The 52122-nt window shown below is 43.4% G+C and overlaps 1 protein-coding gene and 1 pseudogene across 1 annotated transcript; both read left to right on the top strand.

Annotated features, from left to right (window-relative positions):
* The first annotated feature begins 5464 nt into the window (after positions 1 to 5464).
* On the top strand, positions 5465 to 28928 carry LOC130195512 (splicing factor 3B subunit 3-like; annotated as a pseudogene).
* Positions 28929 to 47389: 18461 nt separating this feature from the next.
* Positions 47390 to 51650, top strand: LOC130195515 (serine/arginine repetitive matrix protein 1-like). The gene is made up of 4 exons (XM_056417097.1): positions 47390 to 47407; positions 47864 to 47971; positions 49872 to 49973; positions 50086 to 51650. Exons 3-4 carry the CDS (start codon positions 49906 to 49908, stop codon positions 50570 to 50572), a joined length of 555 nt encoding a protein of 184 aa, XP_056273072.1. The 5' UTR covers positions 47390 to 47407; positions 47864 to 47971; positions 49872 to 49905; the 3' UTR covers positions 50573 to 51650.
* The last annotated feature ends 472 nt before the right edge of the window (positions 51651 to 52122 follow it).

Below are 52122 nucleotides of genomic sequence, written 5' to 3'. Positions count from 1 at the left end.
AAAACGGAAAAACGGAATACCACCTCCATATTTCGTTTCTGCTGTCTGAAACCAAAAACGACAGAACGGAAGTGCTTAAAATGAAAGTCAAAATAAAAGCCAGTGATACATATTCGTATTAACCTTAGAAGAATATTAATTAATCAATATAAAGAATAAAGAATTAAACCGGGATATTTTAACGATGCAAACACATAGCAGGGTAACGTTAGAAGAATATAATTTAGTCAATATAAAGAATAAATAATTAAACCTGGATATGTTAGCAACAGTGGTGACGACGGGAAGTTTAATATTCAAGTACACAGCAAGAATCCCCTTCTCACTTGTTGCATTGTTTGATGCAACATAGTTCCTAATATAGATTAATCAAAGTAATGTTTCTGTGCAGAGTTGTTGCTGTTATTATATTTATATTTCCACCGCAGAGTAAACGGTTCACCTTTATACCACTAGATGGCAGTATACCTGTTATTGATACATATGTATTTAATGCCGTTTATTTCCTCTGATATTTAATGTTCATGGTTAATTTCCAGCATAGTTGTATAAATCATGTATTTACTTCTTTTATTTGGGTCATTTTGGAACTAAACATTCCTACATGGAAGAGTGAGGATATGATGACCACGAGGCAATACATATTGACAATTGAAAAATAAAGAGACAGTAGTTGATTTTTTCTTATTAAGCAGCCTTCAGTTAGCACCCAGTCACAGCACCACCTGTGCTTCACCTGTAACCTTCATTACTACGTCATCATTATATATATATTATATATATATATATATATATATATATATATATATATATATGATTCTTTGAAATAAGTTTTTTCGAGAAATCATAGGTTAGGGCACTTATAAGCTCGTTAGCTTCAGCCTCGACCCTTTTGGTCAGCCACTTTCTTCATTTGTTGAATTATGATTGTTGTATATTTTGCTGATTGAAATAAACTAAATCATCATCAACATGTAACCTGTTCTGTTGTGACTCTGCTGTCTTACTCCTCTGACTACATCACATCATCATCATGTAGTACTTTGGTCTCCAGAAGGATGGAGCTCTGTGTTGTGTGTGAACATGTTCTGAGGAGTTGACTCCATGAGTTATTGTATCAGACTGAAACATGGAGAGCACAGCTCCTCTCACATCTCTAAGATGTCTCACATAGTTTATAGTCGTGATTGTTAGGAGTTGTTGTCTGTGTTTAGCCGTATGGCTATATCTCTGCATGTACATTTAGATAAGCCATATTCAGCTCAGAGCCTTCTTTAGCTCAGAGCAACAGGTCGTGGCCTTCTTTAGCTCGGAGCAACAAGTCATGACCTTCTTTAGTTTAGAGCAGCAAGTCATGGCCTTCTTTAGCTAATAGCAACAGGTTTAGCTCAGAGTAGGCCTAACAGGCCATGGCCTTTAGTTTAGAGCAGCAGCTCACATGTAGCCTACTTATATCTGATCCAATGACATCTGCACACTTCTAGATTAGTAAAGAAAGACAATCTTTGGTATTTTCTAATTCTTTATGTCAAGCACAAGTTAACTACTCCCCTAAAAGAGGAAGCCTTCAGAATTAGTGGTAGCATTGCATTAGGATTACATTCCTGTATTTGAATTGTATTGCTGGATCTCAATTCCTCTGATTCTTACATCTGCAGTTATTCTGCTCGCATGATTTACATCATCAAAGTGTTGCCTTCCAAGAGCTGTTCCAAATGAAAAGTGAATGTCAGATGTATGAACCGTCCTGACTGAGCTTCCACTGAAGCTTTATACCTGCTACAAGCTCAGGTCAAAATGGTATTTAGTATTATGTGATTTATAGGTTGGCTCAGATTGTTTATCATTGATGTTTGTTCCTGCTGTTTGATTGTCGTGCTCAGACATCAGCTGTGTTCTTAGTGAAGCAATAGGTGTCAGATTGGCATCCAAACTGAGGGTGTCAGGGTCCTTAAGCTGCCCTTCATAAACAAGCGAGGTTCCCAACCACAAACATCACAAGTAAACGGTTTCTCTCCTGTGTGGACAAGCATGTGTCTCTTCAGATTATTGTGTTTTTTACATTTTTTCCCACAAACATCACAACTGAATGGTTCTTCTCCTGTGTGGCCTCTCATGTGTGTCGTCAGACTTCCATGTAGTGTAAATCTTTTCCCACAAGCATCCTCCAGTGGGAAATCTTCACACTGGGTCCAAATCTGTGATACCCGGCTGTCGGGGAGACCGATTTATTAGCCTGAAACAAGTGATACAATGGTGGCTAATGTATGAAGTTATCATGGCTTCACCGCCCTAAACCGGCTGCAACCGTCTTGTGTGTGTATATTTTGGGGTGTACGTTTGTTACCTAGGTCAGAGGTCACTGAACAAGCCATCTTCCAGTGCCTTACTCACACTGGCAGGGGGTCAACACACCGTGTCACTATCAATAGTTGGTGTTTCAGGTCCAGCCTTTCCCATTACAGATTAAAAATGAAATTCGTGCCAGACTTTGAAGACATAAGTGTTTATTCAATAAGAACATATTTCTCCCTTTAAACCCCCAACATTTGAAGAAAAGAAAAAAACATCCCGTCAGTTAAGTAAGTAAGTAAGTAGCTTTTATTGTCAATTTCTTCACATGTTAGACATACAAAGGAATCGATAGGACGTTTCCCACTCTCCCACGGTGACACATATAAAAGTGCACAGGCACAACAGACAAGACATTTCCTAATACTAAGTAAACATGAAGATAAATATTCACGTACACTTGTTATAAATACTATATATATATAAATACTATAAATACTATATATATATAAATACTATAAATACGTAATATAATTTTAGACAAGTGAATACAAGTGATTAAAGTGCAGAGTCTTGACTGATTTTTTAGGGGGGCGGGGGGATTTGCAGCTTCCTGTCAGACTGGAGGATTTGGCTGGGGGGAGTGAGGGGAGAAAATTTAGCTTCCTGACAGCTCGGTGTATGAAGCCATTCCTGAGTCTGGTGGTGCGGCAACGGAGGCTCCTATACCTTCTTCCAGAGGGTAGGAGGCTGAACAGACTGTGTGCAGGGTGGCTGGTGTCATTCACAATCGAGGTAGCTCTCCGGGTGAGGCGGGTGGTGTAAATGTCTTGCAAGGAAGGGAGTGGGGCACCAATGATCTTACCAGCTGTGTTCACTATGCGTTGCAGTGCTTTCTTGCTGTGTTCAGTGCAGCTACTGGCCCACACAGTGATGCAGCTGGACAGGATGCTTTCAATGGTGCCCCGGTAGAATGTGTTCAGGATGGGTATGGGAGCTTTCGCTCTCTTGAGCTTGCGGAGGAAGTAGAGGTGCTGCTGGGCTTTCTTCGTCAGTGATGCAGAGTTGGTTGCCCAGGAGAGGTCCTCACTGATGTGCACCCCCAGGAATTTGGTGCTGCTCACTCGCTCCACAGCAGCACCATCGATGGTCAGTGGTGGGTGTACAGTGTGGCTTTTCCTGAAGTCAACCACAATCTCCTTTGTTTTGATGACATTCAGCAAGAGGTTGTTGTCTCTGCACCACGTGGTCAAAAGGTTGACCTCCTTCGTTGACCTCCTTCGTTGAACCAATTAATTAAAAAGCACAGACAATAACAACTTAGACACAAAAAAAAACATCAGCGTTGACAACTTCTCCTTGAGATGTCGATGAGGCCTTTGAGTCCATCTTTGAACGGTTGTGGCAGATTATTCACTGCATTGTCCAGCAGGACACTTGTATCAGGGCACTGCAGAGCAAATTCCCTCACTGCAGCTTCCTGGTCCTGTAAACTTGGAAATGGGTTGGTGCCAAAGTCTGACACTCGTGTCAGTGAGCCCACTTCCTGGTCGTACCAGTCTGCAGCCACAGATGCATTTGGCAAAAGGTCTGTCGACAGCTTATTTGGGCATCCATCTCTGGCCAAGTAATTTGGTATCCCCCTCCCTGTAATAATAATTCAATGTGGCTGTCACAACCATGCCATGTATTGCAACATGCTCCTTCTAGTATTTGATTAAACATGTTTAAGAAACATTCAATCGTAAAACATTTTGAAAATAATTATTCACATTAAAAAAGGCTTGAAAGACCAACCCGAAGACATACCAGGAATCCTGTGTGCATTCCATGCTTGCACAGTTCGGTTAACACCGATCTGGGCCAACTCACACCTTGATAAACAAATATTTCCCCGCCCCCCCAGACTAACTTACTTTCACACATTTCAATATCTTCAGTTAACCATTCTGAATAATTAATGAAAGTGTGAAATAGTTATTTAATTACATGTTGATTAACTGTGTTGCATCAAACAATGCAACGATTAAGTTCCAAAATGACCCAAATAAAAGAAGTAAATACATGATTTATACAACTATGCTGGAAATTAACCATGAACATTAAATATCAGAGGAAATAAACGGCATTAAATACATATGTATCAATAACAGGTATACTGCCATCTAGTGGTATAAAGGTGAACCGTTTACTCTGCGGTGGAAATATAAATATAATAACAGCAACAACTCTGCACAGAAACATTACTTTGATTAATCTATATTAGGAACTGTGTTGCATCAAACGAAAAAACCACGCGCCACCTACTGGCAGATTTAGCTGGCGGATGTTAATCGCGCGCTCGCGGACAAGACATTCTCCGTGACGTCACTGAGTCACCATGGAAACAGTCTGCGCTCTGCGCTTTGAAGTCGTGACGTCACGGAGCAGCGAAACAGAGTTTGTATATAGCAGTGATTTCCAGCAGAGCAGTAAGAAGAGAAGAGAAGAGAAGAGAAGAGAAGAGAGAGAGAGAGAGAGAGAGAGAAGAGAAGAGAGAGAAAAGAGAGAGAGAAGAGAAGAGAGAGAGAGAAGAGAGAGAGGAGAGAGAGAGAAGAGAAGAGAGAGAGAAGAGAAGAGAGAGAGAAGAGAGAGAGAGAGAGAGAGAGAAGAGAAGAGAAGAGAGAGAGAAGAGAAGAGAGAGAGAAGAGAAGAGAAGAGAAGAGAGAAGAGAGAGAGAGAGAGAGAGAGAAGAGAGAGAAGAGAGAGAGAGAGAGAGAAGAAGAAGAGAGAGAGAGGAGAGGGAGAAGAGAAGAGAAGAGAAGAGAAGAGAAGAGAAGAGAAGAGAAGAGAAGAGAAGAGAAGAGAAGAGAAGAGAAGAGAAGAGAAGAGAAGAGAAGAGACGAGGCTGCCCGGGAACGCGTGATGTCCGATGGGAGAAGAGGACCGGGCTCTGCTCTCCGGCCCTCGGTGACGAGGCGGGAGGAGCGGGAAGCGGCGTCGGTCCTCGTAAACCCCGGTGGTCACCGCTGTCATGCCATCACACACACATCTACAACTTCCTGTTATATCTTTTCACAATAGGTGAACATTTTAATAACATTAATGTTCATTAATTCATGTGACTAGACAATGTGACAATATGTCAAGATAGATAGATACCCGATACGTTTGTGTGTGCACTACCTGCATATACGGTATGGCTGAACTCATGCATACAAAGAGATTTAGTGGTTGAAAAGTGAAAGTAAATAGTGGATTAAAAACTCTTACGGTCTGTAATGAAGAAGAAAAAAGGCCCGTTCTCTGACTTTAGATCCGTTATTGAGATCTTTATCGACATCAGCTGGAGATTTGGCGGTACTACAGCAAGTCTCACATTTCCGTCAGGCGCCGTGTTGGTCACCTTGCATGACGGAGTTTTGGTTGACGAAGGACCCCAAAACGGCGGCTCATCGTTGGCTTTTATAGTTTCATGGAGATTGTTTGTGTAAATGAAACCGAATCCATCTGAAATCAGGAGCATTTGATCTAACACGCCGGTAAATATTATATTGGGCACCTATGCAGCTTGTTAGCGTTCAGATGGACGTTGTATGTCTGTAAATGTGGACGAACTCGAGTGTTAACGCACGGAGCAAAAGTGGCGCTTTTCTATGAATGGGCTCTTAGTCCGTTGAGCACAAGTGAATTGTGTCGGCTTAACTGCGTGTGACTTATCGAGGCTAAACACAGGTACTGCCTCGGCTTTGCAACAAAGAAGCGATGTTCACAAACAAAGTTGGTTTCCAGACTCACTGAGCGTGAAGTTCGTCTTTTTGTAATGCTAAGCTAACATTAGCATTGCTCTTCCGTCATTTGCATGTAAACTAACGGCCACAAAGTTCAGTTGGTGCATCCAGGCTGCTGACCCTCTTCTAACTCACACGGGCTGTTTTTTTCCAGGAGATAATTCGTTGTAAGGTCACATTTACTAATCCGACCACATTGCTAATCGTTACTTCCTCTACAGTGCAGCGTTGTTCAGTTTGAATTATCCCTCGAGAGAGGGCGAGTGCAATCACTGGCACCGACAACTCAGTGGCACCTCAGTGGCCACAGACTTGCATAGATAATGTATTTTTTTAGACTTACTTACAATATGCAATACGATATTGCTGTACAATACTGCTGTACTATATTGAATATTGTTTTGCTACTACTACGTTTCACTTCGTAATATATAACACTTATATACCATGATATGTATAATGTACCCGCCTTTCTTTAATAAAAAAAAATATATAATTAATTTGTTTACCATGTCATACTGTTATACCGCCATGAAATTCTCCTTTGAGGAGATGCCACTGTTAGTCTAAAGTGTAAGCACTGGCACTCAGTGACACTTGCCGGCACTTGCCAGCAGTTGCCAGCAGATGCCACTACTAGTCAAAAAGTGCCACTACTAGTTAAAAAGTGCCAGCAGACGGAGGGTCGGCCGCAGTGACGAGTCTGCGACGATTTAGTGACAAGCTTCACTGAAGTGCCCGGACAGCGGAAGAAATCACTTTCATGATCACAGAATGGAGGAGCTGCGGTTTAGCTAGATAGATAGATAGCTAAAATAGCTAGATACACAGATGGATATATATATATATATATTAGTGTCTTTTTGTAGACACTTACTTACAATATGCGATAGTGCTGTACATTACTGCTGTACTATATTTAATATTGTTTTGCTTCTACTACGTTTCACTTCGTAAAATATTGTAGCGACCCTGTGAAGTGGCTGTCAATCAAAGTGTGGCACCGTGCGTGCTGGTCGAGGGGGCGTGCCTGTGATTGGCGGAGTAGAGGGGAGGCGGGGTTAACCTGTCGGAAAACGGGAGTTAAGGGTGGTTGACGGGAACCGTTGTTGTTGACTTTCGACCTGCTAAGCTGAGAGGAACACGCTGTATGTGTTGGTGGATGCCCAATAAAGGGAGGATTAATAACGTCGTCCCGTCTCCGTGTCATCAGTGCCATAACGTCCGAGATGTTACAATATCATGGTTTATAGATTACGAAGTGAAACGTAGTAGTAGCAAAACAATATTAAATATAGTACAGCAGTAATGTACAGCACTATCTTATTGCATATTGTCAGTAAGTGTCTACAAAACGACACTAATTAATATATATATATATATTAATTAGTGTCTTTTTATATATATATATACACACACATCCATCTGTGTATCTAGCTATTTTAGCTATCTATCTATCTCGCTAAACCGCAGCTCCTCCATTTTGTGATCATGAAAGTGATTTCTTCCGCTGTCCGGGCACTTCAGTGAAGCTTGTCACTAAATCGTCGCAGACTCGTCACTGCGGCCGACCCTCCGTCTGCTGGCACTTTTTGACTAGTAGTGGCACTTTTTAACTAGTAGTGGCACTTTTTAACTAGTAGTGGCATCTGCTGGCAACTGCTGGCAAGTGCCGGCAAGTGCCACTGAGTAGCTGTGGCAACTACTGGCAAGTGCCACTGAGTGCCAGCGTCGCTAGCGGGATCTCGCCCCTACTGCCTCCTTAACCCTCCTGTTATGTTGCGGGTCAAATTGACCCGTTTCAAAGTTTGAAAATCTAGGAAAAATACTTCTAAGTACTTTTTCTGTATAAAACTTCTTCTGCTTACCTTATTTAGTGTAATCAACGTAAAAAAAAAATACCAAAAAAAATCATGTATTTGCAACCCCCCCCCTGCAGGTTTATATAACAGAGATGATGTTCCCGGGTCAATTTGACCCGGCTGTGAAAGTGAAGGCTAAAAGTCACCAAAAGAGTCACGTTTAGACTATTTCTTTCTTTGTAAATGTAGGGCAGTCTTTCTTACTCCCTCCCACCAAGTTTCAACACACACACTCACACCAACACACACACTAACACACACACACACTTTACAGACCATGTTTATCATCTCCTAACTTTCCCCCTAAATACACCTTTATTGGACATGGGACACTAATGTGAGGGTTTCTTTCATGTCTCAACAAATAAATATGTAGTATAGTACTTCTAATATACTGTCTGTCTGACTGGGAGAGACACACACCCTGTCTCATCCCAATCTCAGACCCACACACATTCTCTTTCTAACGACCGCACCTGTGCGAGAAATACAGAAACTATTTTGACGGGAACCTTTATTTTTCCCTGCGTGAAAACTCCACCCACACGTATCAGGGGAGGGCCAAACATACAAAATGGTTGCTGAGAAGTCCTACAACATTACACTCTGCAGATACATACGACTGCACCAAGAGGATGACTGTGTGCTGGCCTTTGGTCATCTTTTATCATATAATTTATGCATCTTAACACTAAAAATAAACATAACTAACGTTTACTTTCAATACAAATCCTTTATGACTCATTTGGCTTGATTTTTAGTGGGCGGGTCATTATGACCCTGAACAGCACAGGTGTCTCATCTCTATTTATCTACATCACCCCATGAAAAAAAAACGTACAAAATGCAAATAAAATTTAGGAGAAAATACATGTTATGGTAGACTAATGCAATTTAGATTTAGATTTTTTCAATGTACCTAAAAAATAGTTTGAACGTGTATTTTTCATTAAAAACGAGTGAGTGCTCCTGATTGAACTCTGATCTATGGAGGGGCAAATAACTCAATTCCACTAAAAACTGATTTAATTGTTAGTAATGTTGTTGGTGATGAGGTACAAACTATAGTTTTTAGAATGTTTTGGTTTCTGATCACTTTTGGATGATTTAACATTAACCGGGTCAAATTGACCCGGGAACATCACGGCTGTATGTAAGAAACGAACATAACAGGAGGGTTAAACACCCGTTCAGCACGGGGACATTTACAAGACTGGGCAATAACTGCTCAAAGAATGAGACGCAACTGTTCAAACACAGTACAACCCTCCTTATCCTCTGTTTGTTTCCCCACAGTCTTGAGCTCGGTGCTCTGTCTGCAGCCCCTGAAGACCGTTGTGGGGAAGCCGCAGAAAGGGAGCCATGTTTCTGTACAACATCACCCTCCAGCGTGCCACGGGCATCACTCATGCCATCCATGGAAACTTCTCAGGTAAGAGCCCTGCCTTTCTTCCTGCTTCGTTGGGTTAGCTTCAATCTTTCTTGCCATTGTCCACCTTTGTTTAAATAACTCGAGTAGGGCTTTAGAAGACGTTATACTCTTGTGGAAATGACACACACGTTGTGACATGTAGCGCCCTGGTGTCTGGGTTCATAACGTCACCCGTTGGCGCACTTAGCTCCGTGAATGTCTCCGACTACGTGAATGACTTCCGCATCCAGCGCCACGTGAGCAGCAGCAGCCAATTAGATTCATCAACAGAGGAGCAGCTCAGCGCTGATTCGCTCTCACAACGCAGCGTTCCGTCTCTCCCTCCGCTACGCTCTTGTTTCTGCGCGGCTCTTTGCTCAAATCAACTTTGTTTATACTCCGTGACTTATTGAGCGCCGTAATAATCGCGCGACACAACGAATCGATAATGAAATTCGTTGCCAACTATTTTAATAATCGATTTTTATCGATTTTATCGATTCGTTGTTGCAGCCCTAGTTTGGATTATGTTAAATGTATACGTGTGTATGGTTCAGTTGCTTAAGTTGAGGTGATTGCTAGCTTTGTTCTGGTTTGTGATTTAACTCTGGCCATGAGCAATGTTTTCAAATGTATGCTGAGCATTGTTGAGGGAGTTGTATGATAATGAATAAGAAGTCGGGGTCCAAACGATGAGAACCCTAAATGCCCAACAGTACTTATTTGACTCTTGCAACACAATGCTGCATTGTGAAGATAAAATGAACCATGACATGTTTAACTTTTTATAGGAGTAACATTGGCTCACAGTGGGTGTGATTAACCTCTTTAAAGACTCTATATTTGTGGCAGCAATGGTTTATATAGTTATTGTACAAATATATGCTATATATGAGTGTGTGTGTGTGTGTGTATATATATATATATATATATATATGCACATACATTTCTGTCTGTCCTACCAGCTAGATTGTCACTTAGAATGTCCTTGATAATTCCTAGAAAATGACCTCTAAAAAAAAGAGTGAGAACTGACTGCATTACACTCATTTTGAAAACCTCCAATCCTGTATGTTGATATTCGCTCTTTCCAGGAAGCTGACAATGACCCGACAGGAGAAGCGGCCGCCAACACTCAACAGACACTCACCTTTTACGAGCTGGACCTGGGCTTAAATCACGTTGTCCGCAAGTACAGCGAGGCTCTGGAAGAGCATGGGAATTTCCTCATCACTGGTAAGCACCTGGGCACAAGGATGACATCGTAGTTGCATCAGTTATCGGTCGCACGTAGCCGTCACTCAAGGTAGGAGACTGTCAAAAGCATATCCTGGTTTACAGGCATGGCTTTAAGGTCTCACACATATACAGGATTCTTGGATTACAAATAGTTATTACCCATAACAAAGCGGCATTGATATGATGAGTTTGTCATGTCTCTTCTCTGATTAACTATGGAGAAAGATTGATCACCTCTGATCTTCGACACCAGTTAACACACTTTGAAGAGCAAGTTCTAAGTAGGAAACTTGTATTGGAAATTACAGCCCATACTTCTATTGCATGAATTTTGATGACGAAGAAACGCATCCCACTCACCACTCTTCTCCGTCTAGTTCCTGGCGGTTCCGATGGGCCCAGTGGCGTTCTGATCTGCTCCGAAAACTACATCACTTACAAGAATTTTGGAGACCAGCCGGACATTCGCTGTCCCATCCCGCGACGCAGGGTGAGTCCTAAATACAGAAACACATCATACTTGTTACACTCGGCCAACATTAACACACTCCTGAGATTTAAGCTGTAATTTAATGAGTAGTCATGTTGTATTCCAGTACAATTTTTTTCAATGATAGACTTTCTTTCTGTTTATTGGAAAGCTGTTTATCTGTTTTAAATGCATAAAAAAGGCATCCGTACAGTTCCACTTTTTTTATGTGGTGACTTTTTGTTTCTTATTTTTTTTAAATTCCTTTCTCTCTTCCTCGATTCACTGCAGAATGACCTGGATGACCCGGAGCGTGGGATGATATTTGTCTGCTCAGCCACCCACAAGACCAAGTCCATGTTCTTCTTCCTGGCCCAAACTGAGCAGGGAGACATCTTTAAGGTTACCCTGGAGACGGATGAAGAAATGGTGAGTGGCGATGAGGGGTTGATGGAGGGTCCTGCTTGTAGTTTTTATTTTTATTTTGTTGATCTCCTTATTTTCCATGTGTTTATTTAAAAAGGTTTTGTGTTCTTTCTCAGGTCACAGAAATCAGGCTGAAATACTTTGACACGATCCCTGTAGCAACAGCCATGTGTGTCCTGAAGACTGGCTTCTTGTTTGTGTGTTCAGAATTTGGAAACCAGGAAGTGTTTTGTCAGCATTAATTCTTCTTTGTTCTTGATAATTAGTATTCATTTTGACAGAATACAACTTTCGACCATTTTGTTCTTATATTACGAGTCTTGAAAACATTCAGATTAGTGTAAAAATGACTTCATAATTCATGTGCCTTTTTTTTTTTTGCTGCTTCTTTTCTCTCATCTTCTCTCCTTTTGGTTTTCTTAAGTTACCTTTACCAGATCGCTCACTTGGGTGACGATGACGAGGAGCCAGAGTTCTCCTCTGCAATGCCGTTGGAAGAGGGAGACACATTTTTCTTCCAGCCCCGCCCCCTCAAGAACCTTGTGCTGGTGGACGAGCAGGAGAACCTCTCGCCCATCATGTCCTGTCAGGTCCGTGTGGTGCCGGTGCAGCCTGGCCTCCCCGTTACCTGGGGGCAGTATTGCAGTGCCTTCCTTTGTCGGCTCATTGTGTATTTTCTCCCTGTTTTGAACAGATTGCAGATTTAGCCAATGAAGATACACCACAGTTGTACGTTGCCTGTGGTCGAGGACCCCGGTCTACTCTGAGGGTCCTGAGACATGGACTGGAGGTATGCACGCAGGCTTATCGACACAATATGTAACATGCATGCAGGCCGGGACACCTATACATACACACACACATACACACTTTCTGTTGGCTGAAAAGTGATGAGTTTGTTCATGTCTCTTCTCTGAATAAAAGCTGAAGATTCTCTCAATTGCACTGATTTCAGCAAAAACAGAATGTGGTGTTTTTATGTCGCACACCGTCACCTCCGTGTACTTTCATTACTCGCTGCCTTTAAACTTAGCTGGTTGGTTTTTGATTTGTTATCATGTTCAGTGCAGATCCCACCTGTGAGTAAACACACGAAGCAGGTGTGTTTCTCCAGGTAAAGTGTTCCATGCTCAATGCATGCGCACACAAACGCACAATGAATGTTGCGAGCCTATTGCAGCCCCACTGTCGCTATCACAGCCACCATGTTACCCACACTGTCATGGGCTGCTCTCCCTGGATACAAATATCGCTGCCATTCTTTTGTCTTCCGTCTCTATCAGGTATCAGAGATGGCCGTGTCTGAGCTGCCCGGTAACCCCAACGCTGTGTGGACAGTACGCAAACATGTGGAAGGTAAGAAGCTTCGATGAAATGACACTACTGTCTAAAAATCTTCATGTATGGTGTCTGCCAGTAGTTTACGCTTTAGCTGGCTTTGCTCAGTTTTATCAAGATTATAATTGTAAGGAAACCGCCGCATCAAAACCACATGGATGCCATTTTTTTATGTTTTTTGTCGCATTTTGTTCTTTGTCATTAGTATTATTGAAGATGTGTTTTGCAGAATAGCATTTAGTGGCACAGTAAATGTTTGTTTACTGTGATAAAACCCGCTCCGGACCCCAAAGTTTGTAACAAAGTGAATTCACTCAGTTTCTGAGTAACAGTGAATTCAGCCAGTGCAGTGGATGACAGCCTGTATGCAGGCAGCAAGACAGGACGGGCAGCTGCAGAGCAGCACGAGAGCTCAGTCAGCTCAGTGGTGCTCCCTCAGCTGCTCACCTTACTAAGTTGACTTACTATGACTGACTACTAACTCTGGCACTGCTTCTCAATTCTCTACTGCTATGATTTAGATTATTCCATTATATTTTATTTTTTAGTATTCTCCTTTTTCCTTTCTCTTTGTTTTTTTTTCATTCTTTCCCTTTTTTTTTTTTTCAGGTGATCTTGATGCCTACATCTGTCTTCCTTAGGTCTTTCTCTCTTCTTCTCCGGTCGGAGAGATGAGGCTGTGTTCGGAATTCTTTTTTTCTCGGGAACCCTGCTCTCGCCTTCTATGCTTTCGTAGAGAAGGCCGCGATGTGTGTCTGCTTAAGACGTGTTCCATGGGATTATTCAAACCTACTGATATTATGACATGTGGCACAGTTTCTCGACAAATTATGATATCCATAAATGTTGTGCATTTTATTACAGCAGCCTGTCATTTGGCATTAATCTTTGCCGATGTATTTAATTTGTTTATGTAATATCTATGGATTATTTCTGCCGTCGCGTTATTCGCTTAATTTACGGCATTAATTTGACTTGATTAATAATTAACGCAAATTAATGCAACTTTGTTTTTACTGCGGTGTTGTTGAAGCAACAAATGTTGTTGTGCTACTTGTCGCACTCTTCCTCGTCATCCGCCTCCTTCCTCTTCCTGCCCTCCGTATTCACAGAGACAGAGGGCGAGAAACAGACGGTACGTGACAGGGGGCGTGACTTTCTTTTTTTTTTTTTTTTTTTTTTTTTCACATGGTGACGCTGGGCGGGCCGACGGGCGAGCCGAGAAATGCGAAAAGAGAGAAACGACAGGAGAAACGTCGTACAACAGGCGGATGGACAGGACGACCAACAGCAGACGCTAGTTTAAAAAGAAAGGGGCGTTAAAGAACGAAAAGCTGCGTTACGAGAATCACCATGTGTTCTGCTTTATAGGTACAATGGTGATCGAACGAATGGTGGGGGAGACACTGGAAACACAGGAATGGTGGAAACACTGGGATGTTTCATTATTTTGTTTGTAGAATCAAATCGACGAGAAATGTGTAACAGAAAAATGTTTTAAGACTATTTTGGTTAACGTTGAGGCCACTGGACCTGTGTGTGTTACTGTGTTCTGTTGATCAGTGTTATTCCTTATGAGTGAAATCAATTAATACACCCCGTCAATGTTTACATTAATTTTTTTTCAATTCAATTGTTTCATCAGTTTGTTCTTTCGGTGTTCAAACAAAAACAACAAAACAAAACACTTTCAAATGTTAAACAATATAAATAATATTAATTCTAATAATTTCTGGGGGTTTTAAAAATTAAAGGAAAATTGAAAATAAAGGTAAAAAGGGTTATAAAATATAAAGGTAACAGGAGGTGAATGATTGAATCGGTCAAAATGGATAAGGATGGAGAGGGGTATATTGATTAAGCCACAATGACAAAGATGACACAACCAGTTAAGGATAAAGGACCAAATTTTCTCTAAAAACTAAAATATTTCATTTCTTCAAAAAATTCATCACGATATTAAATGCCTCGTTGGCATTTTAATTTTGATACCTGAGACTTTTTTTGAAAAAGCAGCCGTTTTAACTTTTTGTCTTTTAAGTCAATTAACAATTAAAAAACAACAAATCAAAAATATTTGATGTCTGATTCATTTTGATTTTAGTGTTTTTAGAATTTAAAATTTTTTAATTGTGATTAATGATTAATGTATGTAAAATTAATTAAATAATTTTTTTAATGATTGACAGCCCTAATAAATAGTTTATGATGTATATTAATATGTATCCTAATACTGGGTCTTTACATGATAAAACATACATGATCCTGATCCCCTGATCCTCTGCTTCTTAACAGTGCTAGCATAAAAGAGGATTTCTCTTATTTTTAGAATATTAAAATAGAAAATGGTAAATAACACTGTACAGTCTCTCTCTCTCCCGATTCTCTCTCGGATTGGATTCATCTCTCGGGGATAAGCCCGCGGTAAGCGGGAAGACTCTGGCAAAGAAAACCATTGTCCGGCTCGCAGTGAACCAGCGACAGGTTATCACAGCCCTCACGGAGCCTCTGATCCCTTTGAGATGGGACCCGGTAAGAGGACTTTGTTTTCATGTTTTTTCATTTCATATCATTCTTTTTTTCCAATTTATTTCTTTTTCTTCAGATTTTTTTTTTTTTTTTTTTTTTTTTTTTGTTTGACTTTTTTTTATTGAAAAAATATTGATTGACATTGGACAATGTTACATTTAAAAACAAAAACATAATCCTGTTTTCATTTTTGTACTAATAAAATAAAATACCTAAGTTAGTTTTTCATTAGACAAGTATAACACACACAGGGCTGCAAGGCTACAACGAAAAAAAAAAAATCGCAATTAAAATAGTTGGCAACATATTTATCGATTCGTCAGTGTGCCGCGCGATTTACGCGCAATAAATAAGTCTGGTATAGCTGAATGGCGCGGAAGTCATTCACATCGGAGGGACACATTCGGGAGTTGTGTGCGCCACGGGTGATGTCATCAGGGCTCTCAGTGTCACGCATTTGATTGACTGTCACTCATCCATTCTTAAAGTCACACTCACGTTCACACATCGTATTTCTCACGCTGAAAAACAACTCTCGGCTATTTAATGTTTTAATGTGCCGCAGCGCGCAAACATGAGCTGGCCGCGCTGCCCTCACCATGGAGAAATCAAGCGCTCCCCTGGAGTTCTGCTGTGAGGTGCCACTTATCAGCCAATCAAAAAAAAGAAATGGGCAACACAATAGTCAATCAGAAAAGAACGTATTGTATCTGGGTAAGATTTAATCCAGCAACCAATGAAAATAAAGCATCCTGGAATTGCGCGCGACTGATATAACAAATTTGCATTACCTTTCCAAACATTTTGGGATTTTATTTTTTTCAATTACTTTTCTAGGCCTGGAAATAGCCATTTAAAAATTCCATGACTTTCCCAGGTTTTCCATGACCGTAAGAACCCTGTTTTGAATTAAAGCACATGTGTCAAAGTCAAGGCCCGCGGGCCAGATCCGGCCCGTGAATTAGTTCTCTCTGGCCCGCGGGATGATATCTAATTACTATTAAAACCGGCCCGCAGTATTATGTGTCCGCAGCACCATAATACTACAAGTCCCAAGATGCACTGCGAGTGCATTGGCTGCATCGAGTGCCCGCGAGCGAGCGCGATCACGCGTCTTCTCTTCACTTCATGAGCAGCAGCAGCAGAGTCACAGTGGAGGCCTGAACATCGCCTTCAATTGTCATCTCCCTCTCCCCCAAAATGGCAAAAAGAAAGGTAGACGCTGAAAACAGGGGGTTTCAAGACAGGTGGGAGGCAGAATACATGTTCACTGAAGTAAAAGGAAAGCCTGTGTGTCTTGTGTGTGGAGACAGCATGTCTGTTATGAAAGAATATAACTTAAGAAGGCACCATGAAACATCAACGAAACACACAGACGCACAGAAAGACAAATACAAGAATATGAACACAGAACAAAGGCTACAGAAGGTAGCAGAGTTAAAAAGAAATCTTAAGTCCCAGCAGGCTATGTTCACAAAAGCCAAATCACAAAGCGAGGCTGCAGTCAAGGCCAGTTTTATTGTGGCTGAAGAGGTCGCAAAATCAGTCCGCCATTTACCGAGGAGACTTTGTAAAGAACTGTATGCTCAAAGTTTGTGACGTTGTGTGCCCAGAACAAAGGCAGCTATTTTCAAATGTGAGTCTGAGCAGAAACACAGTTGCTGACCGTGTAAACCAGCTTTCCACTAATCTTAAACAACAGCTTGTGGGAAAAGGAAAAGATTTCATCGCATACTCCCTTGCTGTGGATGAGAGCACCGACATATCGGACATTGCTCAGCTGTCAATTTTCATCCGTGGAGTGGACTCAAGCCTGTGCGTGACAGAAGAGTTTTAGGGATTATGTCCGATGCATGGCACAACTACAGGAAAGGATCTGTATGAACAGGTATCCGGGTGTGTAAATGACATGGAGCTGCCTTGGGACAAACTTGTGGCACTAACAACAGACGGAGCGCCCGCAATGTGCGGTCATAAAAGTGGCTTGGTGGCAAGGATTCGGGAGAGAAAAAAGGAGAAAGACGGCACGGGTGAGCTGATATCTTATCACTGCATCATACACCAGGAGTCGTTGTGTGGCAAAGCTTTGAAAATGGAACATGTTATGAGCACCATAACACGAGCAGTTAACTTCATTAGAGCAAAAGGTTTAAATCACCGCCAGTTCAAGACGTTTCTGGAGGAGTTAGATTCAGACTATGGTGACCTGCCCTATCACACAGAGGTGGCTAAGCAAGGGAAAGGTGTTGAAAAGGTGCTTCGAGCTGCGTGAGGATATCTGTCTGTTCATGGAAAGCAAAGGGAAAGACACTTCAGAGCTCCGTGATAAAAAGTTCCTGTGTGAAGTCGCATTTCTGTGTGACATCGCTGGCCATCTGAATGAACTGAACCTGCTGCTGCAGGGGCGGGGCCATGTCATCTCTGACATGTATTCTACTGTGAGGGCGTTTAAAACCAAGCTGAGCCTGTGGGAAACGCAGATGCGAGAAAATAACTTTGACCATTTTTCGTGTTGCAAGACCATGCACGAGCTGGTCTCTAAACAGCCTACTGAGCCCAGTGAGCCTACTGTCGTGTTCCCGAGTACAGAGTTTGCTGACAAACTCGGCATACTTGCTGCCGACTTCAGGCGGAGATTTTCCGACTTTGAAGCCCAAAAAAGCAGGTTTCAACTACTCAGCAATCCATTTGCAGTTGACGTGGAAAGTGCACCAGCAAATCTCCAAATGGAGCTGATTGAGCTCCAGTGTAATGACACACTGAAGGCAAAATATGAGTCTGTGGGCGCTGCTGAGTTTGCCCGTTTCATCCCCGACACAATGCCTGAGCTGCGCACCCAAGTTGCTCGCATGCTGTCTATGTTTGGCAGCACATACCTGTGTGAACAACTGTTTTCGTTGATGAAACTAAACAAAACATCACATAGGAGTCGTCTTACTGATGAACACCTGAAGTCAATCCTGAGGATTTCCTCAGCTCAGAGCCTGACCCCAAACATTAATGAACTTGTACTCAAGATGAGACACCAAGTATCGGGCTCAGCCTCAGACAAGTGAGCAGAAAGGACTTGGACTTGATATTTCTTTGAAGGGAATTATTATTATTTTTCTCCAGTTGAATGGACCCAGGGAAATGTTGCCTAAGAAATTAATGCAACTGTTTTGCACTTTTGCAAGTTTGCACTAACTTTTCTAATTTTATTATAAAAGACAGTCATTGGTGAGGATCAATTCAATTCAATTCAGTTTATTTGTATAGCCCAATTTCACAAATTACAAATTTGTCTCGGAGTGCTTTACAATCTGTACACATAGACATCCCTGCCCCAAAACCTCACATCGGACCAGGAAAAACTCCCAAATAACCCTTCAGGGGGGAAAAAAAGGGAAGAAACCTGCAGGAGAGCAACAGAGGAGGATCCCTCTCCTAGGATGGACAGATGCAATAGATGTAATGTGTACAGAAGGACAGATTTAGAGTTAAAATACATTCAAAGGGTAAAATATGTTAGTAAATATAAAGGTAACAGGAGGGTGAAACATTGAATCGGGTCAAAATGACCCATAGGCGGGGGGAGGGTGTAATATTGATTCGGGTCAAAATGACCCGAAGGCAACACAAGGGTTAAAGACAAACTCAATTGTTCTCTGCTACCATAATAAACACAGGAAAGCGCTGACTCTGCATCTCAATCAGGGTTTTTCCTGGGTCAAAATGAGTCTTCAGTGCTCCCAAATTTTTTTTTATGCACACGGTCTGTGTCGCTCTGTCCATTCACCTCACAGTTGCATATTGATTAGACAAGAAGACACGCTTATCAACTCAATTACTATTGATCAAAACAGAACGAGGGTTCGGCTGTAGCCTACTTGAAACATACTATTGAGAACATGCTGGAGTTATTCTACCAGTCGGTTGTGGCCAGTGTGCTGCACTTTGCCATTGTCTGCTGGGGGAGCAGCATCGGAGCCGGTGACACCAGCCGTCTTAACAAACTGGTTAGGAAGGCTGGCTCCATCATCGGCTGCCAGCTGGAGCACCTGGAACAGGTGGTGGAGAGGAGGACGTTGAAGAAACTGGTGTCCATATTGGACCCCGGACCACCCTCTCCACCACCTCCTACAGGGACAGAGGAGTACTTTCTCCAGACGTCTCCTCACGCTCCGCTGCCACAAGGAGAGATACAGGAGAACATTCCTGCCGTCGGCTATGAGGCTCTACAACAGTTCACCTCTTGCCAGATCACCCTAACCCTTCTTATATTTTGTGTTTTTTTTATTTATTCTTGTGTGTTGCTGCTACTGACTCGACAAATTTCCCCTTGGGGATTAATAAAGTATATATCTATCTATCTATCTATCATATTCGCTGACATGCACGTGATGAACAGTTTTTTGTTTTTTTCCATCGCAGACTTTTTTTTGCCTTAAGGCACAATCACACCAGACGCGACTATAAAAAACGCAGCCGCACCAAAAACGCCTTGGCAAAAATGTGCCGGGCAAAACAGCGCTGTGCGCCTGTGGAGCGGACCTGCGTACGCAACCAACCATTGATTTTTGGTTTAATATTTTTTTTTTTTAAAGAAAGGAAAGAGTACGGCGAACACCACCATCTATTCCATGAGTTGTGTCGATGGCGAGGCTTTCAGTTGCACTTCCGACCGAGCAGGAGTCAGTTTGAGTCGTGTTTAGATTCAGAATTATAAAGATCTGCGTAATTAAATACCGCTAATATAATATATAATATGAGGTTCTCCTCGGGAAAACAGGAAGGAAAGCCTCCTGCTTGATTCGATTGGCTGCATTGGCCGAGTGTGACGTTGATGAGCTGTGCGCCTCGCGCTTAAAGTTGAGGATATTTCAACTTTTAACCGCGCCTGAAAAACGCAAGAAACCCGCGCCGCGTGGCATTTAAAAGGCACGTCTGAAAGTCGCGCCGTACCAGAGGGAATCAATGGTTTTGCGGGCGATGCGTTTTTGAGAGGCGCGTCTGGTGTGATCTTTTTTATTTTATTTTATTTTTTATTTTTTTTAAATGGTTTATTTAATAAGGGACAGTGCACATTGATAAAAACATTGCAGTAAATGTGCCAGAGTTAGCCAAGAGGCTATTTTTCATCTGTAGTCCCAATGTTGCTGATGTTAAGAACAAACCTAAAAACATAAGATTGCAAAATCCCGGGATTTGTCATAGGCGTTCGGGAAAACGGCTGAGGCACGCGCCCACATTTTCTCTATGCAGGAAAAACCCTGTGCATATAATCAATGGGAGAGAAGTCCAAACAGTCTTCCAAGACGACTCAAACCATTTTCATGGACCACACGCGACTCGAAACTTAACTACAGACCGGAAGAATGTCTTCTTCACAGTTTAATCTGCGTTCACGCGAGCAGCCCATAACGCCTCGCAACCGGTCAGCTTCACCGTCACTGAGATGAAGTCTCATCCTTTTCAGACGTACCATCTGTTCCGGCCTGAAGTTGAATGTAAGGGCATGTTTCATTGGGGAAATTAACCTTCTAGACACGCATCAAAGTACTGCGCCACAGGGCAAGACTTCAATGTGCTCTCCGCTCACTTAGACCACATCCTTTATTCCTCATTGGAAACTTTGAGCAAACCACTCCAGGCGATTTTCCAGATAAATTCAAAATTGTGCGGTTTACAGAAATGCAGTAATTCTGTTTGGCGGTCAGAAGCCTGCACTGAGTAAAGCAGTGCACTGCTGTGGACGGGGGCAGCTGCAAAACATATTTTAAATGCTGCCGTTTGCCTGTTATTCACACATCTACATCCTAATGTTTCCTCTCACGACCACCGTGGCCACTCTTCACACCTTCTTGTATCGCAGTGACCAAAGGAGGATTTCTCTCCTAGTGTTTAGTGAGACATTGTTCCCTTCTTCAAAAAGATGTCCTTCTACTCCATAAGAATTGTGTTTCTCTTCAAACAAACTAGATGCATCTCAAACTAAATGCCTTAAATAATCTTCTTGGCCTTGTGTTTTGGTTGGCAGACCCCGGTAGAGGACGTTCCATTGGCCATTGCGCCATTCCAGGGAAGAGTCCTGGTTGGAGTTGGGAAACTGTTGAGAATCTACGACCTGGGCAAGAAGAAGCTGCTCCGCAAGTGAGAAAACAAGGTAAGACAAGGAAGCGTGTTTATCTACGTGCCTAAAGCATCTCTTCACGGTCTGCTGGCGGTTAATGTGACTATTTTAGACCCTCACATTGGGCCTCGTGCATATCGATGCAAGAATGTCTAATAATTGATTTATATGTTTTAAAGTATAGTGATTGGAGAAAGGAACTGCTCCAATTAGCTTTATAAAATAAAGAAATTCACTGATCCCAATTCAGTAGATACAAGCTGTGTATGATATTGTGTTATCGTCTTCTCGGGCATCAAATCAAAATATTCCTTTACACTGTGAATACGTCACAGTGCAGAAGCCGAAGAGGCTCCGACTTCCTTTTCACTGCCCTTGATGGCTTAATTTGATAAATGAAACGTACATCAAATTAAAACTATTATTTTGACCGTCTCTTAGAAACTAAATTCACCATTGATTCATAGTCTGTTGATGATTTTCAATTAAGATGAACGCTGGTTTTTTCCCTCCTTCAAGGAAAACATTTGTGAGTGTCCGCTGATTTTAAATAAGTTTAATTGTTTAATGAAATATGCCATCTCCTCTTATCTGTATTAGATATAATTCAAAATAATTTCTATTTTAAATCAATCGCACTAAAGTTTTACAAGAGCAGAAATGATAAGATTATAGACTTTTTAAAAATCTTTTCTACAAATAGATATTAACCTTTAGTCCACTGAATTCTTCTTTAATATGTGCGTGACTAGTTTTAATGGAGGACAATGACACGTCCTATATAAATGTTGCTAATAAAATGTGTAATTATCCATGTATGAACAGCACATGCGTGTCTTTTGAGTGTGCGTCATTGTGCTTGATTGCTCTCCCGTTTAGCACGTTCCCAACCTCGTGACGAGCATCCACACCATCGGCCAGCGGGTCATCGTGACCGACGTTCAGGAGAGCCTGTTCTGGGTTCGTTACAGGCGCCACGAGAACCAGCTCATCATCTTCGCCGACGACACGTATCCCCGCTGGGTGACCACGGCCTGTCTGCTCGACTACGACACCATGGCCTGTGCTGACAAGTTTGGGAACATCAGCATTGTAAGTTTGTGGATGGGGGGTGTTGTACCAGGGTTTGTCCAATCGTGTAAATAGCAATCAAACAATTTTAATGTATCAATTAGGACATTTTTCAAAGTAAAAGTCCTAAATGTTTAAAGAAATCTGTAATTTCTTTAATGTTTGAGTTACAGGGCTCCAGACTAACTTTTTTAACTAGGAGCACAGTCGCTCCTAACTTAAAATGTTAGGGGCGCAAGCAGAAAATTTAGGGGCGCACTTTTTCCTGGGTCAAAATGGGTCTTGGGTGGTCCCAAAAAAAAATGTTGCGCGCTATGCGCGCACCTTCTATTCATGCAGTCGAGCTATTGAGTGCGTGATCAGCAGCTGGCCGCTCTGCCGTGATACGCGCACACAGGTGAGCACACCTCCTTGAAACATACTATTGAGAACATATTCGCTGACATGAACCTGATGAACACAGTTATTTTTTGTTTTTTCAACGCAGACTTTTTTTGCCTTAGGCGCCGGGATTTGTCATAGGCGCTCGAAAACGACTTAGGCGCTACCAAATTTTCTCTGCAGGAAAACCCTGACACACTATAAATCGACTTGCAAAGTTTCCCATCATTTTACTGTATTACTGATAAATAATTTGACAATATACAATCTTATGCCTGTTTGCCTTCATGAACTGCAAAACATTCACAACAGAGAACTCTTCAGAAGTTACTGTATTGAGTTTAAACATATTTGAAGAAAACATACCTTGAGCATGTGCATGTTGCACTTGATGTGCCAATCAAAACATTTGTTGGTTTCTAGAGATGCACCGATCAGGTTTTGGTGCCGATCACGATCACTGAAATCAGTATCTGCCGATCCGATAATACCAATCACCGATCACGGTGTTGATTGAAGCATTCTATTTATTGTGTAGCATTATTGCCTAGGACTATGAGGAAATACATATATAAAGCAACTCAAACATTAAAGAAATTACCGATTTCTTTAAACATTTAGAACTTTTACTTTGAAAAATTTCCTAATTGATACATTAAAATTGTTTGATTGCTATTGTAGGGGATTTCAGATATGTATGGAACACATCTGCATCATTCATTTCCTGGAACTCTTGGGGAAATCTATATACAGGACTTTTCTTAACATACAAAAGACTGACTAATTTTTATAAACTCTTCCTTGGTACAGTAAACATTTTTAATGTTAGCATAATTTAAGCTAAATCTCAGAAACTATCTATAAAGATACAACATCAGTTCATTGTTTACTTTTATATGTTAGTGTATGATTTGTCGACATCTTATTTTGATAAACGGATGTTGTTTCACGTGGTTCTTTCCGCTAACTTTGCAAAACCGGATGTTGTCACTTAAATCCTTCCGCTAACGTTATCAAAACCCTCGCGCGCTCCAGATCGAATGCGTTTACCGTGAACATCAGTCTATAAGGGCTCAGACATGTGAGAGTCGGCTGAGTCGACCCAGAGATTCAACTCGGGGGACGGGGACGCCGCTCGGTGGTGAGGATCCCCTCGTGGACCTCTCACTCTGCGGCCCTCGCCCTCGTTGTGTCTCCGTTGTGGTGCGCCTCTTTTCACACATTAGCCCCCCCCCCCCCCCTCTCACACACACAGGCCAGCCTTCTTCTTCGGTTTTCGTCTCCTTTCTTCTTCTTCTGGAGTTAATGTCGGTTAGCAAACCAGTCATTCAGGCATTACCGCTAACTATAGTGGGCTGAAGTGTAGAACAAGTTTGTAAACAACAAAAATATTTAATAACAAAAAAAAGAAATCTGCTAATTTACTGGTCGCGCATGCGCGAGTTGATGAAAAATTTACTCGCACTGTGTCTAATTTTAGGCGCAAAATGCGACCATTTGGTCGCAGTCTGGAGCCCTGGAGTTGCTTTATGTATTTCCTCATAGTCCTAGGCAATAATGCTACACAATAAATAGAATGCTTCAATCGACACCGTGATCGGCGATCGGTATTATCAGATCGGCAGGTACTGATTTCAGTGATTGGTGGTCGGTATTCATACCTGCAAACTTGTCACCTTTCGGTGAAATTCACCGTTTTGAACTCAAAATAGGTCATCCACGTGAATCGTGGAGATCCGAAGAGTTTTTGGTTTTTGGGGGGGGGGGTCACCTGAGATTGCAGTGAGACGCGGAGAAAAGTGTGAAGTGTTGCTCTTCGCAATAAAACATCTTTGATGGCACGTGTCGCGTCTCGGCCAATCAGCGTTCAGATGTCCACAGCGTTTGGGGGTTCAGGTTAGCTTGAATGTCAGCCCGCTACATCTGCTGCTGTCACGCTGCACGGTGTAGCGATGCTAACAAAGTACCCGTACGTTAAACACGATGTGATTTAGCATATTTTTAGTATCGATACTTCATTAAGAGAGCGATCAGAGCGCACGCGCTGCTCCGTGTCGAGCTGTCTGCGCACACTGCGCTGCGCAGCTCACAGCGAGAGAAGAGGCGCAGCTTTAGAGACTTCGGCTTAACAAATAAAAAGATGCCAGAAGTGAAATGTTTCAGTCTGTAAAGTTGTGTAACTCTCCAGCTGCTCATCCTGATGAACTGTGGATCATCTGGTCAGAGACTAACGGCCTCATAGTGTATAATCAATGCTATGATGGAACCATGTAGTTTCATTCATATCTGGCTGTATTAATACTAATATTACTGTCATTTGTTAAGTGTTGAAAAAGTTGGTAAAAAGTGAACCATACAGTTGTTTTATTTATTACTATTATAGATAAATATACCAGTCTCGTATTTATGGTACCATATTGTTTTTATGGTATTGTATTGAATTCTGGTATCGGGTATCATGATATTTATGGCAGGTATGTAATATGTATAGAAGTTATAATATGAGTATCGTGACAAACAGGTAGAGACAGACCAGATTCAGGGAGAAGTCCATGAGGACTGGTAAGGCAAAACAAAAGGAAGTTGGTTCATGAATGACTTTAACCATATTATATATAATGACGATGTATATTTGTTATTACTATCATTACAGGGCTGAGTCAGAGCGGAGGACCTTTTGTTCTTAAACTGTTGATTATCATTATTTAGATTTGTGGTCAGAACAATAAAATGACTAGTTGTGGTTCTAAAAGCTTTGAGGCTTCAAACAACGTGGATGTGGTGTGGTGACAACAAAACAAAAAGTCACCTGCACCAAAAACCTGATCGGTGCATCTCTAATATGAACCAATTTCCTCCCAGCAAAAAGATGACTGTCTTTTTTGGGACTTTGGCACAGAATTCATTTTCTTAATTTGTACATGCAGCTTGTCAGGATGGATGATCTTGAGACATAAAATGCTTTCAATGACACAGCTCATGTCTTTTTATGATTTCATGATGATCTCTCGTCTTAATAAGACTGCAGACTGATAGAAGCTATCGGTCCGAATCACTGAAGAAGTCAAAAGGTCATTAATAGATAATTGTTGCATTTAATTACCTTCGCATTGAAAATGCCGGAAGGTTATGTTTTGATCGCCGTGTATTTATTTATTTATTTATTTGTTTGTATGCGTGTTATTCGCAAATCTCAAAAAGTATTGAACCGAATCGCATGAAATTTGGTGGGATGATTGTTTATTATCCGGGGACCAGTTGATTAGATTTTGGGATCGATCGGGTCAAAGGTCAAAGGTCATGAACAGGTCAAAATCTTTCGCAGAACTCAAAAAGTATTTAACCGAATCGCATGAAATTTGGTGGGATGATTGTTTATTATCCGGGGACCAGTTGATTCGATTTTGGGATCGATCGGGTCAAAGGTCATGAACAGGTCAAAATCTTTCGCAGAACTCAAAAAGTATTGAACCGAATCGCATGAAATTTGGTGGGATGATTGTTTATTATCCGGGGACCAGTTGATTAGATTTTGGGATCAATCGGGTCAAAGGTCAAGGTTAAGGTCATGGAAAGGTCAAACTCTTTTTTTACCATAGCACGATACATTTTTGTCCAATTGGCATGCAACTAATGCCAAAATGTTCATAATTCAATGCCCAATCTTGTGATATGCGAAGGTATGCGCTCTACCGAGTGCCCATTCTAGTTTGAAATGTTTTACTTATAATTAATTCATAACATCTATTTATCTGTATTTCCATTATGACCTGTTGGTGTCTGACTGAAGTGGTCATCTGGTTGTATTTCTACCAGACGGCAAAAGAATATGTCTGAATTTCTCTTCCCCCCCCACAATTTGTTCTGCAGGCTGAGGTGATCGTGAACTACCATGTTGGTGAGACGGTGTTATCCCTCCAGAAGACCACGCTGATCCCTGGAGGTTCGGAGTCCATGGTCTACACCACTTTGTCTGGAGGCATCGGCATTCTGGTCCCATTCACCTCACATGAGGTATAACACACACATGTCCTTCTTTCAACGCAGTCTTTTTATATAAGGGGCCAAATCTTTCATTACGTTTTCATTTATTATAAATGAGACAGAAAACAAGAGTTGGCTCATTCAATACTTCCCCATCGGTCCTCTAAGTTAAGGAGCCCGTGACTTATTCTCTGCTGCACCGTCCAGCAAATGGATCGGAATAAAAGCCGTGTGTGCACGTGAGACGGGAACCCGTCGAGACACAGATGCTCGAGAACTTTATAATTTGAAAGGGAATGAGCAGCGGTGATTTAGACATAATGAAGTTTATTTATGTTGTGCAAGATCGTTTTCACGGTTTATTTCTGCCGCACGTGGCATGCGGAGGAAATGGTCGGAGCCCTCGAAACTCGAGAAGAGACGCAGCTGAGACGGTCCAGTGTGAAAGGCTCTGACCTCACGGAGACGCCGCAATGACAAGCAAGAGGTTCTGCACACGCCTACGAACACAGGCAGTGTGGCCGGGCGTAATGCATCATGGTTAATGGGAGCCGTCTCATTTGATGAACCTTTGTTTTCTCAACTCTGTTTTCCTCATTGAATGTTTTTTAGCCATTTTTTTGACCACCTTATTTTAGTTTTTTTCTCATGTTTCCCGTTCTTTGTCTTTTTGTCCAGGACCATGACTTCTTCCAGCATTTAGAGATGCACATGCGCTCTGAGTTTCCTCCGCTTTGCGGCAGAGACCATCTCAGCTTTAGATCCTACTACTTCCCAGTTAAGGTTGGTATTGTTTTTAAACGTCTCCTTCAGTTCTGCATTTCAGCACGGTGGACTATTAGAAACCAATATGCGTCTTTTTGTTGTCTTATTTTCTTCCAGAATGTGATTGACGGAGATCTATGTGAGCAGTTCAACAGCATGGACCCTCATAAGCAGAAAAGTGTGGCAGAAGAGCTGGACAGGACGCCACCTGAGGTCTCTAAGAAACTGGAGGACATTCGCACTCGCTACGCCTTCTAATACTTCACCTTTTGTGCAGCTGGTGTGGACAGAGATGCACTCATTAGGACCATTACACCCCCCCAAACCCTGCTCTCCCTCAGCATGCCTCTGTTCCGGACCTAGATTGATGGACATTTGTGGATTTGTTATATCTTTTTGACTGGGTGGATGCCCACTGGATGACGTGGAGACATTCCACAGGATGTCACATGCTTCGAATTGTCGCGCTTTGCACAGTTATGATGCGAGTCACATGCACCTCACCGCAAATACTTGCAATCAAGACTCAAAAGGTTTCACATCCTCTCAATCGCGCGATGAGCAACAGTCGCACTTTCACCTGCGCCCCTAAGAGTACGTACCCATCATCCATGAGCATCGATGTGAATGTTTTCTATTTTAATGCTTTTTAGCTCATGCCAAGCAGCGACGTGCAGTTGGTTGACGTCACGCCGCCTTGACGGAAGCTGGAACGCTCAGAATATTTTTAGTGTCTTGTTATTTAGCGACAAGTTGGCATTTCAGTTCGTCTTCGATCTTTCATCTCGGCTAAATTAAACAAATGTGTTTTTGTACGATATGATTTGTCCATTTTGTATTGAATAGAATTATTTTTAGTTATGCATCATAATTCGTTATGATGCATCTGCCATTGACCAAGATGGTATTATGAAATCGTTCTTAGCCCGTTCTCCTACGTGAGTGTGTGCATATGTGTGTGTGTGTGAATGTTGACTCTTTAAAGCATATTGCTGACAAGCAACTGAGAACCCAACAGGAGCCAACGTCTGCCCCCCTCTGGGGCCACAGTTCAACACGTGTTGCCATCCACTGTGGCGTTAGAACTCGGACTAAATAAGTGGGTGGAGGGACGCTGAAGGTTCACACTGGGTGTTGGTCCTCTCAGTCCTGTAAATTCCCAACCTCAGCCACAGGCGCAGACATAGCATTCCTCAGGAGTCGCTGAATTTAGGGGGTTTGTGGGATGGGGGCAGTGGTCCGTTTCTTGTAAATAAAGTTGTTTCTTTGTGCGTTATAATACCATGTGTTTGTGTCATTTCCTGCCACTGAGGAGAGCGAAAGGATTCACGACTGCATGTAACCACGTTAGAGGTCCATCATTACATTGTGTGCCCTGGCATGGTGCTGGCGTTGCAATAGTTACCTTCGCATTGAAAATGCCGGAAGGTTATGTTTTGATCGCCGTGTATTTATTTATTTATTTGTATGCGTGTTATTCGCAAAACTCCAAAAGTATTGAACCGAATCGCATGAAATTTGGTGGGATGATTGTTTATTATCCGGGGACCAGTTGATTAGTTTTTGGGATCGATCGGGTCAAAGGTCATGAACAGGTCAAAATCTTTCGCAGAACTCAAAAAGTATTGAACCGAATCGCATGAAATTTGGTGGGATGATTGTTTATTTTCCGGGGACCATTTGATTAGATTTTGGGATCAATCGGGTCAAAGGTCAAGGTCATGGAAAGATCAAACTCATTTTTTTTACCATAGCACGATACATTTTTGTCCAATTGGCATGCAACAAAATGTTCATAATTCAATGCCCAATCTTGTGATATGCGAAGGTATGCGCTCTACCGAGTGCCCATTCTAGTTTGGGCTGTTTTGGTTAAAAGTGAAATATTTGTTTTTGGAGAAGGAACCGCTTGGTGCTGAAAACACCCAACTCCTCTAAATGATGGTGTTCAATGTGTTACACTTCATAGCCAATCGGGTCCAATTGAGATTTGTTCATTTGAGGTAATGAGTTATTATGAAAAAGAAAGGGTTGAGTTTAGTAGTGTAATTAAATCAGAGGTGTTTTCTTGTAAAGTAAATCAGTCTGGAAACTCCAAAGTGTTTTTATTGATGGGGAAGTCAGTCCAACTCTGCTTATTACCTTTGCATTGAAAATGCCAGAAGGTTATGTTTTGATCGCCATTTATTTATTTATTTATTACCTTCGCATTGAAAATGCCGGAAGGTTATGTTTTGATCGCCGTGTATTTATTTATTTATTTGTATGCGTGTTATTCGCAAATCTCAAAAAGTATTGAACCGAATCGCATGAAATTTGGTGGGATGATTGTTTATTATCCGGGGACCAGTTGATTAGATTTTGGGATCGATCGGGTCAAAGGTCAAAGGTCATGAACAGGTCAAATTCTTTCGCAGAACTCAAAAAGTATTTAACCGAATCGCATGAAATTTGGTGGGATGATTGTTTATTATCCGGGGACCAGTTGATTAGATTTTGGGATCGATCGGGTCAAAGGTCATGAACAGGTCAAAATCTTTCGCAGAACTCAAAAAGTATTGAACCGAATCGCATGAAATTTGGTAGGATGATTGTTTATTATCCGGGGACCAGTTGATTAGATTTTGGGATCAATCGGGTCAAAGGTCAAGGTTAAGGTCATGGAAAGGTCAAACTCTTTTTTTACCATAGCACGATACATTTTTGTCCAATTGGCATGCAACTAATGCCAAAATGTTCATAATTCAATGCCCAATCTTGTGATATGCGAAGGTATGCGCTCTACCGAGTGCCCATTCTAGTTTATTTATTTATTTATTTGTATGCGTGTTATTCGCAAATCTCAAAAAGTATTGAACCGAATCGCATGAAATTAGGTGGGATGATTGTTTATTATCCGGGGACCAGTTGATTAGATTTTGGGATCGATCGGGTCAAAGGTCATGAACAGGTCAAAATCTTTCGCAGAACTCAAAAAGTATTTAACCGAATCGCATGAAATTTGGTGGGATGATTGTTTATTATCCGGGGACCAGTTGATTAGATTTTGGGATCGATCGGATCAAAGGTCATGAACAGGTCAAAATCTTTCGCAGAACTCAAAAAGTATTGAACCGAATCGCATGAAATTTGGTGGGATGATTGTTTATTATCCGGGGACCAGTTGACTAGATTTTGGGATCGATTGGGTCAAAGGTCAAGGTCAAAGGTCATGAACAGGTCAAAATGTTTTTGAATCGCATGAAATTTGGTGGGATGATTGGTTATTATCCGGGGACCATTTGATTAGATTTTGGGATCAATCGGGTCAAAGGTCAAGGTCAAGGTCAAACTCTTTTTTTACCATAGCACGATACATTTTTGTCCAATTGGCATGCAACTAATGCCAAAATGTTCATAATTCAATGCCCAATCTTGTGATATGCGAAGGTATGCGCTCTACCGAGTGCCCATTCTAGTTATTTAAATGTATTGGGTTAATGCTCACTTTCCTGCCAAGTATTTATAATCTATAAGTATACAATACATATTAAGAAGTATCTCCATTTCAGAGTGGGTAACAAGACGATAATGACGCATCTCAAAAAAGGCAAAGAATGTGGCCAGGATAGAACTCGCCACATTAAAATTAAAAAGCTGCTCATGTGGTTCTATAAAACTGCTAAGCACTTGAACTTCTAAGTATGACCTTCACAAAGATGTGCCCTTCTTTCTAGTCCGCACTGAACCGGAAAGCAACATCTGGATGTGTGAGTGTGGCCTTGAACTTAGGACGTCCTGGGATAGTCAAACTCGTAGTTCCCATCAAAAAAAAGACCGCAGAGCTCCAATCGCGTGACGACAATGTGGTTGGACCAATCGGTGCCTTATCCTTCTGAACGTGTCTCGTATCAGATGACTCCTCCAGTGTAATTCGGAGATGACGCTGTGATGTTTCATCATTGCCTTTTACATACTGGTGAGTTCACATCTTCACTTCAAAGAGAAGCACCTGCTGTGGTTGAAGCGGTTGCTTTCTCCTCCTCAGGCTCCTCAAAGAGAGACCACCTGCTCGGGATTTTTGTCACAGGAGAATAACATTTCTGATAAGTCAGATGTACCTAGCTAAGTATGAATGGATGAAGTTGGTATGAAATTCCTTCTTAACGTATTGATCGTTTTAAGGACGTATACAAGAGAAATAGATTTAAGAAAGAAAAGCATTTCATTCAACCTCGTAAATAAAATTTGAAATGTAAGTTAAGAGGCGAAGAAACTGGACGCATGGACTGGGCGAGCGCTCCTTCCTTGGTTCTTAAGTCACGAGCCCAACCAAACAATCTTTCACCAAACACATTGAGCTTGTCAAACACGAGGCCCGCGGGCCGAATGCAGCCCACCACGTCATTTTATGCGGCCCCTGGCGGCTTGAAAGACATGATCACCTTTATATCCCGTGATTTTATTTTGAAGGTTACAAACTAAATGGATTTGGATAATATTAGAGAAATGTTCTTGTGTACAATGTTTCTACTCTTGAATGAACAAGATTTTAAACACAAAGAGAGTTGTATAACAATATATTCAGGAGTAGTTTATACACTGCTTCAGTTACACCGGCCCTTTAAGAGGTGGCCATGATGCTGATGTGGCCCACGGTGAAAATGAGTTTGACACCCCTGCTTTAGTGTATAAATGCAGATGGTGCTGCAGACATGCTCTGTGTGTCCGTAAACCTTCTATTAAGGCATGCTGTTGAGCTGATCTTTTTACCTGCGCTGATGATGTGTTCGAGGTGTAATTTGCACAACGTGCCTGTCTGTGTCAGCGGTCACGCGACGACACTTTGATCAGGCAAGTCGATCAACGTCATTGGTGTCGTCCTCCATGGGCCTGTGTGGGCTGGGTGATGTTCAGGGGTCACGGCGGATGGTGCCTGGCTCTCTGCCCTGTGAATATGGTAGAAACAAAATCACCTTACACGTGGACTTTTCGAGAAAAGAAATGAAAACCTGTACTGAGTCAACATTTAAGCTAAATGTCTTATCTTTGTTCTTTTTGGCCAGCTTTCCACAGTCGTGAAGAGACGGTCAACGTGTCAAACTCGGGACGACAAAGACACAGACGTGCATACCAACTGAGCCGCCAGTGCAGTTTCATGAACTTCTAGACTGCTTTTGATGCTGCATGGGGACGTGTTGACCGCGACTGTAGCACCAGCTCGAGTCTCCGTGCTCAATGTCTGTTAAGATCTGGAGTTTGTGTCTAGTTTTGTGTCTTGTTTAGAAGTCCTTGTGTCGTCTGCTCCCTGTGATTGTCTGCCCTGGCCCTGATTGTTTCCTTCTGTGTGATTGCTGGTCCCGCCCTCATTGTGTTCACCTGTGTCTCGTTCCCCGTTGTCCAATCCTCTCACCTTGCCTGTGTATGTAAACCCTGTTCGTCTCATTCCCAGGGTGGCTTCGTTCTGTTATGTGTGGTCACGGTTGTCGCAGCAAGAGAGGACCCAAACGCCGACATTACTGCACAAACTATTTAATTACAAAAATCACAGACCAGAACGACAAAAACGCAGACTAAACAGAACGAAGCCACCAATAATGGACCCAGCCTTCAGTTTCCGCTGCACGGTTCCTGCCTGGCCAGCTAATTCTCAGGTACTTCTTGAGGAGATGTGGGAGTCCCTCCGGGCCCTGCAGTCAATGTTGGCGGTTCGAGTCCCCGGTGTTCCGTCACAGGCTCCAGACCCCGAGGTTCCAGTCCACGATGTTCCAGTCCCCGGTGTTCCGTCGCCGGTTCTGGTCTGGCCAGCCTCCCATGATGTGCATCTCCACAACATGTGGGAGTCCCTCCGGCCCTTGGCCCTGTGCGGTCCAGTCCCGGTGTTCCGTCACCGGCTCCAGTCCCCGATGTGCCGGTTCCAGTCCCCGGTGTTCCGTCACAGGCTCCAGACCCCGAGGTTCCAGTCCACGATGTTCCAGTCCCCGGTGTTCCGTCGCCGGTTCTAGTCCACGATGTTCCGGTTCCAGTCCCCGGTGTTCCGTCACCGGTTCCAGTCCACGATGTTCCGGTTCCAGTCCCCGGAGTTCCATCACCGGTTCCAGTCCACGATGTTCATGTTCCTGTCCCCGGTGTTCCGCCGCCGCCTCCAGCCCCCGATGTTCTGGTTTTAGTCGCCGGTGTTCCGTCGCGGTTCCAGCCCCGATGTTCGGTTCCAGTCCCGGTGTTCCGTCACGGCTCCTGTCCCCGATGTTCCAGTCCCGGTGTTCCGCTGCTGGCTCCAGCCCCCGATGTTCCAGTCCCGGTATTCCGCCTCCGTTCCGCCCGGCCCCGGTTCTCCCCATCCCGCCTCCGTCCCGGTCAGTCACAGTTCCCCGTGTTCCGTCCCGTCCATCCCCGGTTCCCCGTGACCTGTCCCATCCAGTCACAGTTCCCATGTCTCGTTGCGGTCCTGGTCCCACAGAGCCCCATCCCAAGACCCCGGTACCCCTGTGACTTCCTATCCTGAGCCCGGTCCCCTAGCTCCCCACTCATGTCCTCCGGCCCGCCCTTCCCCTTGGCCTGGTGATCGTCCTGCGGCCCGCCCCCCGGACTGCTTCTACAGCCTTGGACCCTCCTCCGGCTCCCCTCCACCCACCCGTGTGGAACGCTTGGGACGTCTGGAATTCGTCCCTTGAGGGGGGGTTACTGTTAAGATCTGGAGTTTGTGTCTAGTTTTGTGTCTTGTTTAGAAGTCCTTGTGTCGTCTGTCTCCCTGTGATTGTCTGCCCTGGCCCTGATTGTTTCCTTCTGTGTGATTGCTGGCCCCGCCCTCATTGTGTCCACCTGTGTCTCGTTCCCCGTTGTCCAATCCTCTCACCTTGCCTGTGTATGTAAATCCTGTTTGTCTCATTCCCAGTGTGGCTTCGTACTGTTTAGTCTGCGTTTTTGTCGTTCTGGTCTGATTTTTGTAATTAGTTTGTGCAGTAATGTCGGCGTTTGGGTCCTCTCTTGCTGCGACAACCGTGACCACACATAACAGTGTCACCATAAGATCCGTCAGTCTGCCCCAGGGCAGCTGTGGCTACTGATGTAGCTTACCACCACCGGGATGACTGTGTGTGTGACTACTGGACTCTGTAAAGCGACTTCGGGATGTCGACATGCCTTGAGAAGCGCTATATAAAATGATTATTATTATTATACTCAACTGCCCCCTCAAGACCAATGACATGCGTTTCAAAGTGTCCTCCTCACCGGTCTCCAAAGAACAGCAGCATTCACACAAAAGCTCGGATGGCAAAGCCACCGAAGCGTCTGGAAGGACCCGGACAAATAGAAGGAAGATTCTTATTTCCCTCAATTCTGACTGCTGTGGCTATATATCTGCCGTTGGTCTGATAAGCTCTGGGCTCAAGCTAAAAAACAAGTCAACCGTGACATTTCTTTCCCGTCAGTTATTAGTCATGTGAGTTTTTCAGCGTCGTTAGTCCAGAGACTCACGTGCCGAAGTCAAGTTATCGTCATCCACGCTCTTTTACTGAAACCGCAGAGGAAAGGAGGCTCTCCCAGCTGCACGTGCCCGACTCCACCTGCAGGTGGATCACAGACTTCCTGACCGACAGGAAGCAGCACGTGAGGCTGGGGAAACACGTCTCAGGCTCCCGGACCACCAGCACGGGTTCCCCCCAAGGCTGTGTTCTCTCCCCTCTGCTGTTCTCCCTGTACACAAACAGCTGCACCTCCAGTCACCAGTCCGTCAAGCTCCTAAAGTTCGCGGATGACACCACCCTCATTGGACTCATCTCTGGTGGGGACGAGACCGCCTACAGGTGGGAGACTGACCACCTGGTGACCTGGTGCAGCCAGAACAACCTGGAGCTCAACGCTCTAAAGACAGTGGAGATGGTTGTGGATTTCAGGAGGAATGCAGTCCCACCCGCCCCTCTCATCCTGTGTGACTCCCCCGTCGACGCTGTGGAGTCCTACCGCTTCCTGGGCTCCATCATCTCCCAGGACCTCAAGTGGGAGCTGAACATCGGCTCCATCTCCAAGAAGGCCCAGCAGAGGATGTTCTTCCTGAGGCAGCTGAGGAAATTCAACCTGCCAGGGAGAATGATGGTACAATTCTACACGGCCATCGTTGAGTCCATCATCTGCTCCTCCATCACCGTCTGGCACCCTGCAGCCACAGCCAAAGACAAGTGCAGGCTGCAGAGCATCATCCGCTCGGCCGAGAGGGTTATCGGTTGCAATCTGCCTTCCCTCCAGGTCCTGTTCACTTCCAGGTCACTGAAGCGGGCCGAAAAGATTGTCGCTGACCCCTCCCACCCTGGACACTCCCTGTTCGAGTCCCTCCCCTCGGGGAGGAGGCTGCGGTCCATCATGACCAAGACCACCCGCCACACCAAAAGCTTTTTCGCGGCGGTCGGGCTCATCAATGGACCCGGGACTGACTGACTGTCACCCCCAGGACTACCACCTCTTCTTCCACCTTCCTCTCTCCTCCTTCTTCCCGCTCCTTCCCCTTCCTCCTCCTCACTCCTCCTCCCTCCTCCTTCTTCTTCCCTCCTCCACACACGTCACTTTAACATGCACTTTAACTAAAACACACCACTTGAAGCACACACCCAAACACTTCACATTATTTGTTGTCTTTCTGTCGTGTTGATTGTTGTTTGTTTGTCATGTCCAAATGTTGCACCTTCCACCAAAAAAAATTCCTCGTTTGTTTGTGAAAACATTCCTGGCAATAAAACTGATTCTGATTCTGATTCTGAGGATGCTCTGCAAAGAAGACAGCTGCTGACTGTTCAAAGCCCCGTGAGGCTGCATGAAAGGAGGCTTGTGGGGATTTCTGGCAGCTTGAGGACACGCATAGGAGCCTGTGCAAAGGAAGGGCCTGAAGTGACTGCTGAGGATGTGACGCCCACTGCAGAAGGGGGAGGTTGAGAGGCAGTATTAGATGAAGCAGATTAGGACTATTTCCTCTGACTAAATTAAACCTTGTTAGCTTTATCAGGATATTTTGAGGATTAAGAGACTTCTGTTATTCTGCCAGATCCCTGGGTTTATTGCTTTATTGGCACATACATAGAATTTGACTCCGGTTTCACGTACACTCTCATTGTACGTACATTGCAGCATACCATAAAACCAGAGGAGAGCAACCAACTCGGTAAAATACAAGCATGTCTTAAAGACATAAAAACATGGATGACCTGCAACTTCTTGATGTTAAACTCAGACAAAACCGAAGTAATTTTAATCGGCCCTGAGCACCTCAGAGATCAATTATCTGGTGATGTGGTTTCTGTAGACGGCATTGCCCTAGCATCCAACACCACTGTAAAGAATCTTGGCGTTATCTTTGATCGGGACTTGTCCTTTAACTCCACGTAAAGCAAATCTCAAGGACTGCATTCTTTCATCTACGTAATATTTCAAAAATCAGGCACATCTTGTCTCAAAAGATGCAGAAAAATTGGTTCACGCGTTTGTTACTTGAGACTGGATTACTGCAACTCCTTATTATCAGGCTGCTCTAATAAATCTCTTGGGTCCCTCAGTTGATCCAGAATGCTGCAGCTCGTGTTCTCACTAAAACTAAGAAAAGAGATCACATCACTCCTGCACTAGCTGCTCTGCACTGGCTACCCGTAAAATCAAGAATCACTTTTAAAATTCTTCTCTTAACCTACAAAGCCTTGATTGGTGATGCTCCATCATATCTTAAGGAGCTTGTAGTACCATATTGCCCACTAGAGAGCTACGCTCACTAAATGCGGGACTACTTGTAGTTCCTAGAGTCTTAAAAAGTAGAATGGGAGCCAGAGCCTTTAGTTATCAAGCTCCTCTTTTATGGAACCAGCTTCCACCTTCAGTCCGGAGGCAGACACAGTCACCTCATTTAAGAGTCGACTTAAGACTTTCCTCTTTGACAGAGCTTATAGTTAGGGCTGAATCAGGTTCACCTGGTCCAGCCCCTTGATATGCTGCTATAGGCTTATAGCTGCCGGGGGACGTTTTAGGATGCACTGAGTACCTATCTCCTCTTTTTTCTCTCCTTAAGGATGAATTTTCATCTCTCAATCACACGTCACTAACTCTGCTTTCTCCCCGGAGTCCTTTTGACTTCACGTCTCATGGGGTCATCGGACCCTATGAGACGGCATAGATCCTATCTGCTGATGGATCATCGAGGTCTGGGTCGTGGAATTCCTGCTCCTGACTACGCCACTGTCCTGTTGAGACTCCGCCCACTGTTGAGACTCCGCCCACTCCGCCTCTCTACCGCCATCTGCCTGATGGATCGTGGAGGTCTCCATCGTGGAATATGCCTACTATGAACTATTCATACACTCTGTCACATTCATTGAATGTATTTAAACTCTAAATCTGTCCTTCTGTACACATTACATCTATTGCATCTGTCCATCCTGGAGAAGGATCCTCCTCTGTTGCCAGTGGTGTATAGTAGTATTTGTAATTTTTTACTTTTTTTACTGAAACATCGTGATGCCCAGGATGTTCAATGGAAGCTCTCGAACAACCACGGGACCAAGATCAACGTCCGTGGCCATATTTGGGCGAACTCTTTTCTTTTGTCGGAGTGAAAGTTTCTTCCTACCGGATGAAGTGCCTCTTATGCCGACCGAAAGCTACGGAGATATTGGCCTTCAACAACTCACCAACCTCAGGAAACACATTGAGGTAAATTAAGATTAATCCCATGAGCATAACGTTAATGTTTAGTCATCATAAACCTGTTAAGATATCTAGCAGTGTTGTCCTCAGGATTGTAGGAAGTTATATCTTTGGCAGGAGAGGGGAAGACCGGTGTCTGATTGTCCTCCGCATGTTGTACGTTAGGCTAACGTTCGCTAGCTATCGTCAATTAAATGAGACAATTAGCGTGAGTGGAGTAGACGGATCTCTAGCGAGTTAATGAGCTGAAGAAGTGTTGACAGTTGTGAGAATGTGTTGATTTGAGTCGTCTTAGCTATAATATAATGCTAATCATTACAGCATTATTATTATTATTTGTATTAATATTATAAGAGTGACGGTCCAGTAATGGCGTGATATTGATTTGGGACTGTTGTTGTGTTTAACTACAGAGATACAAGTACATATTCACAAATCAACTCTGGATGCACGGACAGCGCATGAAACTAAATGTATAAACTTCAAATTAAAACAAACTATTTTGTACAAAACTTTAGGTTGGGGTCATGACATGTTAGGAAGTGTTATTAATTCTATCATGTCTGTAATACTCTCACTTTATTTCAGGAATGGACTACATCAAGCAGCACATGGAAGAACCCTCCCTGCAGCTAGGTGATGCCACCAGGTCCAGTTCATCTGATGAAGAGCACTTCTTCTTCATCATCTCAAGCACGTGACAGCAGCAAACAGCTGGATGGAGACGTGGATCATGTTGACTTGCTGAAATGCTTCCCAACTGTGTGCTGCTGTCTGTGAAGCTAGACACACTCTACCTGCATCAGGGCCTGTGAAGCTAGACACACTCTACCTGCATCAGGGCCTATGAAGCTAGACACACCTCTACCTGCACCAGGGCCTGTGAAGCTAGACACACTCTACCTGCACCAGGGCCTGTGAAGCTAGACACACTCTACCTGCACCATGTGAACGGCTCTTCAGCATCGCAGGACTCGTCTTCAGCCCCAGAAGAGCGAGACTGAAATCTGTCCATTTTGAAAATCAACTTCTTTTGAAGATGAACAAGACATTTTTCACTTTAAAGTGATGATTCTGGTTGTTACTTTTGGTTCTGCTTTTTTCTGTGTTAATCGTGTTTTTATATTTTAGTAATTTCATAGTATTCATATATTGCTAAGTTCATCCTAGCTCATACTCCTTGTTCATGGCGACCACAGCACCCAAACAAATAAACTTCATAATTCTCAAAATTCTGACCCTTTGTTTTTTTTATTAACAGCATTTACTTTTACTTTTACTTTCAATACTTAAGTACATTTAATATCAGAAAATTACTTTTGATACTTAAGTACAAAAAAAATCAGATACTTTAATACTTTTACTCAAGTAGTATTCTCATAGGTGACTTTTACTTTTACTTAAGTAATTTTCCAGTCAAGTATCTTTACTTTTACTCAAGTATGACTTTTGGGTACTTTATACACCACTGTCTGTTGCTCTCCTGAAGGTTTCTTCCCTTTTTTTCCCCCTGAAGGGTTATTTGGGAGTTTTTCCTGGTCCGATGTGAGGTTTTGGGGCAGGGATGTCTATGTGTACAGATTGTAAAGCACTCCGAGACAAATTTGTAATTTGTGAAATTGGGCTATACAAATAAACTGAAATTGAAATACCATATGTTAGCCACGCTAGCGCCAGGCTTTAGGGATGGCAATAATGGTCAGTCCACCATTGTGTTTGTCCAGACTGAACTATCGTTACAACAATAAAATGGATTGCTCTGACATTTTTTCACTGACATTCATGGTCTCCAGAGGATGGAGCCGATAACGTATTTTCGTAATGCCTAGACTTTCCCTCAAAAGCCACCATATGAAATGTCTTGACAATAGCCGGATGGATGATTATGAAATATGGTGGATGTATTGATATTACACAGCGGATTAGTCCAAGTGCATTTAGAGATCCATTGAGTTTTCCTCCAGTTTCATCCATGTCTCAGAATGAGTTGTAACACCTTTGGTAAACCCCTAACTCTCTGCTTTGTGCCAACATCCGGCCATTTTTGTCAAAGCACCGTCAAAGAGCTGCTGACATGGCTGTACATTCTTTGTCTTCGTTGTCCAATGTTTATTTCCCTTTCAAAATATGGAATTACAGCATGCCTCCTCAGCATATAACACATTACACTACCTCTGCTATATTGTAAGGCACGTTTTCCAAATTTAAGTTGTGCTTAACTGAATAATATACAATGCACTTGGTATGAAAACAAAGTAGAAAAAAGAGTAAATAGAAGACTATAGAATAAAACATGTTCATCATAAAAATAAAAAAAAGTAATGCTTATTAAGTGAATCTTTTAAAAGGGATAATCATTAGGGGTCTTTGTGATGATGAAATGAAAACAAACTGCAGAGAGAGAGGGGGGGGGGGGGGAGGAAGGCAGAGGGAGCGGGGTGATCCGAACCCAAGAAAATGTTAAAGGGTACCTGTAGTGCAAAACAACAACGTGCTACATCCATTCGGCGCATCAAATAAATCATATTTACCCCGCCGCTATTGTCAACAAGTCACGCATAGCCCGAGGATTTACATTTCTTTGTCAACATTCCGAGTCCGTGAACGCTTCAGGGCGCAGCCATTTTGCTAGTTATTTACTCATGTCAAAGCTAACTATGACGTTGAGTCGTGAAAAATTCAGCCAATCCGGGCCACTTCTACACGCGTTGCTTCTTGGGATAGATCGGTGGGCTCAAACCAGTTCACGTCTGGAGTTCACGCCAAGATGGCGCAGTGCAAGGCGTTCGGTTGTCTCAATAATAAACGGAGTCACAAGACTAAAAGTTATTTTGTGCCCAAACCTAGTACAGAGGAAAAGAAGGTGCTCGCGAAGAAGTGGCTGCACAATTTAGGAACCGGGCATACTTTTAAAACATTTAAATTCAGCAGAAACTCCGTGGTATGTGAAGATCACTTCGATCCAGATTGCTATGAGAGAAACATGCAGGCCGAAATAATGGGATATCAGGCCCGGACCAAGTTGAAGCCCGATGCTGTACCAACGGTATTTGTTCATCGAAAAGCAGCAGCATCAGATAAAGGCCGCAATGTTCGTGTTGCGAACAGAGATAAACAAAAGGTAAGTCTGGCATAAATATTATTATGGGACCTGTGATATGTAATGTAAATTTACTTTAATTTGGATGACTAATTTATATTATAACTGACCACGTATCTGTGGTATAATTAGATCTTTATAGAGGAATGTCAATGTGCTTGGCCTATTAATAATAAACATAATTAATTTGATTTGTAAATTAAATTATTATATATAGATTATATACATATAGGCTATAACATCATATGTGGAAATAAGCCATCCTACCATAAGGTATACTTAACATAAAATAATAATTATTATTATAATGATAAATAATCCTAGAAAAATTAGGACTAGCATCAATGTTATCATGGTTTTTAAAGGGTACCTGTAGCCCAAATCAACAACGTGCTACACCCATTAGGCTTATTTGTAGGTAAAAGAAACCAAATTATGACATATATATGTTTGTTTGTAATTGGTCATTTTCTGGTTTACAGTCTCCATACCTATTAAAGTATGGGGTAGAACCATTTATATTACCTACGATCCTCCCACTTTTAGACATTCACAATATACATTATTAATTGTCATTTATTTTTCAGTTTCTTCATGAACTGTCAAAAGCCTCAGCAGCAAGTTCAGTAGCACCAGCACAAAGCCCTCCATCATCAAGTGATTGTGACTCTGAAGAACCAGTTCAGCTGGGACAGCCAGATCCTGTATATCCTGCCAATGTAAGTGACATTTTCATAAAGCTGCTTTTTCTGTTGTGGAAAAACATATTAAAACTTAGTCACTTTATTATTAGACCTGAAAGATCCTGCAGTTTATAGAAATCAGACCAGTACCTATGTAATAAATGCAGAACAGATACCTCTTTAATTTTAAGAATAAAATATAATTGAAATTGTTCATGTTACTATATACACACTATACTAAAGTATAGTATCTAGGCTGCTAAGGGAGCAGGCTTACTTGACACTAGGTAGAAGGTACTGGAGTCTGGACTCTGGAGGTACTAGAAGGTACCAGTGAGTTTCCGATGAGCTCTGCCTACACATATTGCCTTAGGTTTATAGTAGGTCACTGCAATTGTTTTTACAATTTGAATCAGTTCTATATGAATTAGCAACCTTGATTCCCGAAAACCAAAATCAGATAGCGCAATTCTTTTATTTTAATTATCTGTACAATTCTTCTGTTTCAGGTGTGTCATCGTGAGGTCCAGACAGACCCAGTACAGATATTTCCTGCCGAATCATCAATATGTGTTCTTGAACCAGACACACAAGTTTTGCTGAGTAAGCTGGCCAGCCACCCTGCCGTAGATGCTGACCACTGTTACAGTATGAAGCGGCCTGATGACATTTCAGCTGACGCTGTGGTTACCTCCACACCCGTGAAAAATAATCCACCAAAGGATTTCTTGCATCCATGTAGCCCTGTGCCTTCATCATCAAAGGGTTTACAGCTTTGCTCCACGCAGTTGACTGACATACACATAGAAACTTCTTCGGAGTCCAGTGATATTTGGTTGGACTCCTCTGTCCATCCGCAGACAAAATCATTGGCATGTCCTTATTTATAAGGCTATTCTCCACGTACTTCCATCGTATCTTTGGACGCTAATTCAGCTGAAAAACCCTGGAAGCTACCATCTTCGCTCTGTGACCTCTGCTCAAGGCCTCCTCTTGCTCTCCGTCCCTCACGTCCATTTGGAAATGGGAAAAAGAGGTTTTAAGTTTGCTGCTCCTGCGGCTTGGAATTAGCTGCAGACAGACCTGGGTCTCCGGGAACCGGTCTCTTTAGGTGTTTTTAAAAATAGATTGAAAATATTGGAGGGAAATTCATCTAGCTGTAGATGTTTTATATGACGGAGGTATGTGCTCCTGTGTAAGCTGGGTCGTGTTGACTTGAGTCTTAGTTTTGGTTTTATTCATGCTGTGATTTTGTTTTTCGTTTTTTATATTGTCTGTCACTGTTTTATGTTGTATTGTCTGGAACTTTGTGACGTGCTACTGCTGCTGTCTTGGCCAGGACACTCGGAGATTTTTAATCTCAATGAGGCATTTCCTGGTTAAATAAATTTAAAATAAATCAATAAAATAAAAGCTAGCTCTCCCTCTGTGTCCATGTCGTTTGACACTTTAAACGTTGCCTCGTTGCTATGGACTACACATCAAAAGATGCCATGAACACTCCAAAGGCCCCCAACGGCGCCGAGACGGTCAGATCAGAGACGGAATGAGGCGAGTTTCTGAACAAACGTGCGCGGAACAGCTGGAGGACCCCACCATGGACGTGTTGGAGTTGCTGGAGGACAAGGACCCCACCATGAACGTGTTGCAGGTGCTGAAGGAGCTGGAGGAGAAGGGAACCGAGCTCCGAGGGAACAGAGACGTGTCAAGGGCGAAGGTGAGGTCCCGTGACAACGTTCACGTGCACGGCGTCGTCGAGCCAGCAGCCCGCTGCGACGCGACGCGCGTGTTCGTGTTGTTATCCCGAGATAAACCACAAAAGTTACATGAAAATACACTGTTATAAAACAATTTATTTTTACTGTCACAATTACTTTTATTTTTTAAATGACAATGTAACCACATATAATATAACCAAGCCTGCCTTTCATTCAGTCAGATAACAATGGAAAAGCTATATATAGAATACCTTACATTTCTATGAGTTACATAACGTTGCAATTAACCTGTTTTGCACTGAATACCTTTTCAAGATAATATCAATAAAGTGCAACCTGTGAAAAATAAAACAAAATAAGATCAAATATTTGGGCATAAAGAGTTTACTGAGTGTTAGTGACACTGCATATCTTTTCAAATAACAATAACGCGAAACCTTTGAAAAACAAAACAAGTGCAGATATGTCTGAGTCATTAAGTTTTTTTCTATGTGTGATGAAATGGGCTTTCCACTACACCTCTTTTTAAAACGGGGTTGCAGGCTTGATATGGCCACTCTCCATAAAGCTCAATCTTGAGCTCTTGTTTTGAATGGCAACAGCTGGAACGCTGAGAGGTAACACCTGGCAACACGAAAGTCGGCGACAGTCATTTCGCTCTTTATTTATTAATGACTTAGTTTCATGTCCGTGTAGTTTGTAATATGTGAAGTTCTCAAACAAGGTCTTGAAATAAAAGAATCTGCATTTCCCCTCGCGCCCCACCTCGTCTCTGCTCTTGAACCCGGAGCAGAGAGCGACTCTGAGACGACTTGTCTTCACCACCGTGGGAACGCAGAGGTGTCGGTTTGCTGTTCCCGCGACATATTGGACGCTCTCTGCCGGCTGGTTGGAGCGCGCTCACCTGTATGTGCGCACCTGTCTGTGCGCATGGGGGCGGAGCTCCGCCGCGATACCGAGAGCCAGGAGAAGTGTGAACGCCACCACGTAGAGACAGAAATGACATGCCGCTGTGTAGATACGATCAATAATATACGACCGTTTAGTTGAATAAAACAACCTGACATTACTTATGTTGTAATCTGGCGCTTTAGAGAACATTTCAGTGGGGCGGACCCCCACCCTGTTCTCATGGTATGGGAAACACTAGTAATTCCCACCGCTCCTGAACGCGGCGGCCCTCACTGTCAACTTTTCTCCCTGACGAAGAAAAAAGTTTAGTTTAGCTTAAACATCGCTAACAAAACAGTCCGTATGGAACAACGATACCGGAGCTGAGCAGACAACATAACGCGAATTATATGACCATGACATGAATGACTTAAGCCTAGCATATACCGGCTATGGCGCATCGTGTCATATCATCATATCAATATAAAGTTAATAACAGCGACTTCACGCAGAGGCTCTGGCTTAGGGGCCCCATGAGCTCATGGGCCCCTGGTGCCGGTAGGCTCGTTCGGTAATCCATCCCTGAGTAGGACTATTGGGGCCCTGTTACTGACATGAATGACTTAAGCCCAGCATATACCAGCTACGGCGCATCGTGTCATATCATCATATTCATATCAATACAATGTTAATAACAGCGACGTCACGCGCGGAGGCTCAGGCCCAGGGGCCCCCTGAGCTCAAGGTCGTCACAGCGCCGTGACGTGCTTTTCCTTCCTTCTCTTGGTGGTTTGACCTTCGCCGTGGAGAAATACAATGGTGTTTGATAACTTCTCGATTCTTCGGCTTACATTCCTGCTGATGAATCATTTCTGGGTGTCGGCTAGATGTAGAACCCGTTCTACTTCTGAGTGAATAATGAAATAAGATTTATATAATACATTTTAGATTTAAATGCGACTTCTGTGTCAGAAACAATTCAAAGTATTGATCAATGGATTTCTCCTAAAAACAGATTTTTTTTTTACTCTATTGAAATGGGTTTGACCAACCTGGATACACACTTAATAGAGAAGGTCTACTTGTTGTATTTGATGACGCTCCTTCCCACACGCATTCATTACAGAGCTAGGAATGAGATCTGGAACGTTCCCCCTGAAGTCGTTTTTTGGAGTCAATCCTCTAACTTAGTTTTTGAGCTCAGCAGAAACACAGTTGTGTAAATTGTTATGATAGAAATCCCTGGTTGTGTAACAGATGTTTTCTAGAAATGGGGACTTGCGCAATAATAGAAAGAATAATTGTTCCGACTTCATGTCTTTCTTTTTGTTATTTTACAATTAATCTTTTTCCATTCCCCCCCTCAGTCCGCTGAGCCCATCCCCCGGCCCTCGCCCTCGCCCTATCAGACCATTGGCCACCCGGGGTTCCATGGCGTTGCAGCCAGGACTCCTCCTGCCAACGACCCCCCGGCTCCCCCGGTCACTGGTTTAGCTCGGTTTCATCAGTTGCTGCGGACCCCCTACATGTTGATGTTGCGCAATGACCCGGGAGTCCAGGAGCTCAGGCACATCATCATTGACGGCAGCAACGTGGCCATGGCGTGAGTCTGCACCACACACACACACACATGAGCTGTGCTGGCGTCTTTGCTCTGGCAATGAGTGATGTATTTATTAGCGTATTAAGTTGCATACGAGTTTCTCATCTTGTTTTTGTTTTCTGTGGTTTTCTGTCCTAGCAACCCATTTGTTGCATTACAACTGTTTGACGTGTGCGTACAGACCAGACATACGTAAACACACACACACACACACGTACACACACACACACACACACTGCACCTGACACCGTCAGCTGACCCAGATTGTTGCCGTTGACATGCGTGTGTGTACGTGTGTGTGTGTGTGTGTGGGTTTGGCTGCTGTTTAGTTTTGCGCGTCACGCAAACAACGTGCCAGGTTTGTCATTATTTCTGTTGCAGCATTGAAACTAGTTTGACTATCAACATTTTAACTGTTGTTAATTTCATTGACTTAGTCGCAACAATAAGACAGGATCCGATTCCATCTTTCTTTGCCCCAACACGTCTGCATCGGGACAGCATTGACTTGAAGTGGCATGTAGGGATGGACCATGACTGATACACGTCCGACACCTCAACGCATACTGCCAATACCATGCCGCTCCTCCTTTTAGCCAACATTGTATTACAGTGACCTATGTTCAGAGGTTCCCAATCGGCATGATGGTGTCAGCATCCCCATGTCCCGTCCATCTCACTGTGCTCTCCTCCTCCTCTTCTTCTCTTCTTCTTTCCAGTCACGGCCTTCATCCATTATTCTCCTGTCGAGGCATAGCGCTGGCTGTGGAGACCTTTTGGAGGCGCGGTCACCGGGAGATCACAGTCTTTGTCCCCCAGTGGCGCCAGAAAAAAGACATGTTCTCAACAGGTACACGTGTTCATACGGGGCATTCCACATTTGTTCTGATGAAGCGGCGATTAGCAGGTTTTGAGTGCTGACTGGTGTTTTTAAAAAGTGAAATAGACCTTCATTTTTTTTTTCATCATGTAATATTAATAGAATTATTGTTATCTTATTACAGAACAGCATTTTCTGAACCAACTGGAGGACCTGAGACTGCTCTCCTACACCCCCTCCAGAGAGGTGTGCGGCCAGAGGATATGTTCGCATGACGACAGGTACACACACACACACACACACACATACTTCCCTTCAGCCTTTTGATCAGATCCGGCTTGTGAGAGGAGAGAGTTCTTTACATCCCAACAGCGACACGCAGCCAGCGGAGCGATCCCGAACCCTCTCGGTTCCATTATAACCTCTGAAGGTGTCCGACAGGGAGCTCCTTACTCCCCCCCCACCCATTGCTCTATAATTGAAGCCTGGTTGTGAAAGCCAGATCTCTCTGGACCTTTTAAAATTGATCATCAAATATATAGGTTCTCGCAGATATGATCGGCAATATTGTGTTTGGGGTTTGTAAAGATGAACTGAAGACGGAGCGTGACTCGGCAATCCTCTCCCGGTGGATTCCCCCTCTCTGAACGAGCTGCTGACCCTTTGAGCAAAGGGGGAAGTCCAGAGTGTCTAATCTGCACACACACACACACTCTCTCTCGCTCTCTCTCTGTTAGGTTCCTGCTCCACCTCGCGGAGAAAACAGATGGGGTCATCGTCACCAATGACAATTTAAGGGACTTTGTGGACACCTCGGACACCTGGCGCAGGATTATTCAGCAGAGGTAATTGTGTGCGACGCTTAGGGATGAGAATTGATAAGATTTTAACGATTCCTTATCGATTCTCTTATCGATTCTTATTGGGCAAGGGGTGAAAAAAAGAGCACAAACGGGTTTATTTACATTAATTTTCTTTTATATAATTTTCTATAATGCTGCACACACCATATACAGTACATACATTTACATTTTTTTAAATAACCAAAAACATTTATACATATTCCTCTTGAACTTAAAATAAAACGTACATAACTTAAATAAAATGTATTCTGTTTAATTTAAACATGTTCCTAGAAATTACAGTGCTCCCTCCTTTTAAAAAAAAGGGTATATGAACTGAGCTGCCAAAAATGAAACTAGCAGTGGCAAATACCAAGTGTGCAACCATCAATTGTATGGATCATCAACAATTCTTGTGCAGAAAAATAAGCATGTCTGCTTTCTCCGGGAGGATACACAATCTCTCAGGACTTATTGTGTCTCCAGCCGTGGAGAACACTCTCTCAGATGGGGTGGAGGATGCCTGAACACAAAGATATGAGGAGGTGTACAAGACGTACTGTCGCCTGTGACCCAGACAGACGACCAGCCTCTGAACCGGTCTGACTCTGAACATCATCAGCTAAATTGGATGGCAATGGAGATTATTTATATCGTGAAAGCTGGTTTACACAATGAAACAAATGGCACTAACAAAATCGCTGAATTTGCTGAGCTGACATAAAGCCACATTAAGAGGGGAGGCGAACACGACCTCTGCCTCAATGTAGGGGGCTGACAATGGAAGATTCTGTAGCTAAGCTAGCGTAGCTATATGCTAAGTTTAATTATGGATTAAAAATCGATATGCTCAGTTTAATAATGGGTTAACACGATAACGCGAATGTTTGCTGATAACACACCCCCTCCAATAATTAACGCCGTTACGATCAAACATTTCTCAAAACTGGACTTTAAATCCAAACGTGAAGTGATCGATAATGGGACCAATGCAGGAGCTCAAATGTGTGCTTCAAACGAAGGGACAGAAGATAACTTGATCGACTCCACACAATAAAGGCAAATGGCTTCACACAGTGAGTGGTTGTGATCACTTTTGAGGAGTTTACCTTGGACAGAAAGAGATGAAGCGCCGACGTTAGCTGAGCTGCTGCATCGAACACATGACATTCCTGTCATTTAATTCCACGCTGTGTTCAAATGCTTATTCATATTAGTTGTATTTCCTCCCTTCGACGAAATAGACTTTTTACACACGTTACAAGTGGCGTAGTTGTCATTTTGTCATGTGAAATAGAGCCAAACTTTAGAGCGCTTCTGCCTAGTTGCCATGTTTGCTGCAGTCTGAAGAAGAAACTAAAAAAGTTTGCGCATGCGCAACGCCACAGAGGACCGTTAGCAGAACCGTTAAGGAATTTGGCTGACGATCCCAAACAATCGGTTCACTGGGAACCGGTTCTAAAACAGAACCGGTTCTCGATGCCCATCCCTAGCGACGCTCGGGCATTCATTCACTTCTACGTCCCAATTACCCGACGAGAGGCGGGAAAGTCCACTGAGGTGGAACTGACAAACATTCAACAAGGAAGAGCAAACGAAAGGGCAAATGAGCGGGGGGCCGGGGGGTGTTTCATGTCAGTGCTCCTGTAGTAGGAGAGATAAATGCTGTACGTAGACCGTTGCTGGGGGTACTGCCCTCAAACTGCAGAGTGGTAAATGTGAGCGGCGCACAGACGTTCTTCATCAGTTGATATTTGGTTGTTCTTTGAGGGGCGATCCCTCCCCACACGGAGGCCTTCATGCCCTGAGCTCCGAGGCCACATGTGTTGTTGGTGCAGACAAAAAGAATCATCTCCGTGAACCTTTTGCCAAACACTCGTATTTCTTTCCTCGCCACTGATAGGTTGCTTCAATTTACATTCGTCGGGGACCACTTCATGATCCCCGATGACCCTCTGGGGAGGAACGGACCTCATCTGGACATCTTCCTGCGCCGAGACGACAGGTGGGTTTCGTCTGTGTTTTGTGATATTGATCCTTTATTTTGTGATCCCAATGTCATGTCAATCCTTTGATGACCACATAGATGTTGAATAGTTGTCATTTCTCCCTGTCAGGAGGGCCCCGGTCACCCCTCCCCCACTGAGTCCCCCAGACCTCCGGCTCTCCTCCCAGCAGCAGGCAGTTTATGCCCAGGCCCTCCAGTCCGCCCCTCGGCCCCTGGCCCCCACGTCTTCGCCCAGTCGCTCTATGTCACCGCACCCGAGTGTGCACAGGCGCCTGGCCCTCACGCCTCCAGCTAGTCGCTCCATGTCGCCGCATCTGAGTGTGCACAGGCGCCTGGCCCTCACGCCTCCAGCCAGTCGCTCTATGTCACCGCACCCGAGTGTGCACAGGCGCCTGGCCCTCACGTCGACAGCTAGTTGCTCCATGTCGCCGCATCTGAGTGTGCACAGGCGCCTGGCCCTCACAACTCGAGCCAGTCGCTCCAGGTCGTCGCACCTGAGTGTGCACAGGTCCCACTCCGGTCCCCCAGAATGGCACCCGCCCCGCCGCTTCCCTCGCCCCCACAAGAGCGGGCCCCGGGCGAGACCTCGGAGGTGAAGAAGCAGACCAGACTGCATCCTCAGTGTGACAACCCGTACCTGAGAGGGAAAAGAGAAATAAATACAGCCTGAGAGATGATGGACCCGCACCGTCCCGTGCCGTTTACTCCCTTTCAGTTTGTGGTGGCAGGTTTTATTTTAAAGTGGCCAGAAAGATGCTCTTGTTCTGCGGCACCCAAACAGTAATGCTTCAAAAGGCCGCGCACATTCCTGACCCAATCCGCTGTTTCCCACGTTTGACCTCCGTGGTGACAGACGGCATCCTGGAGGTGGAGTTCAAAGGTCAAGAGGTTGAAAGCCGCTCCTGTCAGGGTTTCCCACAAGAATCTCAGCGGTGCACAAGTCCTGGTGAGAATCCGGAGAATCCCACAGCTAAGAATTTGCATTGATTTTTTTCTAGCTCTGCCAGACAACTTTATGTCTGGAATTTGCTGATGATCATTTCTGCCTGCTCTCACTCACTCTCTCCTTTCATTGCACCCCCCCCCCCCCCACCCTCTCCCATGCCTCCATCACATCCGTCTCCTCGCTTCCTTCCTCTCTTTCTCTTAGACTATCTTCTTGACCTCCCCTCTGCCCCTCCAACTATCTCCCTTCCGCAGGCGCCTCCGTAGTCACGCTGCAAGAACAGAGAGACTGAGACGGAGTTTCTTTCCTCAGGCCATCAGGACTGTGAACTCCGACCTCACCAGGTCCCCCACATAGACCCACACAACTGCCCCTCTTAGGCACACACACACACACACACACACACACACACTTACTGTAAATATTGTGTTTTTTATTGTAAATAGTGTGTACTTGTTGCCCTTGCACATTCCTGCTGAGCATTGCCACTTTCATTTCACTGCACACCCTGTGTGTGTATGTGACAAATAAAACATCTTGAAATCTTGAAATCTTGAAATCTTGAATTTTCCCTTTCCACTAACATCCCTCATTGCCTCCTTCTTATCATTTGGATGCGGAAAAATAAATAAAACAACATGTATGTTGGTATGTGCGACCAGAAATTGAGATTCCAGCCGCATACATAGCAGCTTAACATTATCTTGGGTTCGGATCACCCCGCTCCCTCTGCCTTCCTCCTCCCCCCCCCCCCCCCCTCTCTCTGCAGTTTGTTTTCATTTCATCATCACAAAGACCCCTAATGATTATCCCTTTTAAAAGATTCACTTAATAAGCATTACTTTTTTTTATTTTTATGATGAACATGTTTTATTCTATAGTCTTCTATTTACTCTTTTTTCTACTTTGTTTTCATACCAAGTGCATTGTATATTATTCAGTTAAGCACAACTTAAATTTGGAAAACGTGCCTTACAATATAGCAGAGGTAGTGTAATGTGTTATATGCTGAGGAGGCGTGCATGCTGTAATTCCATATTTTGAAAGGGAAATAAACATTGGACAACGAAGACAAAGAATGTACAGCCATGTCAGCAGCTCTTTGACGGTGCTTTGACAAAAATGGCCGGATGTTGGCACAAAGCAGAGAGTTAGGGGTTTACCAAAGGTGTTACAACTCATTCTGAGACATGGATGAAA

The sequence above is a fragment of the Pseudoliparis swirei genome, chromosome 6, assembly GCF_029220125.1.
Source record: "Pseudoliparis swirei isolate HS2019 ecotype Mariana Trench chromosome 6, NWPU_hadal_v1, whole genome shotgun sequence".
Lineage (NCBI taxonomy): Eukaryota > Metazoa > Chordata > Actinopteri > Perciformes > Liparidae > Pseudoliparis > Pseudoliparis swirei.
The sequence above is the reverse complement of the archived record's forward strand: the minus strand, read 5'-3'. Positions and strand labels throughout refer to the sequence as shown.

What these genes read in the sequence shown, in the direction of transcription:
- LOC130195515 (XM_056417097.1), top strand. Translation starts at nt 49,906, where the DNA reads ATGATCCCCGATGACCCTCTGGGGAGGAACGGACCTCATCTGGACATC. An exon ending in TTCCTGCGCCGAGACGACAG is followed by an intron (nt 49,974 to 50,085) that starts GTGGGTTTCGTC and finishes TCTCCCTGTCAG; the next exon opens with GAGGGCCCCGGTCACCCCTC.